This window comes from Schistocerca cancellata, chromosome 6 (assembly GCF_023864275.1).
Source record: "Schistocerca cancellata isolate TAMUIC-IGC-003103 chromosome 6, iqSchCanc2.1, whole genome shotgun sequence".
NCBI classification, from domain to species: Eukaryota; Metazoa; Arthropoda; class Insecta; order Orthoptera; family Acrididae; genus Schistocerca; species Schistocerca cancellata.
In genome coordinates, this window is record NC_064631.1 from 277,008,008 (window position 1) to 277,080,096 (window position 72,089).

The window sequence follows — 72,089 nt, forward strand, 5'->3', positions numbered from 1 at the left end:
AAGCTAAAAGACGTCTTTACCAAAGCTGCTGGTGAAGGTCTAGGAACAGTATGAAGGACCACACGTAATGGCTGGTTTGATGAAGAATGTACACTAGTAAAAGAAGTTAAAAATGAAACCTACAGGAGATCACATCAGGTAAACCATACACGAATATCTCTACAAGATTATATAAGAGCAAGAATAGAAGGAAAAAAGGCTGCATAAGGAAGAGAGGATTAAAGGAAAGAACTTGAAGAAACGGAACAGCAGGAACGGGATGTACGAAGCGATGGCTTTTCATCAGAAGTTAAATAAGAGCCAGAAATATTTCCAACCAACGACAAATTTATGTAGAAATACAAATGGTTCACTTGTAAGTAGTGATGAAACAGACTGTAGAAGATTGGCTCAGTACTTTGATCAACTGTTGAACGATGGTACAGCTGAGAATCAAAGAGTCTTACACAGTGTAAATACAATGAACTCGGAAACTGGGGAATCAGTACCAACTTCTGATGAAGTTGAGGCAGCCATAAAGAATCTGAAAGGAAATAAGGTGCCAGAAATGAATGTAATATAAGCAGAACTCATTAAAAATTCAGGAAAGGAATTTCTCAACTATTTCCGCAAGTTTGTAGTTAAGACTTGTATAGGTAAAAGTATTTCGTTGCAACAAAGATATCATATGCTCAGTAAGCAAGAAAGTTGATAATACGGCGTGCTCTATCTACAGGAGAATTTGCCTACTATATACAGCATATTTAATATTCTGGAACTTTGTTTTTAATGGCTTACACCGTATCTTGAAAATGCTGTACGTGACTATCAATGTGAGTTTCGTCACGAAAGATTTACTATTGATCAGATCTTCACAACAAGGCAGATATTAAGAAAATGCAAAGAATTTGGGACTGATACACATCGCCTCTTCATAGGCTCCAAATCAGCCTAAGAAAGTACGGGCAAAGGGGAGCTGAATAGAGCACTGAAACAGTAAGACATTCCTGTTATTCTGACTGCCTTGGTGAAGGCTATTATCGTAAAACCATGAGTCAAATTAAAGTACAGAATGTTACTAAGTGCTCTAATCACAGAAACAAAGACGGGGAGACACAATATCCAGCCTTCTGTTTAATACATCCTTGGAAAAGGCTACAAGAGATGCGAACATCAATACAAGAGGGACTATCCTGCATATATCAGTTCACGTGCTGCCATATGCAGGTGATATATAACTGCAATAACGTGAAGAGCAATGAATCACTTAGAAGTCTTCAAAGAGGTGCTAGAAAGATGAAACTGCAAATAAATGTAGCGAAAATTAAGTATATTAGTTTAACTAAAAAGAGTAAGTTGAATGTCGTGCTTAATTTCACTTATCTTTGATCAGAAGTAAACAGTAAGAACAATGTCAGTTATGTAATCCAAACACCAACAAATGCTACCAAGGCCTCCGAGAACATGTGAAGTAAAAGTTACTGTTCAAGAAAACTAAAGTTATGACGAATAAAGATTTAGAAAGTAGGTTCTAACATAAGGGGTTGAAACACTGACGTTAACAAAATTCCATGAAAAGCAGCTCACCATATTTGAAAGAAAGATCTTGAGACCAACTCTTGGACCTGTGGGAAAAAATGGTGTCCGTAGGAGGAGAATCAACTATGAATTATATAATCTGTATTCTGAACTAGACATTGTCTGCTTCATTACGATTAAAATGCTATAATGGGCAGAACATATACAGAGGGAACACGACAGAATCATTAAGAATATATTCAGCACAGTGCCTGAAGGATATGAAAGAGTAGGAAGACCAAAGCTAAGGTGGGAGGAAGGTCTCAGAGGACATAAGGAAAATTAAAATTCAAAACTACAGGTGTTCGGCAGTAAACAGGAAGCAATTGAATAATTTTATATAGAAGGCCAAGGCTTACAGATGACTGTTGCGCCAATGATAATGATGATGATGACTGAGAAAGAATGCTTGCTAATATTCATAACATATTCCTCCTTAAGGCACTTTGCATCTGTCCTTGCTGGAGCTACAGTATGTGATCGAACGTATCCAGACACCTGGCTGAAAATGAGTTACAAGTTCCTGCCACCCTCCATCGGTAATGCTGGAATTCAGTATGGTGTTGGCCCACTCTTAGCCGTATTGACTACTTCCACTCTCGCAGGCATACGTTCAATCAGGTGCTGGAAGGTTTCTTGGAGAATGGCAGCCCAGTCTTCACGGAGTGCTGCACTGAGGACAGGTATCGATGACGGTCGGTGAGACTTGGCACGAAGTCGGCGTTCTAAAACATCGCATAGGTGTTCTATACGATTCAGTTCAGAACTCTGTGCAGGCCAGTCCATTACAGGGATGTTATTGTCGTGTAACCACTCCGCCAGAGGCAGTGCCTTATGAAGAGCTGCTCGATCGTGTTGAAAGATGAAGTCACCGTCCCATAATTGCTCTTCAACTGTGGGAAGCAAGACGTTGCTTAGAACATCAGTGTAGGCCTGTGCTGTGATAGTGCCACGCAAAACAACAAGGTGTGCAACCCCCCTCCATGAAAAACATGATCACACCACCGCCTCCGAATTTTACTGTCGGCACTACACATGCTATCAGATAACGTTCACCGGGCATTCGCCATACCCACATCCTTGCTATCAGATAACGTTCAATGGGCATTCGCCATACCCACATCCTGCTATCGGATCGCCATATTGTGTACCGTGAGTCGTCACTCCACACAATGTGTTTCCACTGTTTACGCTCCTTACACCAAGCGAGTCGTCGTTTGTCATTTACCGGCGTGATGTGTGGCTTATGAACAGCCGCTCGACCATGAAATCCAAGTTTTCTCACCTCCCACCTAACTGCCATAGTACTTGATGTGGATCCTGACGCAGTTTGGAATTCCTGTGTGACGGTCTGGACCGATGTCTGCGTGCTACACATTACGACCCTCTTCAACTGTCGGCGGTCTTTGTCAGTCAAAAGACGAGTTCGGCCTGAACGCTTTTGTGCTGTTCGTGTCCCTTCTCGTTTCCATTTCACTACCACATCGGAAAGAGTGGACCTAGGGATGTTTAGTAGTGTGGAAATCTCGCGTACAGACGTATGACAAAAGTCACACCCAGTCACTTGTCCACGTTCGAAGTACGTCAGTTCGGTGGGGCGCCCCGTTCTACTCTCTCACGATGTCTAAAGACTACTGTGGTCGCTCATTTGATGTACTTGGTAGTAGATAGCAACACAATGCACTTAATATGAAAATCGTATGTTTTTGGAGGAGTTCCGATACTTTAGTTCACATAGTGTATGAATATGAGCTATTTTATGAATAAGAGATATTTTGTACCATGAATTGCTCCGTACAGGTGCTCTTAGAAACGTAATTTTCGTGACTAACTCCAGAGACCGATCGTCGATCATGTATTCAAGTGATACCGGAAATGTTCGTTGATGGACAGTACATTACTTTGATCAACATTGATGATTAGCAAGGAAATGAATACCGAAAAAAGTTTATTTTTATTTCTGATTGCATACAGGTCCCCATTGTGAAATTTTGAAATGTTTATGAGGAATATTGAGCCCTTTCTATGTTATATGTCAGAGAGCAGCAAGCAGTTAATAGACTGTGGTGATTTGAATGGCATTTCCGAGAGAATTCTGATAGGAGCATACAATTTTATCTCAGTAATTAAATCATACGTGGATGAAAGCAGTCTGAACCGAATTGATAATGCTTTCTTTGACCAAGCTCAAAGAAAGGAAATAACTATGCCCAGTAACAAATGATCTCTCTGATCATGATGCTTAGTTAGCTAGGAAGAAAAGATAGTGTTTCACATTATAGATACAATCAGTTAGATTAATTAGTGACTTCAGAACAACAAGAACAACAACTTACAAGTGTTGATCTCAGATGAGATTTATATTGAACTACATGCTGACGTAAAGTATAATCACTCCATGATAAATTCAAATAAACGTTTGAGGATTGCTTTCGGCAGAAGATATCAGATAGGACATTAAAGAGCTGTGTGAAAAACTATGAATCACTAGAGGGACTAAGGTGTCGAAAATAATAGGCAAATCACTGTTGACAAGACCAAGTACAGATCGTGCAGTAGTTGCAACTTGCAAAAGGTATTCACAGTTTCCAAAGACAATTATTAAAGAAAATCAAGGGACTTGCACGTTATGTCAGAAATCAATACAGTGGTTAACAAATTTAAGGATAATTAGAATGTAGTGAGGTGAGAGGCAGGACAACAGGGCAACGTCACTATTGAACTTAATAGAGGGGCTATCTATAATCAGCCATAGATAGAAGATATATTTAATAATCAATTCTTAAATGTCGTGGAAAAGTTAGGGCCAAACGGTTTAAGAGAAAAACCACAGGTGTATGTCGAAAAACCAATTCTCATTAAATTTTCGGCTTCATAAATTAAGAGAATTTTTGTCTCCTCTCAAAGACAAAATCTCATCCAGCCATGATAGTTTTTCCAACAGAATACTAAAGATTTGTTCCCATATAACAATCCCTGTATTATTTGAAATATGTACTGCATCACTAACTCAAGAAACTGACAGAAGTATGTCATTGTTAAATGCCCCTTTTGAAAAGGTGTTACAAGAGATGCCAATAACTATCGAGAATTTTCACTTCAATTACCGATCCGTTTCACAACTGACATCACCTCCAAACTTTTTGAGAAGACAATGTATTCTGAGCAACAATAATATCCTTAGTAACTGAGAAAGACCTTTACAAGATCAGTCGCCAAATTTTATAACTATTGAAAAACAAAACAACACCAGTTGGTATTTTATGCGACACATCTATGCCATATCACTGCGTAAATCTTAACAATCTCTGAGATAAATTGAGGTTTTATGCAGTTGTTGGTTCAGCCAACCAAAGGATAATATATCTAACCAAAAGAATGAACCCAGTTGTAATTCAACCAATGTAATAAGGAGCGAGACTTCTGACTGAAGATACATCACATATGGATTTCCCCAAGGCTCAATCTTAGGTGCTCTGTTTTCCTCACATATGTAAATAATCTTAAATGAATTATTTCCTTTGGCCAATGACTAGTATTGTAACCAAGGATACATTCAGTAACTGAAGAAATAGTAAATGATCTTCATGAAAGTACCATTGACCTATTCTTTTGTGAATGGTCTATCTCTTAATTTCAACATGTCAATGTTTTGAGCTCTCCACATCTAGACGTACTACACCAGTGATAAGTGTGAGACACGGCATGTAATGAGTAAATAGAGTAGAAAATTCGAACTTTTGATGTGTCCACAGTAATGAGAATTTAAAGTGGATGAAGCTCAGTTTGGAAATATTAAAATGGTTCAGCCATATTTGCACTTACAATGGCTGCAAATCTTAAGGACAGACAAATCAGTAGTTTGACATATATTACATTTTTTTCATTCCGCAGAATAATGCTGCTTAGTAACTCTTTTCAAGAAAGAGAATTTTAATTGATCAAGAACATACTGTAAGATTAATATGGGGTGTTAATCCATGATCACCTCGTAGACAGTGGTTTAAAGGGTTCGTGGTTTTGATGATTGCTTCACAGTATATTTATTCCGTCATTAAGTTCGTTGTAAATAATCCACTGAAAGTAGGAAATTTGTGGTAAGGTCTTACGGGATCAAACTGCTGAGGTCTTCGGTCCGTAAACTTAGGCACTACTTAAGGTAACTTAAACTAACTTACGCTACTGGCAACGGGCAACACACACACACACACACACACACACATGTCCGAGGGAGGACTCGAATCCACCTGAAGTTCAAAAGTAACAACCATGTTACAATACCAATAGAAAGAATGACAGTAATTACTCAACATTAAGGTTGTCTTAAGCGCAGAAAGGGGTGCACAGTACTGCGACCCAAATTTTGAATCACTTACTCGCTGATATAAAATGAAGAGAGCTAAGTGAAGCTTGAAGGCAACCTGAAAACTTTTCTCCTTGACAACCACTTCTGTTCCGTAGAAGAATTCATATTATTACATTGTTATATCTGCTGAGTAAGAAATACGAAATGAGTATATTTTAAAAAGTTGTCAACATGTAGCCGTATTTAGAAATTAATTTTTTGTTTGAATGTAAAGTGACTCCTTGCATATCATTGCGATTTCTCGAGAAAATTATCCACGGAACATGAAACTTATTAGCTAAGTAGCTGCTACTCCTTTTCACCGGTACTACCAACCTGCAAGACTTTTTGCGATGTGTAACAATTTTGTGGGTGTTAAGGAAAAGTGGGCCTATGATTCTCTACAGATACCCCACGAAATGGTGCTATGCTGTGAACGAAAAGAGCAGGGGGCTTCCCCAAAGTTAATGTTTTTTAACACTTTTTTATTTTTGATTACTTCAGAGGAGTGGTTATATTACCAACAACATAGCTTTGTAGCATAAAATCTGTTCATAACAGAATAACGACAGAGAAAGACCGAAATTACTGTTAATAGGCCTATGGTGCACGCCTAGGTACAGGGAAGCGCGCAGCCCTGGCTGTGAACTGTATGTGCGAGGGCAGCGCGGTGACAGCGGGCACCGACGAGCGGCAGTGCCCCAGATTGTTCATTACACCCATCACTCGTTCATTTCACGCTTCGCGAACTCATTCAGTAAAATGATTAATTACTATTAATTATGGACAGGGCTGCAGGTAGCACCGCGCGGCAGGCGCAGAGAGCTGCTACGGGCTGTCTGCACGTGCGGTATCTGCAGTCCGGCAGCGGCTGGCCCGTTTCACCGCATGCTGTGAATCGGGGTCTACAACAGCAGCTTCTAGCCATTCCGTCGACTACATTTGACCTTTCTTGACATCGTGATGATGTATGTAAGTGGGTATATACATTTCACATCTCCTCGTAAGCCAGTGGATCGATTTAAACTGAAACTTGGAATACCATCTCGAAACAAGCACTGTATCTGTAGGGTTGTGGCTGGGGGTGAGAGTGAATTAAGGGTGCCATAGAATCGTAGTTCAGGACAGTGTGGAGCGATTACTGTCAAGTTTCGTACATAAAAGACCCATTATTTTTATTATGTATATAGAAACACCGTAGTGTAATTTACCTCCACCTCTCTTAGGGGTCGCGGTGGAGTTGAGAAGCCCTGAAGTGTAAAAGTATTTAATAATGGCCCTTATGTTATCCAATCCATTGTTTTGGGGTCGCTACGCTCACTGATGGCAGTTCCTGTAATGTTTCACCGCTACACGTGGAGTTGCAAACTCACTGACACGTCAGGGTATATCTATAAAGTCTCAACTATTTTCTACCAAATTTGGCGCACGCATCACTTGCCGTATGGTAAACATTACTCGGTCAGAAAGACACTCCTAGAAACCTCGTGGCTAAAGGTGGGGACCGTAAAAGATGATATAAAAGCGTAATTAATAAATACTCTGAGCCATTACCAACAAATTTGTTATACTTTTTGTTGATTATCCGTAAAATAGTATCATGGGAGTAAGATACCCCTAGGAGCCGTATGGGTCTGGGTGGACAAACGAACAGCGGACGTTAAAACGACCTTATATGTGTACTAAAGAACCTGGCAGTGCTTCCCGATTGCTAATTATGTATGGGAATTGGATTTACGTCCTAAACTCCTCCTCCCGTTTCATTCTGTCCATCTCCTTCTACCCACTCTCATTGTCTATATCTCTTCCTCCTCCACCCTCTCTCTACCTGTCACCTATTTCTATATGTCACTTTCAACTTTCCACCTCCCCCCCCCCCCCCTCTGACTTCATTTCCTCATGCACGCTATCTCTTCCTTTCCTCTCTACAGGTCTACTACTTCTGTTCCCCTTCTCTAACCCTGAAACATTGTTACAACGAACAAAAATCTTCATTGGCTGTGAAGTCGCTTAAAATGAATAGGTAAAATGGTAGCGATCATTAGTCTAAGGAGTATGAGAGAGACCTCTCCCGTTACTGGAGCTTGGAGACAGCGGACTCAGTGCCAATATTGTGCTCAGTTTTAATTTTCGAACAGATAAGATTACAAAGTTTTGGATGATTCGCATTCCGTAGTACGAGGTGCATTCAAGTTCTAAGGCCTCCGATTTTTTTTCTCCGGACTGGAAAGAGATAGAAACATGCGCAATGTTTTAAAATGAGGCCGCGTTCATTGTCAATACGTCCCAGAGATGGCAGCACCGTACGGCAGATGGAATTTTACCGCCAGCGGCGAGAATGAGAACTGTTTTAAATACTTAAAATGGCGACGTTTTTCTTACTTGAACAGCTTGCAATCATTCGTTTTCTGAATTTGCGTGGTGTGAAACCAATTGAATTTCATCGACAGTTGAAGGAGACATTTGGTGATGGAGTTATGGATGTGTCGAAAGTGCGTTTGTGGGTGCGACACTTTAATGAAGGCAGAACATCGTGTGACAAAAAACCGAAACAACCTCGAGCTCGCACAAGCCCGAGACGACATGATCGAGAAAGTGGAGAGAATTGTTTTGGAGGATCGCCGGATGACTCTTGAACAGATCGCCTCCAGAGTTGGCATTTCTGTGGGTTCTGTGCTCACAATGCTGCATGACGACCTGATAATGCGAAAAGTGACATCCAGGTGGCTGCCACGAATGCTGATTGACGACCACATGGCTGCCCGTGTGGCATTTTGCCAAGCAATGTTGAAGCGCAATGACAGCATGAATGGGACTTTCTTTTCGTCGGTTGTGACAATGGATGAGACGTGGATGCCATTTTTCAATCCAGAAACAAAGCGCCACTCAGCTCAATGGAAGCACACAGATTCACCGCCACCAAAAAAATTTCGGGTAACCGCCAGTGCTGAGAAAATGATGATGTTCTGGGACAGCGAGGGCGTAATCCTTACCCATTGCGTTCCAAAGGGCACTATGGTAACAGGTGCATCCTACGAAGATGTTTTGAAGAACAAATTCCTTCCTGCACTGCAACAAAAACGTCCGGGAAGGGCTGCGCGTGTGCTGTTTCACCAAGACAACGCACCCGAACATCGAGCTAACGTTACGCAAAAGTTTCTTCGTGATAAGTACTTTGAAGTGATTCCTCATGCTCCCTCCTCACCTGACCTGGCTCCTAGTGACTTCTGGCTTTTTCCGACAATGAAAGACACTCTCCGTGGCCGCACATTCATCAGCCGTGCTGCTATTGCCTCAGCGATTTTCCAGTGGTCAAAACAGACTCCTAAAGAAGCCTTCGCCGCTGCCACGGAATCATGGCGTCAGCGTTGTGAAAAATGTGTACGTCTGCAGGGCGATTACGTCGAGAAGTAACGCCAGTTTTATCGATTTCGGGTGAGTAGTTAATTAGAAAAAAAACCGGAGGCCTTAAAACTTGAATGCATCTCGTAGTATTCAAACCACAACCCGATAAGCCACACACACAACTTCCCCGTTATGCGTTAAAACTGATTGCGAGGGAATGTATACTACTTTTGTTTAAAATTATATATGTTGTTGTTGTTGTTGTGGTCTTCAGTCCTGAGACTGGTTTGATGCAGCTCTCCAGGCTACTCTATCCTGTGCAAGCTTCTTCATCTCCCAGTACCTACTGCAACCTACATCCTTCTGAATCTGCTTAGTGTATTCATCTCTTGGTCTCCCTCTACGATTTTCACCCTCCACGCTGCCCTCCAGTTCTAAATTGGTGATCCCTTGGTGCCTCAGAACATGTCCTACCAACCGATCCCTTCTTCTAGTCAAGTTGTGCCACAAACTTCTCTTCTCCCCAATCCTATTTAATACCCCCTCATTAGTTATGTGATCTATCCATCTAATCTTCAGCATTCTTCTGTAGCACCACATTTCGAAAGCTCCTATTCTCTCTTTGTCCAAACTATTATCGTCCATGTTTCACTTCCATACATGGCTACACTTCATACAAATACTTTCAGAAACGACTTCCTGACACTTAAATCTGTACTCGATGTTAACAAATTTCTCTTCTTCAGAAACGCTTCCGTTGCCATCTCCAGTCTACATTTCATATCCTCTCTACTTCGACCATTGTGAGTTATTTTGCTTCCCAAATAGCAAAACTCCTTTACTATTTTAAGCGTCTCATTTCCAAGTCTAATTCCCGCAGCACCACCCGATTTAATTCGACTACGTTCCAGTATCCTCGATTTGCTTTTGTTGATGTTCATATTATATCCTCCTTTCAAGACACTGTCAGTTCCGTTCAGCTGCTCTTCCACGTCCTTTGCTGTCTCTGACAGAATTACGATGTCATCGGCAAACCTCAAAATTTTTATTTCTTCTCCATGGATTTTAATTCCTACTGCGAATTTTTCTTTTGTTTCCTTGTGGCTATAGGTGGGTACGGTAACAGATGACATAAAAGCGTAATTAAAATATCTGTGAGCGATTTCCAACAAGTTTGTTATACTTCTGGCTGATTATCCGTAAAATAGTACCATGGGAGAAAGATACCCCTAGTACCCCTAGGGGTCTGGGTGGAGAAGCGAACAGGCGACATTAAAACGACCTTATATGTGTACTAAAGAACCTGGTAGTGCTTCCCGATTGCTAAGTATGCATGGGAATTGTATTCACGTCCTAAACTCCTCCTCACGTTTCACTCTATCCATCCCCTTCTACCCACTCTCGTTATGAACTTCTTCCTCCTCCACCCTCTCTCTATCACCTACATCACGAGCCTGATTTTTGTGTGAGCAAATCGTGCGCAGTATTGCGACCAAGATGTGTTGTGTCAGGTTCTGATCGGGTGATTTCCGCGGACGAGAAATCAAAGTCAGTGCAGTGTGATGCTCATCAAACCATTGTAACGCGATTCTCATCTGACACGGACAGATATCCTGCAGCAAGAAGCTATTGCCGCCGGAGATCAAACACAGACTGATAGAGGTGGTCGCCAATAATGCTTACGTAGTCCGCAGCTCTCATCTTTGTGTAGATTGAGCAAATTTACTAATAGTTTTGAGCAAAATGGCAAAAATAGTTTCTCATTTAATTTTATTTTAAAAAATTCAAACTGGACACACGCCGACGGTTCCTTCTCACGTTGCCTTTAGTATACAACCACATAAAGGTCTTGAGGGCTGAAACTGGTTGTGGTTTAAAATTAAAAAAAGGTTCAACGGGTGCTGACGTTTTTTCCATACCACGGATAGCTACCAACGATCTTGTGAAGCGCTGAATGTTCAGACTACCCGTTCATCAGGATGACAGCGTTTCAGAACACGACCATCGGTCATATTTAGCAAGGAACGTCAATCAACCGACTAGGCGACACATTACCATTGGTCCATGGTCCACTCTCGATGATCCCATGGTCAACACAATCGTAATTGTAAATGGCGTAGGGTCAATCTGGAACGTTTAATACGCGGTTTACATGTCCAACAATGTGCGCTGAATCGTACGCTCCGAAACATTTGTCCCCATTCCAGTACAGCACTCTGCGTCAACTCTAACAGAGACCGACGTTTGTCGACTAAATAAAAGGAAAACGCCCGTATTGTATATTGGTAGTAGCGTTGGTTACATACGGACTAATGACTAATATCGTCATTTAGACAACTAGAAAAGGTAACCGCACCAGAGTGGCAGTTCTGACGTTGCGGTTGGTAATGGAAGCAAGCCAGAAGTAAACTGAACAAACGTTCATAGGATCTGTCGACTTGGAAAAAGCGTCCGACAATGTAAACTGGTCCAAGATGTTCGACACCCTGAGAAAAATAGCGGTAAGCTAAAGGGAAAGAGGGGTCATACCTCATATGTACAAAAGCCAAGACGGAAGTCCAGGTACGAAAGGTTCAGATTAAAAAGGGTGTAAGACAGGAATGTAGCCTTTCGGCCTCCTCTTCAATCTATACGTCGAAGAAGCAATGACGGAAAGAAAAGAAAAGTTCAATAGTGGACTAAAATTCAAGATGAAAGGATACCAGTGATAACATTCGCTGATGACATTGCTATCCTTAGTGTAAGTGAAGAAGAATTACAGATTCTCTTGAAAAGAATGACTACAGAATACGGATTGAGAGTATATCTAAGAAACGTTAAAGTAATGAGAAGTGGCAGAACTGAAAATAGCGAAGAACTAAAAATCAGGGTTGATGGTCACAAAGTAGATGTGGCTAATGAATTTTACAACCTAGGCAGCAAAATAACCAACGACGGACGGAGCAAGGAGGTCGTGGAAAGCAGACTAGCACTGGCAAAAAGGGCATTCCTGGCCAAGAAAGGCCACTAGCATAAAACGCAGGCCTTAATTTCAAGAAGAAGTTTCTGTGAGCACAGCACTGTACGAAAGACAGTGAAGCATGTGCTCTGAGAAAACCGTAACAGAAGAGAATAGAAGCGTTTAGGATGTTGTGCTACAGAAGTATGTTCAAAATTATATGGACTGATAAGGTAAGAAATGGGGAGGTTCTCCCCAGAATCGGTGACGAAAGGAATGTGTGGAAAACACTGATAAGTAGAAGGTAAAATGTGACGGGACATCTGTTAAGACATCAGCGAATAACTTCCAGTATAGCAGAGGGGGCTGCAGAGAATAAAAACCATAGAGGAGGACACGGTTTGGAGTACATCAACAAAATAATAGAGCTGCAAGCACTACTCTGAGCTAAAAAAGCTTTGCATCGGAATTAGTGTATAGTTGGAAAAAAAAATCATTGAAGCAGCTGCCACAAAATCCTCTGTGTGTACCTGGAACCGATACCCGACAAAATATCAACACAAAATTCGAAAGACATGCCAGAGAATATTAGATCCAAGATCAAGTTGCGATGCAACAGGCAGCTGAACATATTACAAAAAGTGCAGCAACAAGAATCACAATGTTAAATGAACTGAGTTATTTGGCACAGACACTTGTGTCCAATACTGCCATTGCCGTTAAGATGTAAGGAGCGCTATGCTTGTTTCCCACGAAGGAGAATATTTTTAAAGCGCATTACGACACCATAACACAACCAGCCACGAGGTGTAAGACACTGATGGAAAACTGCCCTGATCAACCGCGTGCATGAAAGTACGGGAAATGATAACCATGAACACCTTAGTCAACAGATGGGAGCCAGTAAGCATGGAGCATCCGGTCGGCGCAGCAGTGAAATCAGGAGTCTAAACATTTATCAAGTCATATAGTATCGAGTTCAGCTACATACACAAGTATCGGAATCTGCAGCATTTCTTAACAAATGGATAGATCTATGACTTTTTTTAACGAAGAACAGAAAATTTGGCTGCAGGAACTACATCTTCAAATAAACTGGAATATCATCTGGAGGAAATTACACACCAGACAACGAAAAATCATACGACATTCCCTGCAACACCACCTCCACGTTTGAAACATGTGGACACGTTAATATGTTTACTCAGAGGTTGACCTGCGATATCATATCTGAAATCTGGATTTATATCCGAAGGAAACTCGCTATCATATATACAACAGCCCCAAATTGCATTCACACAACAGAAACAATAACACCGCAAAAGATACGATTCTCATTATATACTGGAAGAAAATTAAGCCGTACCAGTTTGGATGATCGGACACACGACTTGCATAATTCTCACAATCGGCGATCAGAATATCTAACAATATTACTCAGAGGGCTACGGAAAATATATTTGGGGATTGACTAAAGGCAGTGGTCATACCGTCATAATTAGGAACAGGAGGACGAAGAAGAAGTGAATAAAAAAGGGAGAAGAAGAAAGGGAAAAGGAGGCTGTAACAGAGTTTGGTTAAGAGTGCTGTGATACCAAGTTACGAGATTTCATTCAAGTGATGGAAACATCGGAAGGGTAAATGTGTATTTTATTACTGACACTTAATGTATTTTGTAATTAACTATACAGTAAAAATTGTGAAGTCTTGTCGCTGCATTTTAACCATTCTTCGTAGTTACTCGTTCCTGAGCACAAGGCCTTAACAGTTTTCGTTTTGTCAGAGTCAGTAAAGTTAGTGGATTTCCCCATTCCTGGTCCGTACTGTCACTAGGTTCGCCATCCGTCTCTGTTCCTCTCACTCACTATCCCCACGGCGTCACCTGTTCGCAGCGCCCGACCGTTGCCGTCAGTCTTGCGGTGGGCAGAGGTCGTAATGTTCTGGCCCATTAGCGTGTAATCACAATACAATATATTACTTAAAGAATAAATAAATTCCACCAAAGAACCCATACTATGAGTCGTGTCTAGTCAGAATAATCTGAGACTTATTGGCATCTGGTATTTGATCTTATGGATGAGATTCTTGCCCCAAGGATAGATGCACACTTGTGTTGATCCAATGTGTCTTCCAGAATGACTGGATCACCCACCGAATTGAACGAAAGTATTCCTCTGAACATAATGCTCTCTCTCCTCCAGCCTGGATCTTTCCGAAGATTGTTGTAAGGCCGTACACGCCAACGACCACTTGTCTGATAGAGCATTAAACGTAGTTCAGCAGAAAAGTCCACCTGTCACCACTGAGTAGACGTCCAGTTCCTGTATTTGCCTTCAAATTTCGGGCTTCTTTGCCAATGGATAGCAATACGTAGCAGTCCATGGTCCAGGCGCCTTCTGCGGAACCCCATATGCAGCAACGTTTGCTGAATGGTCGTTCAGGAGACATTGTTGGCAGCCACTTGATTCATTTAGGCTCTCAGCGACTTAACAGTAGCACTTGTTCACTTACACTATATGATTAGTTGCACATCTCCATAGCTGTTGTTCACTCCTGTCATACATGGCAAAACATCTGCTTCCGCTTTAGTTTTTGCCCGTGTCATTTTACCGTGCAAGGTATACTGTAACCACAGCGACATGCGAACAGTTTTCAAATAAAGCCCTTTTGGATATGTTTTCACCCCTGGCCTCAAAGCTAATGATCATGCACTTTTGGACCTCATCACTCAGTCTGATTCCTCATTACGACAATGACGGCATTGTTTTCCGCGTCTCGCTGACACGTTTTCCATGCCATGGAGGTAGAATAAGTGGAAATGGCGCTACAGACTGTACGTTGTTTTGAAGCCAGTGGGCGGGGCCTGCCGCCATCTTCGATCCCCCACAACATTAGCAGACGAGTGTTTACAATTGCTTCTAGTTCGTTATTTCTGTCGTGCGCACGCGATATTCGTTTTATACAGTAAATGTTACACTGTTTTAGTGAACAACAAAGCATAAGGAACGCAGCTTCAAACGTTTTTCTGGCCTTAAATGCGTATTAGATACAGTAATACGACATGAAAATAAGACGCTTCTGGCATCAGTACTGTAATTCCTTTTTGTTTATACACTTAGAATAACCGAGAAGAGAAGTATGTGCTATGAAAAGCGTGCTTTCGTAATCCATTACTTACTTTCATTGTGTTTGTGGCGATAATTGATAAAGCCAGAACTCCAAATGCAATGTTTTATAGTTTAGGGGCACCGATTTGTATTTGTTGTATTTTCAAGTCAAATGCAAATTTTAAACGTTCCAGTTTGCAAGAAACTTACCTCGTTTCGATTGGTGTCCCATAGATGTATGCAGAGATGATATAAACAATCCAGCTGTCATGTCAACAAAGTGAAAAATTCGCTAAATTACGGAGGAAAATAACTGAATTTAAGTTTGTCAGGCCCATTACAGTTTACACATCTGTTTCCGTTTTAAATTGTACCTACCAAATGACATTCAGTGTGACAAATAACAGCAATTTACAGGGTAACACGACAACACAGTGATTAATGTAATGATCTAAGCCTTGTATTAGATAGGGAGCTTTGCTTTAACAAATATGTAACCCTTTAAGTACTTATAATTTTTGCCGGCCGCGGTGGTCTAGCGGTTCTGGCGCTGCAGTCCGGAACCGCGGGACTGCTACGGTCGCAGGTTCGAATCCTGCCTCGGGCATGGGTGTGTGTGATGTCCTTAGGTTAGTTAGGTTTAAGTAGTTCTAAGCTCTAGGGGACTTATGACCTAAGCTGTTGAGTCCCATAGTGCTCAGAGCCATTTGAACCATTTGAACTTATAATTTAACCACTTCAACAGGTATTCCACACAGTTTACTGAAGATTTAATCAACTAAATGTAGTTACATTACTTGTATGTTAAATTATTGTATTTTAAAACATTAGTCCCCATTTCCAGGCCAGCCGCTGTGGCCGAGCGGTTCTTGGCGCTTCAGTCTGAAACCTCGCGACCGCTACGGTCGCAGGTTCGAATCCTGCTTCGGGCATCGATGTGTGTGATGTCCTTCGGTTAGTTAGGTTTAAGTAGTTCTAAGTTCTAGGCGACTGATGACCTCAGAAGTTAAGTCGCATAGTGCTCAGAGCCATTTGAACCATTTTTGAATCCATTTCCAGGATATTTTTTGCCAGGACTTTTCGGTTACTTGGGAATAATCAAACAATGAAAACGAAGTGTATTGCTCACCTCCAGAGAGCTCTTCGCGTTGGATTGATAGGAAATCTATAAAGTCAAATCACAGAAATAAGACCATACTGTAAAACCTTACAGTGCAACAGAATTTCAAGTATATATAAGAAAATAGCGCGTAAATAAGCCCACTTAAGAATGAAATGTGGTTTGTTTAAACTTTAGACTGCAATCAGAACGATTAGTACACCCGTAAGCAACGCAAGCCGGAATTTTTAATCAAATCACTTCACGACTACACGGAATCAAACCACCAGAAGCGAGTGTTTTGGGGTAGCTAACGTGTCGGCTTCAAGTTTGTGACATCATGACTATTCCTGTTATTTTTACATCCCTGTTCCATGCCCTCCACCGCTATCGCTTCCACCTGCCGTCCGTGACTGGTATTGCACGTTGACGTCGAATACACGTGGTCGTCATATTAATGTGACTGGACCACGTGCCACGTTTACTTCTTACACTCCTTAGTGGAGCAAATTAAGGCTTTTGTGCTGACTTCATGTACGGTTGTGGAGGGTTCACCATACACAAGAGCCACAAAGGTCACACTGTCTTGTGAGATATACGACCGTTATCAGCAAGCAAGAATATTTTGCAGAATGAAGGAAAATTGCGAGAGATGATACCTGAGAAGATATGAAACAAATAAGGTGTAATATAAGTATGATGAGAAACACGTGGTTGCCACACTATAATTCATGTTGATGAAACCACTTAGAACCCTGTACAAAACATTCCAATGAAAGGAACGCTGTACTTCCCTGAGAGAGGGCAAGCTGTACTATTCTCCATGACAGCAGCTATGGTGTATATTAACTGTCGCCCAGTTGTTACTGTTCTTGTATATTTTGAAGTCATATCTGTTCTTCAGAGCTATCAGAATGGCACATTACGGTCGAAACGTACAAAAATGGACACCTTCGAATCCCTTACACATCAGAGATAGACATAGTCGGTAGAGCGTCACTGAGAACGTGATGTACTCAGGGCTGCCCCTAGTGTAGGTCTACCACAACACAATGAAGATCAATAAAGCAGCATTAGCAACAGAAAACAAAGACGGGAGGAGATGCGCACGTATCACGTCTGAGACCGTTCCCGTGTCAACGTGGAGGAACTTATGAACGGTATCACTTTCTAGCTGCACTTGTTTTATATATAGTATACTACTTTGATAATTATACTTATTAAATTTTAGGAGTAACAAATGTTTTACACTGAAATTAAAAATGAAATCCGGCAAATTTTGCCCCCCTCTGATAAATTCTGCGGCTCGGAACTGCCCATTTTAAATTCCATCTATTCCCTCCCACAATAGCTCAAGTCCTGCGACATTAAGGGAAAAGCAGGTTTTGTGACAACTAGCGCGCAGCGGATTATAGGTCCATATTTAAATACACCAAGCACTAGCGAACGTTATACTACGTCGTCTCTGTGATGAGCAAATTGTACTTCTGTTAGAAGTTCATTTGGAGGTACACTGAGATGAGATAAATCATGGGATAGAGAGACGCTCATCTACAGATGACGGTAATATCACGTACACAGGGTATTAATGGCAGTGCATTGTACACACGTGGTTCATGTGAAAGTGTTTCCGATGTGATTATGGCGGCACAGACTTTCAACGCGGAGTGGTAGTTAGAGCTAGACACATGCGACATTCCATTTCGGAAATATTTAGGGAACTGAGTATTCGGAGATCCACGGTGTCAAGAGTGCACCGAGAATACAAAATTACAGGCATTACCTATCACCACGGACAACGCAGTGAACGATGGTCTTCACTTAACGACGGAGAGCAGCGGCGTTTGCGTAGATTTTTTAGAAGTAACATAAAAGTGACGCTGTGTGAAATAACCGCAGATATCAGTGTGGGACGAACCACGAACGCATCCGTTAGGACAGTGCGGCGAAATATGAGGTTGGTAGGCTATGGCTGCAGATAATCAACACAAGAACCTCTGCTAAGAGTATGACATCGCTTGCTGTGCCTCTCCTGCGCTCGTTGACCATTTAGGTTGGACACTAGATGACTGGAAAACAGTGGCCTGATCGGATGAGTCCCGACCTCCGTTGGTAAGAGCTAATGGTAGTGTTCGAGTCTGACGCAGATGCTACGAAGCCATAGACCCAAGTTGTCAACAAGGCTCTGTGGAAGCTAGTGGTGGCTCCATAGTGACCCGGGCTATGTTTACATGGAACAGACAAGGTCCTGGTCATGTTCCACTACTTGGAGACCATATACAAACTTTCATGTACTTCATGTTCCGAAACAACGTTACAACTCTTATGAATAACAATTACCCTGTCACCGAGCGATTCGTTTGAAGAACATTCTTTGCAATTAGAGCGAATGATTTGGCCACTCACATCGCCGTACCTTAATCCCACAGAACATTTGAAGGGCTTATTTCAATAATGGTACAAGTCTATTTTCGTTCATTCTGAGATACAGATTCCTGAAGTTAAATGAGCGCTGAAAAATCTGCAGTTGAGATACCAGAAATATTCAAGTACATATACTTTAGGAGTATATATACTTTAGGACTCTGTATCTCAGAATGAACAAGAAACTTGTACCACTATTGAAATAAGCCCTTCATTTATGGGACGCTATTGAGAAATCAGTTAGTGCACAAAATCCTGCACCGATAACACTTTCGAATTATGGACGGCTATAGTCGTAACATGGCTCAGAATTGCTGCAGGGGACTGCAGCGACTTGTTGAGTCCATGCAACGTCCAGCTGGTGAATTACGTTTGGTAAACGGATGTCCGACACGATATTAGGAGGTATTCCATGTCTTTTGACATCTGAGTGTACACAGACACATGTGGTTGCTACACGATATTAATCCAGCCCACTCACAGTTAATCGGCAGTTTAGCTTCCACGCCTCGCTTAAAGTATCATCCTCGAAGTATCGTGTTTACTTCTGTTGCTCCCCATTTTTGTAGATATGTCGACTATCAGTCTGTCTCTGTATTTTGTTCCGCTAAGTAAAAGACAGAATCTCTGCGATGTCTTTCATAGAGACAGCACCGCTATAAAACAATAAGTCGCAATGTTATTCTGCTAATTTTTATATTAATTAATTTAATATTTGCTGAATATCCAGACATAATCCATGTGCCAAAATAAATTTTCCTGAAAATGTTTAAGTACACCATCAAAACAGCTGTTCAGTAATTAGGTCGGGGTTTCTATAAAATGAGTTAATCAAGCGCTGGCTGTTTTCGATCGTTCACAGACACTGTAATTTAATTATTAGATGCTGCGAGTTAATTTAAACAATTGGTACACATATGATACTCACGCCCTTACAAAACAATTTACTAACTGATTGGTATTAATTTATAATTTTATAAAAGTGTGAAACACTACCGTGTGACTGTGCTCTGCATTCTTTCTACTCATGTGTCAATTTGGTTCTCTTCTGGGAGTTTTTGTATATCTCAGATGCTGCAAATTCTCTAATTACATAACCTCTCTACTCACAACTGCAACACTACGAGATATAGAAACTTCACCCATATGCTTCTTCTGTGTACTACCAACTACTTTCAACCAAACCAGAACTCCTTGAATTTACGTAACACAAAAACTGAATCTGATGCCACACTATTGATTTGAAATTGGCCCTGGTAATAAAACAAAACTTTATTAATTAGCAAATAATAATCCCTGTACTTAATGAATACTACCCCTGAAATGATATAATTTCGCCTCTACCTGCGCAATGGTATCGCTCTTTACGATGCTCCCTGCCAGTACTTTAAATTGTATAGTTAGCGAACGGCTGTCGTGCAAGGATGTTGCTTAGCATACATTTTAATTAAATCTAATATGCCTGAGACAATATCTCCTTCAGAAAAATAGTTAATCAAAAATGACATGGATCTGGGAGCTGGTACTGTCTTGGGGTGGCTAACAAAATGACACTAACTATAAAACTTATATTTTGACACAATGAAAATTGATAATGTCCACAATTATCACACTCAGTAAACTGAGTATACATTAACAATTAGCTTCACAAAATCATTGTATGTGAGTGCTATACATCGTCTCAGGCATCACTTATGAATAGGCGCTTTGCATTAGTAACAAAACAGCTTTCTTTTCCTTAACTGTTTACAACTTCTTTTGAGATTCTTTATACAGTTAATAAACATCATAGTATCTTCAAAATAAGAGAGTCATTACTGCCCGTAACGAGTAGGTATATATCCAGCACCATGAGATACAACACGTCCTTACACTTGAGAGTCCTCCATACGTCTCTCGATCTAAAGTTACTCTAACGCATTACCTGTAACACCTTGAATCAGAGATCTCTGTTGAGCAGCCACGCTACTACATAATCGGTACTACATTTGGTCATCTCTGGTTGAATATAATATTTTCTTACAAAATTTGAATTAATTTACCCTGAGTATACACCTTAAGTTTGTTGACAATAACAATCCTGGTATGCGTTAGAACGTCGACTTCGCCAAAGGGTCCAGTGTTCATTACCGTCTCTGGTTTCGACCCTTCTACATGAATGGCTGCCATTCCTCCACAGACATTCAGACACTTCACTGAATGTGTTCTCAACAGAGTTCTTGACCTCATAAAAATGAAGGGTGGACACACCCCATACTAATATCTACTAATATACTGCGGCATCTTTTCATCAGATAGTGTATCAGGTCTTGAGATTCATCAGATTTCGCAGAACAATGTCTTCTACGCGAAAGAAGACACGAGTCTTGAGTGTATTTTGATTTACGTATTGAAATTATAAGTTGACCTTGGCGTCATTTGTAAGCTTCCGGTTCGTAAGGTTTCTGGTAGCTGTCTCCTTCACGCTGCTAGCTCAGTGGCTCGGTGATTACCTTCTGTGCAACTATTTCATGATGGGGATAAAGAGTAAGGTGCAGAGTTTTGTGAATTCATCGTAGACGTGTTGATGGAAAATAACTACTTCGTGTCAGATCATTATTCACTGATAGGGCAACGTTCCACTTACATGGAACAGTGACCTGCCACAAAGTAAGATTGTGGGGAACGTAGCGTGCACGTTCCGTAGAAGAGCACGGCAGAGACTCTCCACAGCTAACAGTGCTTCCAGAAAAAGTATTTACAGCCCTATATTTTTGTGGAGAAGACCGTAACAGAAATCTATTATAAAGGTATGAGATATGTAAGAGATCGGGCATTATTCCACATGTATAGATTTTCATTTCTCGTTATGACGCAGCTGCAGAACATTGGCACCTGCGTTTTTCATTCAATTTTTGACTAAAACGAAAAGAAAACTCCCTAGAAACTACATAATGGATTCTTGTCCGGATTTATATAGCCAGACGAACAGTAGAAAATTAACAGATAGGTACAAAATTGAACAGAGAGAGGTCTAGTATTAGAAAAATGTTTTAATTGCTTGAAAGTAATCAGGATAATTAATAAAAACATGATTAGTGACTAGAGGCTACATCCAATTATTTCTTGCTGCTAGCTACGTAAATTAAGTGTCGAGAAGTAGCCAATCAGGGTAAAATGAGACCTCTCTGCTTTATCTTGATCTGTATACTCTTAATAATAGAAGAACTTCTTTTGTGTCACTAGTTTCTGACTTGTTTCGTGCCGCCCGCTACCTTGAGTTCTAATACTACGCTTGAATCTTCCGATTATTTCTACCGTTGTTTCTTCGATACATAGATTAACAGTAGGGGTGGAAGACTGCATTCGAGTCTTACACTATTTATGGAATACACTTAATAGAATACCGATCAGTATTCAAATGTTTTATATTTCGCGTTCTCTGAGCAAAAGCTTAAAACAGATAGAAAGAACTTGGAAATTTGAAAAGAAATAAGCTCAATGTTTAGTGACACAATTTGTCTAAAACTAAAATATAAAACAGATTACACACATATGGTTCGCCTTTGAATGATGCTCAGAATCATGTACAGCAAATGAGGTGCCTGTTGGGATTCTTAAGTTCAGTGTATAATTAGATACACAATTATGAAAAGTAGTAAAGGATATCTGCGTGGTGAAATTTCACTCAGTTGTCTCTTTATGTCAATAATGTTTGTGTATCTCAGATGCTGCACAATCTCGAAAGACATAACCTCTCTACTCACAAATGCAACACGACAAGATATAGAAACTTCACCCACATGCAATGAACAGAAAAGGACCTATCAGACTTGTTTTAGGTGCACTGGACGTCAATTTTCGTAGGATGATACCTCTCCTTTAGGAGTTACGTTATCAGTCCGATAAGGAATATTTAATGAAACCACACAATCATATCAAATGTTACACAATGTTCTGTGGTGTCACTTCTGAATATGATCTCGGTATTAATGCACCTTCACATCGAATAAAATTCTCTAGCTTTCAGTATCTGTCCAAAAATAACGTTTCCAGGAGTAAAGTCCCTGTCATTCTTAGCACGGATTTTACTTACACAGAAGAAACGAAATTAAAATTAGTTTCTCGCAGTGTGAAAAGTTTAGTACAGGGCAAAGCGCATAAGCGACGGTGTGAAAAATGTAGTACAGGGCAAAGCGCATAAGCGACGAGATAAAATACGCGTTCACATACCATTCCCATTTTAAAAGCTGTGTTTCAGACTACCGTCAGTTATGTAATTTCAGTCATTTCAAACGTGCGTGTTTTACTTGGCGACAAGTTTGTGCAGATAGAAATTCCTTTTGGAGTTTTTGAAATAATGCAGTCAAGCATACGCTCTTCTCTTTGTTACTAAGTACGTGTAGTTGGTTTTGATCTGCGCATTTACTAATCTGTGTCAGTTATCCCTAACAGGTCAACGGCAAATTGCTTTATTTTTTTTTTTGTTCTTTGATTGTATTTGTGCATCATGCCCCGTAAACCGATTAATAGTAGTACGCCTAGCTCAAGCATAGACAACCGAAAATAATTATTTGCCAAATAATTTTGTTGCAATGAATATCAATTCTGACAATATTGCATTGCCGACAGTGCGTCACACGACGGTAAATGAAAGTGCATCATCAATGCCAAACAGTCAAACTACCTTGAATTTTGCTTTACCTACCGATGTCGCAATTAATGAGAGAGCACAATCCACAAATGCGGTAGCCACTGATACAGATTCTCTCCCATGTACAAAATTTGCACTCTGAACATTTACTTTTAGAATCCAATCAAAATAACGTTACCCAAACCTTGACAGACATGTCAAATGCAGACACTGTTGAACAGTTTACGCAAATTACTGATGGTCAGTTATCGAATAATGCCATTATGATGATGTTTCAACAAATCATAAATGGCAATACAAAGTCACAGCAGAAACAAGACTAACGTTTCACTCAAATTAGTAACGCGATGAACCTACAGCCACAAAAACTCAGTGGCGAAGTAAATAAAGTCTCCGAAAAACAAGAGGAACTGAAACACAGTATACAACAACAAACTAACGAATGTTTTGAACAACGAGAAACGCGACTTAACGAACGCCTCAAGCAGCACACAAAGGCATGTAATACATTTTAAAAACAAGTTACATTTGCAGTCCCAGCGCAAAATGAGACCATTCACACCAAAACAAAAATACCTAACAGATACGTGAATTCACAAGTAACGAAATCAACAAAAATGTAGTGGCTCTCATAGAAACATTCATAGACAACTGCTACAGCAAAGTTTTCGGTGATCTTAAAATCATACAAGACACGAACACACAGATTCAAATTCATTTTACAGAGCATAAAACACAAGCAGAAGCTCGTTTGAGTCAACAACACGAAAAACACCAAAAGGACATACAAACTGCAACCAGTAGACTTGAACAATTTGAACTTGATACTGATTCTACCCTAGTCAAATCGGGCATCCGCAAACTTCACAAGTGTGCAAAGAGTCTGCCGAAACAGATCGACGTAAATGATAATACTTGCAGAAAAACTTGATGTTCTTTCGAACAGAGCAGAAATTTTAGAAAATAATACCGATTCTAAATCTGTAGACACATTGCCTTATCTTTTCATTCACTCTGAACAATTTCAATCTATGAACCATGCTTTTACGGAGCTGAACGCCCATAGCAATGCACTGAATCGTAAAGTTAACATTTTGCAAGATGAAATTGTCACGTTAAAAGATCAGACATCACACAATCAAGTACATAGTAACGTCCAATATGATCAGGCAGAACAATTTGACACTACACCGCTAGAGCACAATCTTGGCAGATTACAACATGTGAGAGAATTAGGCGTGGTACAACGTCCTAAAAACATCTTTTTAACAGTAACGAACGGACACAAAATTTTCTACACGATGTTTTCCATTACAATCATTTCTTGTCAGTACGTAAGTTCAACGTATTCCCCGATAACAAAACAGATCTCGATCCCTTAGACTGGGTAGAACAGTTTTCATTCTTGTTACCACCTGATTGGCCTATTCCCTTAAATTCGAATACATTTGCAGTTTTTTTGAGGTCGATACCGCCACCAGGATGCGCCCCATTGTAAGACGTTGCAACTCATTGGAAGAACTTCAAAATCCCATTTTGTCAGCTTATTGTTCGGAAACTATACAACGACGAATTAAGGCCAATTAATCAGTTTACCGTCCTTTGAAAATTCTAACTTCCCAACCATTACGCAATTTTTTGAAGACGTGGTTAAATTAAATCAGCACCTAACAGAGCCATACAATCAACATTAATGTAGTTATGCGTTTATAAATTACCCCGTTCGTTACGAACCTCTCTGTTAACGTAGCAACAAAAAGAAAGCATTCCTTCATTTCGTGATCTTTTGCAACTTTTGGAAGTATAACATTCTGACTATTCCTTTGTCAATAAAAATTTCTCCCAAAAACAACTACAGTAGTAGCACGTGTGATATCAAATCTCATCAGGAAATATTAATGACAGACGTAATAAGAGGTTTAGGAATGGGCAACAACTTTCAGAATAATTTTTACAGACGTCAGAACCTTAATAATCAGTGTTTACAAAACCAACGACAATACCAACAACAGCAAAAACCAGAAGTTTCAACCAAAATTTACCCAACAAAACCAGCCAGTTGGAAATTTCGGACCGCAATATGCTCAGCAAAGTCAATCCAACTTCAATGGTTCGTTCCAAACTTTCGTTAACACGCTGCTCTGATAGATTCAGGTTAGCCTGTTACTGTGGTAGGTGATGCTGCATTTAATAAGGAGTGACCACGATAATTCGTATCCGACTTTTCCACTGAGCAAAACAAAGCTACGTGGTGTAGTTTCTAGCAAAGGCATCGAAGTAACACTTCAAACACATTTACCTTTTGCCATATATGATCGCTCATTTTATTCTAATTTTGGGATTGTTCCACCACTCACCACCCACATAATGTTAGGCATGGCCTTTCTAGTCGAACATCACGCTATTGCAGATTTCAAAAACTCGTACACCATATTAAATGAAAATGACAACCAGGTTGCTTTGCAATTTCGCGAAACTTTATCATCTGAGGAACAAAACATCAATATAAGTGAACTTATTTCTGTTAGCAAAAATATGCATTCGTATACATCTTTTACGCTGACACTTATTTTCATTGCAATAATGTACCAGGCGATAAGGAATACGACGTTGAACAAACAATTACCGACAAGGTAAGTGAAAGCGAAACAACAACTGACGACGAAAGGCGACAATTACACGAAATTTTACTACAGCGCGAGTCTCTGATAACATTCCAGGTACTATGAAAGGTTTCTTATACAAATGTCAGGTCAAAAATCACGATTCTTCCAAATCTAAACGTTATTTCACTACATAGGTGAAGCACGAACTTCAAGCAATGCTCGACCAAGGAATTATAGAACCAACTGTTAGTCAGTATATAAGTTCACCACACATTGTTATTAAAAAGGATGGATCATTACGCTTTGTTCTTGATTCAGGCCAGATCAACGACGCTATAGTAATGGAAACTGATCGACCACATACTTTAGACGAACTTTTACAGAAATTTCATGGTACATCTGTTTAGTCAACACTAAGATGTAATATAGGGTTTCTGGCAAATTAAACTCCACCGTAACTGTAGAAAATATACAGTATTTCTCTGTTTTGGCGATTGCTTTCAGTTTCGTAAACTACTATTTGATTTGACTATATCTTCTGTTGCATTCATACAACGTATGAACATAGTAATACCGGCTGAATTGAAAGACAGAATGGAACGCACTTGGTCTGACCATAACAATACTATTCAAACTTTACTTCATAAATTTCTTAAGCAAGGTCTCACAGTTAATCTGAATTAATCATACTTTGGCCAAGTTCTATTAAATTTCTACATCATGTAATTTCTGTCGACGGCATAGCGCCTAATCCAGAAAAACTTCAAGCAATTCGAGATATTACAATTCTTTCTTCAAAAAGCCACTTCGTACCTTCCTGGGACAGATCAACATTTTCCGTAACCTCATTCATTACTCTGCACTAGACACTCCGAGATTATGTCAATTAACAGGCAAGAACACTGTCTGGACATGGGATGAACATGCTCTTTCCGAAACTTAAGCATACACTCTTGGATGGACCGATATTATCAAACCCTGATCGCACTAAGTACTTCTCAGTCGCAACTGACAGTTCCAAAACAGCGCTCGGCGTATACATTTTCCAAGAGATAGAAGAAGGTGGCCTCAATGTTATTAAGAGAATTGCATTTGCCAGCCTCATTCTGTCTGCTGCAGAACGCAACTATTCGATTACAGAGTTGTAAACCGTATCTGTCGTTTGGCCCTTTACTAAATTTAGACTCTTTTGAATAGAAGACATACTGCTGCTTGTACTGACCACCGTGCTATTCAATATCTCCCTTCCGCAAAATTTTCTAACGACCGCCTTTGGTGGTAGGAGTTAGATTTACAAGAATTTGACTTCCCTGTAATCCATATTCCTGGTTCTCAAAACATGGTAGCTGATGCTTTATTCCGTTTTCTTCCTACCAGACAACAAGACATTGTCACATAATTTTGCCAAACTAATTACAGTATTTTGTACATACAGCAAGTAGCGTTTGGAAACTTTATTCCTTCATCTCTTAAAGACATTTCCAAAGAACAGGATACGGACAGTATCTGGAAAAATATTAAGCGGCTTTGTAGTACATAACAATATTCTCTTAGGACGTACACATCCACACGGTGACAATTTGGACTTATGTATACCTGTAGATTTAGTCAACAAATTAATTTGGTACACGCACTTAAGTCATCCGCATTATGTTTCACGAAAGTTTTTTCTCATTCTCAGGCAGAATTATTGTTTAGCAAATTTGGGAAAATGTACACAACGTGTACTAGCAACATGCAAGCTTTGTCAACAAGCGAAATCATCGACGACTTATCTCACTCCATTATATTCCACTTTACCAATTAAATTTCGTCATATGGCCGATGTGGATATCTATGGACCAATTTCCAGAAGCAAAAGACGATTTTCTTTCATTTTCGTAGCAGTAGATCTAACTTCTAAATTTAGAACATTCACACCGTTACATAAAGCTCCAGCCAAAACTGTTTCAACAGCTTTTACCAAAAACTTCTTACCGGTTGTTGGTCATATACAAAAAGTTATTTCTGATAATGGACCAGGTCAGCTATATATACACATATTCTAAAAGATAGGAAAATTACACCTATATACATATTCCGCAATATCCTTTCTTTCAGGAGTGTTAGTTCTGGAGGGTCCGCAGGAGAGCTTCTGTAAAGTTTGGAAGGTAGGAGACGAGGTACTGGCAGAAGTAAAGCTGTGAGTACCGGGCGTGAGTCGTGCTTCGGTAGCTCAGTTGGTAGAGCACTTGCACGCGAAAGGCAAAGGTCCCGAGTTCGAGTCTCGGTCGGGCACACAGTTTAAATCTGCCAGGAAGTTTCGTATCAGCGCACACTCCGCTGCAGAGTGAAAATCTCATTCTGGAAAGTCACTACCAGTAGTTGTATTTATCACTAACACTACTGTTCTGCAGACAGTCACCACCAGTAATTATATTTATCATTAGCTTACTACTAGAATAGCTCAACTATGAGTGTAAGACGTAATCTATACACCATATTCTTAGATAGTGAACTCATAAATAATGGAGCTGTTACTTAGACAAGTTTAAAATTTTGTATTGATATCGACTGCTGTCATACTTTTCAATCTTAAAAGCATTTAATGCCTCTTTAAGCCCCATTTTCTCTTTATGCTATTGTCCTTTTCTACCATATCGACTGAGATGGTCATGAAACACCGTTGTTTACGTGCGTGCAACAATACAAATATATGCTAGCTTATTGATGTCGACGATAATACACTACAAATGAGAGAGCAGTAGTGACACCATTCATTGCACTCACTACTGTACTAGGCAGTACTTAATTTATGATTACCTCAGTTGTCATTGGGTACCAACTCTACCACTGCCACCAATGAGTCTGCTCAATGCCGTATGTCACTACTTTGACATACCTAGTGATGTTCAAAAAATATTCATGATAACATGACTTAAAAATAAAATCCTCTGATAAAGAAATATGAAGCAGTCTCTATGGATCCTCGATTTGTAGACATTCCAGGCTGTAACTTTATCTTAACCATGACTTTATCCTTGACTTTTTCACTCTTTATTTTACATTTTATATGCACGATATAGCTATACTATGCTTTGTACAAGAATGCCTATTATTAGTCATAACTATGGTGATGAGTGTTGTAAATGGACACTTGATCTCATATGTTAGAGCTCATAAGAACTACATTTCTTAAGTTTCTAAGTACTTTGTACTGCTTTTCTATAGCTCTTTATTGTATAACTCAGGTTGTTTTAATTGCCATGTACTTTGTAAAGAGCGAGTTGCTCATGCTATTGTGTTTGTCTTAGATGTTAGGCTACATTTTAAAGTTTCATAGTTCACGTGAGCACTATCATATCTGACTATTTGTTCATTCATGATTCCTAATCACAAATGTTGGATGGTTAAAGAAAATGGTTCATAAATTAACCATGATACTTTTATGCTATTCAGAGGGCAACATACTTACAAAGATTTGTATTTCTGTACTCATTATGGGTTTTGAGCTACATTTCCAAACTTTTGTCGGCCTATACTAATGTAATGTTAAGAATTTGTTGTGTTAATATGTCCAATATCCACAACAAACCTGACAAATTCTTCAGAAGGAGGCACCAGTGTTATGACAGGTGTATATACACAGGGTAAATTAATGCAGGTTTTGTAAGAAAATATTTTATCGAACTAGAGATTGCAAAACGTAGTATCGCTTGATTAGTAGTTTAGCTTCCCAACAGTGACTGCTGAATCAAGGTGTTATGGGTAATATGTTGGAGTAGCTTTAGATCGAAAGACGTGAGGAGGACTCTCAGGTGTATAGACATGTTGTATCTGATGTATGGTGGATATATACTTTCTCACTACAGGCCGTAATGATTTTCTTATTTGATGTTTGTTAACTGCAAAGAGAATCTCAATAGCAGTTGGAAATAATTAAGGTAGAGAAAGTTTTTTTGTTGCTAAGGCAAGGCACGTATTCATAAGTAATGATTGAGACAAAATATAGCTCTCACATCCACTGACTTTTTGAAGCTAATTGTTAATGTATAATCAGTTCATCGAGTGTGTTTATTGTGAGCATTATCATTTCTTAACGTGTCAAAGTACAAGTTTTAAAGTTACTGTCATATTGTTACTTGCCCCAAGTCAGTACTAGTTCCCAGATCCGTGTCATTTTTGATTAACTATTTGTCTCAAGAAGTTATTGCCTCAGTCATATTCGATTTAATTAAAATGTGTGCTAAGGAATAACATTGCACAATAGCTGTTCGCGAAGTATACAATTTAAAGTACTACCAGAGAGCAGTATGAAGAGCTTTACCATTGCACAGATATAGGTAAGAAATTTTATTTTTTCAGGGATAGCATTGATTAGGCACAGGGACCATTATTTGCAAATAGATCAAATTTTGTTTTATTTCCACGGACAATTTCAAATCAATAGTGATGCATCAGATTCAGTTTTTGTGTTACTGTAAATTCATGAATTCTGGTTTGGTTTAAAGTTATTCGCATTTTATATTCTCGCAGCTATAATAAAATTTACATTCTCGCAGTGAGAAAAGTTGAGTACAGGACAAAGCGCGACGAGATAAAATACACGTTCACGTTCCATTCTCATTGTAGCAGTTGTGTTTGAAACTACTGTCAGTTACGTAATTTCAATCACCTTTCAAACGTACATGTTTCAAAGCCAGTGGCTCACAGAAGCTTCTTTTGCGACTCGGTGCTTTGTAATGTTAATACAAACAGTTAATATCTCTGAACTGTTCCTCTAGTGTACACAGTGCACAACGCTCTGAAATGTGATAATACCCCTCTGCATTTAGCGTTTTCTTAAGCCTAATAAAGTGTCAACACTGTAACCACGTAAGACACCCCTACACAGCAACACCACCTCTTTTGTATTTCAATAATGTCATTGCAGAATATGGGATGTAAGGTTCTCCAGGCATTGGCCGAACTCGACTCCTTCTATACGACTGCTACCGAGTAGAGAGTGATTTATTACAACGAACCAGTCATTTCATGTAATCCACTATCCCGTGACGTTGCTCTTTACATCATCTCAAACTGTTATTGGCATTGGGTATAAAACTTGTGGTTTATAAGAAGCTGCTTGATCATTATATTTATAAGTTAATACTTATTGTACTGGCTGGGCTATTGGCAGCACTTAGAAACTCACGAGTTTACCTGTGATTGTTCCTTCGTGATTCCAGTTGGGCTGCTTTCAAATTGTTGAAATGACCCTGAAGCATTTGTAACTCATGAGTAGCCCCCATTCGAAGTCACAGGGCTCTTCTCACTGGCTGACCTTGTTGTTACCGTTTCGCTGTTGACTACAATATTATCCCCATTTCCTTTTATGGAAAAAACGATATTTTGTCAATGGAGTGAATGATTGATTATTTTGTAAGCTTTTTTGTTTATTTACAGAGGCAATCACATTCTTATAATACAGTCATAACGTGTTTCGGTCATACAATGACCATCTTCAGATTCTAAAGGCGGCATCCAATGAACACAGGTTCATGTCGCCTTTAGAATGTGAAGATGGTCATTGTGTGGCCGAAACAGGTTATGACTGTATCATAAGAATGTGATTGCCTCCGTAAATAAACAAAAAAATTTTACAATTTCCTTTTATGCTTGCATCTAATGGTCAGTTCCACCCGACATTGAATCAGACGGTCTACATTTCTAGGACTTATCGAAATTCAAAGTGTAACACCTGCGTTCATGGCCACTTTCGCCAACACACAGCGCCAGCAGCTCAGGATGAGTGGAATGTCGGACCCTACAGTGTCAGCTTCGGAGTGAACTTCAGAGAGACGATCTACAAACACGGAGGAGGTAGCCTGGCAGATGACTTCGATTTGCATAAGAATGAACACCTTCCGGAGAGCCTGGCAGATAATGATGAGCGTTCAGGTAACTGTGGACCCCTACAGGCACTAAGATAAAGCGTAGACACAAAAGCGTCAAGAAAGCAAGCGCGGAAGCGTGTGGCGGTCCTGGCTGGCAGCAACTGTTTTCACCTACCTTAACAGACGAATGAGTTTCGAGCCCGCATCTCGTGGTCGTGCGGTAGCGTTCTCGCTTCCCACGCCCAGGTTCCCGGGTTCGATTCCCGGCGGGGTCAGGGATTTTCTCTGCCTCGTGATGGCTGTGTGTTGTGTGCTGTCCTTAGGTTAGTTAGGTTTAAGTAGTTCTAAGTTCTATGGGACTGATGACCATAGATGTTAAGTCCCATAGTGCTCAGAGCCATTTGAACCATTTGAATGAGTTTCGAGAATTCGCGCACCCCTACAGATGCTTGGTTTGAGTGTCGACACAAAGCGCCAAGAGTTCGTACAGGGAAGAATATGGAACTAAAGAAAAGTGGAAGAAGTCAGCCTGCTTTAAAACAATAACAAAAATGTTTGCAGGACATTAAGAAGGCTGCTTATCAATCAAGAACACCAGGATATTCTTAGCTGAAGCACAAACACGTGACTGTCCAGGCCTTACACAGAGATAGTTGTTACTAAGAAGCGTTGTGTGGCTGCTTTCACAGCAACTTAGGAATGTAGAAAAACATCGGAACAATGTCCAATAAACGCTGGGAACAATCTTGAAACAGGAAATGAGAGGAAGACGCCAACTTACATGTCACACAACAGCCCACATTAGATAGAAAATTTCCACCATCCCCTAGGAGGCGTGGTCATGAAACGGTGATAAGTTATTGGGTTAGCACTGCAAATTTAGTTCGCCAATGACGGTCTCAAGAGCAGGAAAAATTCGAGGAGTTAGTGTGCTGAGGAGATTGATGCGATGTGAAGGACGTTAGGGAAGACAGCACGGAAGAAAGAGGACTATGGGGCTGTTCCATCCACTGCCTACATCCATGTCCCGACGCCAGCGCGCAACAAGCTATCAGCTCAGAGACTAGTCTGGACTTCGGTGCAAAATCGGGACCCCGAGGGGAGAAGAAGACTCGACCCCACACAGCTCCGACGCGAAGCACCGTACCGATCCAGCGCCTGCCGCCGTCATCGCCACACGAATGTCTATGAAGAATGGTGAGACGATTCATTCTCTCCTCCGTCACACTAATAACTGGGTAGTTTTCTCGCCCAGTCAAATTGTCACCGTGAGCTGAATTTTTTCGTGTGCAAAAGTTACAGAAATACAGTAATTTCTTGTTTTATTCATATAAACAACCTGTTCCATCGCTTATAAATTCCTTAGACTCATGAACTTCAGCTTTTTGATTTCACTTAATTATTTATGTCACTTAATAACTGACCCTCGACGTGGGGAAATGCAGCTATAGTCCGATTAAAATAACTTGGTAGATGTCGTCTATCACTTGCCTTAATAGAGGTCGGAGAAAAATTGTGTCACCAAATTTTAACCCTGGATAGCTGATGCCAACAGAAACCAAAATTACTAAGGTGGTGTAGCTCGACACCACACCGTATTTAAGCTTCGGGAACTTGGCGTGACGCGCTCCTATAGCCAGCGGTTCAAAAAGTGGTTCAAATGGCTCTGAGCACTATGGGACTTAACATGTGAGGTCATCAGTCCCCTAGAACTTAGAACTACTTAAACCTAACTAACGTTAGGACATCACACACATCCATGCCCGAGGCAGGACTGGAACCAGCGACCGTAGCAGCAGTGCGGATCCGGACTGAAGCGCCTAGAACCGCTCGGCCACAAAGGCCGCCTTCGGCAGCGGGATTATCCTGTTGCCAGATGCTCCGGACAAATCATAACTGCGAATGCTTTGCCTATCACAGATCCAGATGTATCCAAGGCGGCCCGCAAGCTCGGTGGTAGCGCGCTAGCCATCCACTCTGGGGGCCTGGGTGCGAATCCGTCGGGGTCCCGACACATTCATTGTAGTTCCATGATAAGACGTCCGGGAACAGGAAGTCTTTTACTAATTGTGTTGACCCCGAAAAAGACCTCTGTTGTAGCTAGGAAATCGTTTAGTTGAAGCAGGTTGTTGGTTGCTTGTTTTTGGGGAAGGAGACCAGACAGCGTGGTCATCGGTCTCATCGGATTAGGGAAGGATAGGGAAGGAAGTCGCCCGTGCACTTTCAGAGGAACCATCCCGGAATTTGCCTGGAGTGATTTAAGGAAATCACTTGAAGCAGGTGCTCGAACTAGCGACCCTCTGACGCGACACATGCTTGCTAACGTCAAACAGTGTTCTGCCGAACTCTTTCAGAGATTACTGACATTGCCCTGATGTGATTGGCGGCATGTTCAATGCCATTTATTAATTTCTTTTCGTTTCTAGGTGGTTCGCGTCCGGGTGCGTGAACTACAGCCTTGACGAATCCACGCAGGAAAAAGTCCTGTGGTGTGAGGTCTGATGATCGCGGGAGCCGTTCCCACAAGCACCTCTGCGAATTACCCGGCTGTCGAAGATTTCATTTAAATGTCATGCCGCAACCACATGCGTAGCCGTTTAGGGGAACATCTTCCATCAGGCCGGGTAGAGGTTCTTACAAAAGTGAAGGTAATTAACCCCGTTAAGTCGATGAGGTCGACGGACCGGCCAAATGTCTGCCCAAATGTTGAGCGAAAATCGTTCCTGGTGTCCGTGGACGTACGCGTCGTGAGGATTTCCTCTTGCCCTGTAATTATAGTTTCGAGTGTTGCAAAGGCCATCCCGATGGAAGGTGCACTCGTCGGTAAACCACACAATGGCGGGAAAGTCGGGATCTCGTGTAAACGCTACAGAATCCGCCGGCAAAACCCTAGCCTGTGTTTATAGGCCGCCAGAGAATTTAGGACTGGGACATGGCGGAAACCAAATGGTTGCTGCTCCATCATCCCTCAAAACCTCCCAGACTAACCAGTGGGTGAGCCCCATGTCGTGTCCAACCGCTCGAGTACTTATCGTAAGTGCTTCCTCGAAGCGCTCGAGAACAGTATCTTCGAATGCAGCATCCCGTCGTGTTCGAGGTCTTCCAGCATCACCTTGATATCCTGCAAACGAGCCTGTTTCGCCAAGTCGCCGGTGAATTGCTGTAAACGTTTCCGGGTGTGTGTGGCTTCTTCCTGGGTACCATTCCTCAAACAACCTTCGACCTTCATGCACATTACCGTCGGCTAGTCCTTAAACAAAAACCATATATCGTTGTTCTTCAGACGAATAATGTCCCGCTATGCTTCCTGTATGACTAAATCGCAAACGTGTCTGTGCTCCGAAGCGAAGCTTACGTATGAATGCCTCTGAGGTGAGATGTAGACAAACAGCAAGACCTATTCGACACGTGTGCGTATTACATTGGGGCAGTGACGGGGCGAGGGACGTTTGTATGTGTGAACCCACAAATATAGCGCTGCCCAGCAACCGACGAACAGCAACAGGGCAATCACACGGCCAATCGGAGCGCGTGGCGCCAAGTTTCCGTAGTTTAAGAATGGTGCATTCTCGACCTACACAACATTAGTAATTTTGGTTCCTACGGACATCAGCCATCCAGGGTTAAAATTCTACGACACAATTTTTCTCCACCCTGAAGTATTGCCTCATCGGTTGCCGGCCACCGCACGGTTATAGATGACAGACAAACAAGACGGATCACTTCACATATTCTGTTGACGAGTAACGCGGAGAAATGTTGGAAGTGACCGCTGCGAGATGTGTGGGAAATGCGTGGTCCTGTGTCGACAGCTGATTTTAAGTGACCAACGACTAAACTGCGGCAGAACACGCGTCTTGCAACCTTTCATTTAAACTCATGTCCCACGCTAACCACAAGATCGTGATGTGTAATGTGTCAGAGAAAACTGTGGTCAGCTATCTGAGGCAGAACAAAAATCACAATAGCTTTGTTCATGATTATTAAAGCTAACCGATACTATAGAATTCAAGGCAGGAAAAGATTCGATGGTCACTTGGTTGCAGATTATAGGCGACACAGGAAAGTTCCAAACGAAAAAAAGATAGGAAGAAAAGTAAGATGAAATAAATACGTCAGTACGATGATGAAAATGACGAAGCAAAGTGTTATGAATAAGGAAATTACATTCAAACCATTTAATTGAATAGAAATAGTACTCAAACTCTTTTGAAAAGGTTTAGAAAGTAAAAATGCTTCACTACATTCGAATATACTGTAGTTTTCTACCTTCTATACGTGAGGTATACACGCTAACCATTGCGCTTTACCAGAACACTGGGATCAATAGTTATATTTATAGCTCTGGTCACTCGGTCGCAACAATGAATTGCAGCCTTCAGAAATTCGGCTTCACGCAATACTAAGCTTATCTGTTGTAAGCTAACCTCTATGATTATAATAAATATGTATGTGACTCAGAATCGCGTCTTGTGTGGAAGTATTCAGTAGCGCTTGGTTAGTGCTCCGTATGAAATGTGTGCATTTAATTAATATCGTTGTGTGTGTGTGTGTGTGTGTGTGTGTGAGCCAGCCGTAGTGGCCGAGCGGCTCTAGGCGCTTCAGTCTGGAACCGCGCGACCGCTACGGTCGCAGGTTCGAATCCTGCCTCGGGCATGGATGTGTGTGATGTCCTTAGATTAGTTAGGTTTAAGTAGTTCTAAGTTCTAGAGGACTGATGACCGCAGATGTTACGTCCCATAGTGCTCAGAGCCGTTTGAACCAGTTGTGTGTGTGTGTGTGTGTGTGTGTATGTGGGTGTGTTTGTGTGTGTGTGTGTGTGTGAGAGAGAGAGAGAGAGAGAGAGAGAGAGACAGAGAGAGAGAGAGAGAGAGAGAGAGAGAGTATGTATGTATGATGAAATACGAAGTGACAAGCACATGATTCGGGATCCGAATACATCAGTAAAGAAAGCTAAACAAGGAGTTAAAAGTGTAATGACCAAGTATTGTGGCAGTTTGGCAACGGCGAACTGTTCAGGCTGAGCGTTCTGACTTTAGGAAACCAGATCCAACGCGTCAAGAGCCAACTACTAAGTGATTTTAATCGGACTATAGTGCTGTGATTGCCAATTTACGCAAGAGATCAAAGAATTCTGAATTCAGTACATCTGGCGCCCAACTTGGGGAAATATAAACAGCAATCTGCATGTCAATTATTACATTAACACATAACACCATACATGGCATAGCGCGTAACGAAGAGACACTGAACACACTATCCGTCACAATCTTTGCTGCACTATGCACTGAGTACCAGAATAGACGAGTAAATCACAGCAACATTATACACACCGCAAAGACTAATTCCACAGCGTAGACGAATACGGAAGATGACGAAGAAACGAAAGAGTAAAAATCCACATGGCAAAAAGTCCATATAAGCAAATATGTAAGTGTAGCCTAAACATAAAGTTGGCTTAGACACACGAAGGGGTAGGAAATAAACTTACTAGTACCCTGTGTACATGGTAGAATTGGGTAGGGACCGATGACTGTACTGCAAAGAGTCACTCTAAACTTGAACATAGATGTGTAGAATTACAATAGTTAAAAATTATCACCTTACAACAACATTGCCATACAGCCTATACATAATGCATGTAAACTCAGATTAAGATTAAATATGGAGATAACAATAATTCAGCATGACAAAGTGCCCGGAACTCAAAGACTTGACGAGCATGCCCAGACTTTCATCCCTGGACGCCTAAGGTGGCGGGACTAACCACTCCCCTCTACTCTATTCATTATTCATTAAACTCAAATCCTATGCTAACCTGTTTATGTTTTCCTTTTGTTATTTAAATCGCTAGGTCTGAATAACTGTTCCGTAATTAGTTTTAGGTTTACAATTATTTAAAGCCTCAACATCGGTACACTCATAAAAATAAGAAGAATTCATCAGGAGCTGTATATGTAAAAGATAGTATTGTACAAACGTGCCCTGTCTTTGCATCTAGGCGAGCGTTCATCAGAGACCACGGTATCGCCAGTCTCCCTACAAGTGAACCACTCTTTCCTAAATGTGGAAAAATGTAAATTAATATGGATGAGTAGGGCAGTGTGATAAGACCGCTGATTTTCTCTAGGTAAATAAATGATTTGGCGGACAGTTGGGCAACAATCTGTGGACGTTTGCTGATCATTTCGTGGTGTACGGTAAGTTGTCGAAGTTAAGTGACTGAAAGAAGTTACTTGACGACTTAGACAAAATTTCCAGTTGGTGTGATGGTGGGCAGCGCCTCTCTGAATTGCTTCGATGTCTTCCTTCAATCTTACCTGTTACGGATCCCAAACACTCAAGCACTACTCAAGAACAGGCGTCACCAGCGTCCTTTATGCGGTCTCCCTTACAAGTGAACCACTCTTTCCTAAGTGAGGAAAAATGTAAGTTAATGCGGAGAAGTAGGAAGAACAAACCTGCAATGTTCGGATACAGTATTGCTAGTGTACTTTTTAACACAGTCAAGTCGTTTAAATATCTACGCGTAACGTTGCAATGCGATATGAAGTGAAACCATCATGTTGGGTTCGGATGATTTGGAGGAAGAGACCAATCATCGAGGTCATCGGTCTCATCGGATTAGAGAAGGATGAGGAAGGAAGTTGTTGTGTTGGTAGAAGAGCCTACACTGTGTTACTAGAGGAGGCCGAAATGCACGCGTTTTAGCTCACGCAGGCTGGCATGAGGAGAGAAGGACTATACTGACGTGAGGTCAGGAACATTAGACAAGGAATTAGAATTGAGAGAGCGGACATAATTAGTTTGATACTTAACTTTAATCCATTAATGATGAACGTCGCTCTTGACGGTACATGATTCACAATATTATCTTTTCAGAATACATTCTAGTAACTGAATATGGCGCCTTGCTAGGTCGTAGCAAATGACGTAGCTGAAGGCTATGCTAAACTGTCGTCTCTGCAAATGAGAGCGTAAGTAGACAGTGAACCATCGCTAACAAAGTCGGCTGTACAACTGGGGCGAGTGCTAGGGAGTCTCTCTAGAATAGACCTGCCGTGTGGCGGCGCTCGGTCTGCAATCACTGATAGTGGCGACACGCGGGTCCGACGTATACTAACGGACCGCGGCCGATTTGAAGGCTACCACCTAGCAAGTCTGGTGTCTGGCGGTGACACAACAGAAGTCGACCGCGGCCTGTCAAACGAAGCATCCCGGCATTTACCTGAAGCGATTTAGGGAAATGAGGATTGTCGGACGCGGGAATGAACCGTCGTCCTCCCGAATGCGGGTCCAGTGTGCTAATCACTGCGCCACTTTTCTCGGTAAACCACCATGTGAGAATTGTGGTAGGGAAGGCAAATGATTGACTGCGGTTTATTGGGAGAATTTCAGGAAAGAGTGATTCACTTGTAAAGGAGACCGCATAAAGGTTCAAATGGCTCTGAGCACTATGGGACTTAACTTCTGAGGTCATCAGTCCCCTAGAACTTAGAACTACTTAAACCTAACTAACCTAAGGGCATCACGCACATCCATGCCCGAGGCAGGATTCGAATCTGCGACCGTAGCGGTCGCGCGGTTCCAGACTGTAGCGCCTAGAACCGCTCGGTCACAACGGCCGGCACCGCATAAAGGACGCTGATGTAACCTATTCTTTAGTACTGCTCAAGTGTTTGGGATCCGTAGCAGGTATGATTGAAGGAAGACATCAAAGCAATTAAGAGGAGGGCAGCTAGATTTGTTACCGGTAGGTTCGAACGAAACGTGTTACAGAGATCCTTCGGAAACTCAAACAGGAATCCCTGGAAGGAAGGCGGCGTTCTTTTCGGGAAACATTATCAAGAAAATTTAGGAAGCTGCCTGCCGAACGATGGTACTGCCGCCAACAAACAAAAAAAAAAGTTCAAATGTGTGGGAAATCTTATGGGACTTAACTGCTAAGGTCATCAGTCCCTAAGCTTACACACTACCTAACCTAAATTATCCTAAGGAGAAACAGACACACCCATGCCCGAGGGAGGACTCGAACCTCCGCGAACAAACATCCCGGGTAAGTACCACGAAGATAAGATACGAGAAGTTACTGCTTATACGGAGGCGTACAGATAGTCGTTTATCCCTCGCTCTATTTGCGAGTGGAACAGGGGGGCAAATGACAAGAAATGGGGCAGGGTACCCTCCGCCACGCACCATAAGGTGGCTTGCGGAGTGTCTAGTAGATGTAGATGTAGGTCGCAGGTCTCTGTAACTGGCAGGAAGTAAAAGAAAATTAAATTAAACAAATATCAGATTATGCAAGTGATCAAAGAACTCCCGCAAGGGGAGGCCACGAGGTTTGGAACGCAGAAGTACTTCAGTCTTCTTACACTCGTAGTACTCCATTAGGGCAACAAAACGTGTCAGCAGTAGCGCGTACTTCTCTAGCGTTATTGGGAAAATTGCAATGTAATTTCGGTCGTCAAATATATACCTGTGCGTGGCCGTTTTTACCACGAAGCGGCGGCAGCAGAGTGATTAGCGTTCAAGCCCCGTAATCGCTGGATCGAATCCCGTTCGTAATTTTTTTTTATTTCTAACACAGTCATTTTCTTTTCTATTTATATTACAATTGATATAATGAAAAAAATACATGTAATCGGATGAATTTACAACGTTATTTAAGAGTCTACAAATTTTTATTATCACAAATAATATAATATTCATAACTATCGACTAGTAAACGACCAAACGCATAAAGTGATACTGAAAATGTATGCTTGTCCGTGTCTTCAGAACTGTTCGTATTTAATCGAAAAAGAACAAGAAATTGCTTCTCGTGAAGACGCTATTAAAATACACTCGATACTGCATGATCAATTATCAGCGCCGATATTTGAGGAAATGCTGCGTTATGCATGGTTTGCTACTAAATTATCAGCTGAAAGAGAGCTTTTTGAAAATGTTAATGAGGTTTATTTTTCCACGGAAAACCTCAAAAGACATTGCGTTTGCGGAAACAGCATTTATTCAGTGCAGCTGGTGCCGTTTAACGAAAAATACCATCCTGAAATTGTACTCGTAATGTCGAAAGCGACGATTAATTGTACATCTTTCGAAAGCCGTCTGTGTCGGTCAAACAAGTAGTTTCGTGCTCTTTCCAGGTGTAAGGGATTTCTCAAATCACGGACAAGCAAACATTTTCAGTATCACTTTATACCTTTGGTCGTTTACTAGTCGATGGTTATGAATGTTATATTATTTGTGATAGTAAAAATTTGTAGACTACCCAATAACATTGTAAATTTAATAAACGTTCATCCGATTACTCGTATTTTTTCCATTATATCAATTGTAATACAAATAGTAAAGAAAATGACTGTGTTAAAAAGAGAAAAAACTGACTAACGGGACTCGATCTAATGATCCAGCGTTTAAGGGGCTTGGACGCTACCCAATCGGCTGCCGCCGCTTCCTGGTAGAAACGGCCACGCACTGGTGTACCGGGTGATCAAAAAGTCAGTATAAATTTGAAAACAATAAATCACGGAATAATGTAGATAAAGAGGTACACATTGAGACACATGCTTGGAATGACATGGGGTTTTATTAGAACCAAAAAAATACAAAAGTTCAAAAATGTCCGACAGATGGCGCTTCATCTGATCAGAATAGCAGTTATTAGCATAAAACAGTAAGACAAAGCAAAGATGATGTTCTTTACAGGAAATGCTCAATATGTCAACCATCATTACTCAAAAATAGCTGTAGTCGAGGAATAATGTTGTGAACAGCTCTGTAAAGCATGAACGGAGTTATGGCGAGGCATTGGCGTCGGATGATGTCTTTCAGCATCCCTAGAGATGTCGGTCGATCACGATACACTTGCGACTTCAGGTAACCCTAAAGCCAATAATCGCACGGACTGAGGTCTGGGGACCTGGGAGGTCAAGCATGACGAAAGTGGCGGCTGAGCACACGATCATCACCAAACGACGCGCGCAAGAGAACTTTCAAGCGTCTAGCAGTACTTTTTTTTTTTTTTTGTTCTAATAAAACCCCTTGTCATTCCAAGCATGTTTGTCAATTTGTACCTCTCTATCTACATTATTCCGTGGTCTATTAAGTTTCCAAATTTATACTGACTTTTTGATCACCCGGTATATTTGACGACCGAAATTATCTTGCGATTGTCTCAATAACGCTTGAGAAGTACGCGCTACTGCTGACACATTTTGTTGCCCTAATGGAGTACTACGAGTGTACGAAGTTTGAAGTAAATCCGCGTTCTAAACGTCGTGGCCTCCCATTATCAGTTCGCTGCAAAATAGAGGTTACATCGCCGGTTAGCGTAGTACATCTCCGAACGTATCGCCACTAATACCGTAGTGTAACTGGCGGTGAGGGCTGCAGTCCCCCTGAGGCGAGCACGCCGCAGAGAGTGGGTGCGTAGCGTCGATACCCCCACAAAAGCCCCGCGGACCGTACGCTGCCGCGCCGGAGGCTCGTGGGCGGCCTGCACTCGCCAATGCCACAGGCAGGCGGCGGGCACTGCGTGTCGCTGAGTGCCGGCCAGCGCCGGCGGCTGCTGATTAAATGCGGCCACTCGCAGCGAAGCCCCTGGGGCAGGCGCTGGCCGCTGCCCGCCGCACTCGCTCTGATTGCTTCCTCTGTCTTCCCTGCGGTTAGCGCGTCGCTAGTTCCCACCGCCCGGCACACGCGCCCCGACAACCTGTGGCTGCCTGCGCCCACACTGTTCGTTACTCTCGTCATACTCTAGCCCAGACATATTCTATTACGCCTGTTACACCGTCTCAGTGATTTTATTACTTATTCGGATATAAATTTCCTCCTACAACTGTTACCAGTTTTTACACGGAACTGGCCTCATTTGTACTAAAACAGTAGTCCGTCTGGGGCAAACAGATCGATCTTGCGTGAATTTTAAAATTTTCCCGGCGAATTGACTGTCCAAACAAATTTAGGGCTTGCAGCCGGTCGTCGTTCAATACTTCGTACGATATTTCAACTCGGCACTTGCCAGTCATCTTCAAGTGAGCCGTCGCAGACTGGCGAAAACGTCCTCCGTTCCGCAATATATAGCGTACTATAACTATTCTGCGCATGCGTCGAAAACTTGATGGATGAACCACACTGACCGGCGGCAGCGCCCTCGCTGGTGGAATAGCGAAACTCAGTCGCCCTCTGCGTTGCTGTTTGCTGCGGCCGTCGACGCACTCCGTCTTCTTCGATTTGACCAAAGCGTGGAGATGATGGGGTTCCATGCACAGTCCAGCTGGTAGCCGCTGTCACGGTTTAACAGATTTTTCGCCAGTCGTATTTCTACGGATTCTTTAATAACGGAGTCCCAGAAGGACATTGCTGTGGAAAAAATCATTGTTTTCTCATACTCCATCGAATGTCCAGTAGAAATACAATGTAAAGCAATAGCGGACTTGCTTGGCTGCAAAAGGCGGGTGTAATAGCAAGAATCCTCCAAAAATTTCAGGTAAAAATGGTTTTCCGCCCACTATCGAAGATTGAGGACCTTGTGGGATCAGTTAAGGACAATCTGTTACTACGGAAGGCCGGAATTTACAAGATACCGTTCCAATGTGGTATGGCTTACATAGGTCAAACCACACGCACCGTAAAAAGAACGCTGCACTGAACATCAACGTTACACGCGCCTTTTGCAGCCAAGCAAGTCCGCTATTGCTTTACATTGTAGTTCTACTGGACATTTAATGGAGTATGAGAAAATAATGATTTTGTCCACAGAAATGTCCCTCTGGGACTCCATTACTAAAGAATTCGTAGAAACACGACTGGCGGAAAATCTGTTAAACCGTGACAGCGGCTACCAGCTGGACAGTGCATGGAATCCAATCATCTCCACAATTTGCTAAAATGAAGACGACAGAGTGCGTCGACGGCCGTGGAAAACAGCAACGCATATTATTAGCATCATCATCCCTCTGTTGTTTGTTTTAAGTTCCACGATTTCCTTTCGCCTTGTTCCTCTCTAAGTCCCCGATTTCCTTTCGCCTTGTTCCTCACTAAGTCCCCGATTTTATCGCCTGTTTTTTTTTTATTATTATTTGTTCTCCTGATCTTTGTCATACAATCTGTAGGCTGAAGAGCGGCGTACTAAGCTGCTGCTAGCCCGCCCCCTTCGGGGGTAATTGAAATTCAATAAAGGAAAAAAAAAAAACGCATAGGGCGACTGAGTTCCGCTATTCCACCAGCGAGGGCGCTGCCAGCGGGCAGTGTGGTTAATCTGTCAAGTTTTCGACGCATGCGCAAGATAGTTACAGTACGCTGTATATTGCGGAACGGAGGACGTTTTCGCCAGTCTACGACGTCTCACCTCAAGATGACTGGCAGGTACCCAGTTGAAATATAATGCGAAGTATTTAACAACGACCGGCAGCAAGCCCGAAATTTGTTTGAACAGATCGATCTTAAAGCACTGGAAATATCGCAGTCTTCTGTAAGTCGTACCGACCTTGCATTTTCATCCCAAGTAGTTTCCCAGTCACAGTGAAAGGCGAAAAGTCGGATCTATATCATTCTTGCTGTTTAATCATGTTAAACATGATGAAACCACATTTAAAATAATTACGAGGGTCACTCCAAAAGAAATGCGCACTATTTTTGTATAAATACTGTTCTGCATGTGTGAAAGTTTTACAGTGTCTAGATACATCCTTCTCGCTTGTTTTCAAACTTAGTTCAACCTGGAATGAGATTTTTACTCTACAGTGGAGCATGCGCTGATATGAAACTTCCTGCCAGATTAAAACTATGGGCCCGACCGAGGCTCGAACTCGGGACCTTTGCCTTTCACGCGCAAGTGCTCTAGGAACATTAATCTAGAAACGTCCCCGAGGCTGTGACTAAGCCACGTCTCCGCATATCCTTTCTTCCAGGAGTGCTAGTACTGCAAGGTTCGCAGGACAGCTTTTGTAAAGTTTGGAAGGTAGGAGACGACGTACTGGCAGAAGTAAAGCTGTGAGGACGGGGCGTGAGTCGTGCTTGGGTAGCTCATTTGGTAGAGCAACTGCCTGCGAAAGGCAAAAGTCCCGAGTTCGAGTCTCGGTCTGGCACACAGTTTTAATCTGCCAGGAAGTATCATATCACCGCACACTCCGCTGCGGAGTGAAAATATCCTTCTGGAAACATCCTCCAGGCTGTGGCTAAGCCATGTCTTCGCAATATCCTTTCTTTCAGGAGTGCTAGTTCTTCAAGGTTCGCAGGAGAGCTTCTGTAAAGTTTGGAACGTAGGAGACGAGGTACTGGCAGAAGTAAAGCTGTGAGGACGGGGCGTGGGTCGTGCTTGGGTAGCTCAGTTGGTAGAGCACTTACCCGCGTAAGGCAAAGTTCCCGAGTTCGATTCTCGGTCCGGCACACAGTTTTAATCTGCCAGGAAGTTAGTTCAACCTGTTCCCGTGAGTGACGCCGTCGTAGCATCTCTTCAAGGTCGCTGCTACACTTGATGTTCGTCAGAAGCAACGTTTTGTCATAGAATTCCTGTGCCGTGAAAACGAGGCAGTGGGAAACATCCACAAGAGGTTGAAAAAGATGTATGGAGATGCTGCTGTCGATCGCAGTACTGTTAGTCGGTGGACAAGCAGTTTACGTGATGAAAGCGGGCAAGGAAATATTGAGGATATTCCTCGCAGCGGCAGGCCTCGTACTGCACACACTCAAGACAATGTGCGGAGAGTTAACGAATTGGTGACTGCTGACAGACGCATCACAGTGAACGAATTGTCACGCTATGTTGGGATAGGGGAATGAAGTGTTCACAGAATACTGAAAGTGTTGGCGTTAAAAAAGGTTGGTGCCAGGTGGGTTCCCAGGATGGTGATCTTGGCTCACAAAGAAACAAGAAAAACTGTATGCAGCGAAATTTGGAATAGTACGAGAATGGTGGAGATGAATTCCTTGGAAGAATTGTGATATGTGATGAAATATGGCACCCTTATTTTTCACCAGAACCGAAGAGGCAATCAATGGAGTGGCGTCATGCAAATTTACCCAAGAAAAAAAATTAAAAACTACACCCTCTGCTGGAAACGTTACGGCTATGGTGTTTTTCGATTCCGAAGGACTCTTGCTTGTGGACCTCATGCCAAGTGGAACCACCATAAATTCTGATGCATATGTGACGACACTAAAGAAATTTCAAGCTCGAATGAGTCGTGTTCGACCACATCGGCAAAAGCAGGGAGTTTTGCTGTTGCCCGACAATGCACGGCCACATGTCAGTCAAAAAACCATGGAAGCGGTCACACAACTCGGATGGACAACACTGAAACACCCGCCTTACAGTAATGACCTGGCTCCATGTGACTATCATCTCTTTGGGAAACTGAAAGACTCTCTTCGTGGAACATGGTTTGTAGATGATGACTCCCTTGTGCATGCTACCAAACAGGGCTCCAACAGGTTGGTCCAGAATTTTACCGTGCGGGTATACAGGCGCTGGTTCCAAGATGGCGTAAGGCATTTGAGAGGGATGGATATTATGTGGAGAAATGAAAATATTGTCCCTAAAGGATGTATCTAGACACTGTAAAACTTTCAAACATGTAGAAAAAATTTGGATTTAAAAAAAATAGTGTGCATTTCTTTTGGAGTGACCCTGGTATATACCGTTCATGGTGCTTTCAAGCAGTAAAATATCGATGTTAACCCTACAAGTGTACACCAAAGTCACTCTGACCCTGAAGGTTTTTTGTTTGTTACTGCACATGCGCCACTACACTTACACAGCCCGATGCGAGCAATCTAAATTCAGCAACGAATAAGACTTATTACGAGGATAGACGTTTGAACCTGTGGTCCACTGTTGTTTAATTAACTTGACAGAAGTATTTTTGGAGCGGTCACTGCTACCCTGGAATACACACATCGCGTAACTGCTCTGTCGCTAAATGTGAAATACATTTATGTGGAAATGACACGTAGAAATGATTTTACTAACTATACGGGAAGCGCTGTTAGATTAGATTAGATTAGATTAATACTTGTTCCATAGATCATGAATACGACACTTCGTAATGATGTGGAACGTGTCAGGTTAATAAAATATGTCTGTACAAGATATTACATTACACAAAATATTGCATGACACTAATGTTTAAGTTTTTTCCCTTAATTTATATCTTAAAATTCACCCAATGAGTAGAAGGAGTTGTCATATAGAAATTCTTTTAATTTGTTTTTAAATATTAGTTGGCTATCTGTCAGGCTTTTGATGCTGTTTGGTAGGTGACCAAAGATTTTAGTGGGAGCATAATTTACCCCTTTCTGTGCCAAAGTCAGATTTAACCCTGCATAGTGAAGATCATCCTTTCTCCTGGTGTTATAGCTATGCACACAGCTATTACTTTTGAACTGGGTTGCATTATTAACAACAAATTTCATAAGCGAATATATATACTGTGAGGTCACTGTGAGGATCGCTAGATCCTTAAATAGATGTCTGCAGGATGACCGTGTGTGGGCTCCAGCAATTTTTCTGATTACACGTTTTTGAGCAATGAATACTTTTCTACTCAACGATGAATTACCCCAGAATATGATGCCATACGAAAGCAGGGAATGAAAGTAGGCATAGTAAGCTAATTTACTGAGATTCTTATCACCAAAATTTGCAATAGTAAAAGAATTCAATAGTGAAAGTGATGTAAGTGACTTTGGTGACAGAAATGATTCTTAAGCTGATGCTCCTGAGGCTGTTATGAACAATGGTGAAACTGCTCAGTCTGCCGAATCTTAAGACAGCGATGAAGAAAATACAATCGTCGACGGTAAGGAACATCGTTAATGGAAAACAGCTGTCCCTAACAGAATAGGCAGACGAGTTACTAGTTTCGTTGTGGTCCGTATTTCTAGGACACAAATATATTCATTGAATGGGTTTATTTATAACTGGGAACATATCAACCTATTTGTGTAATATGCGAATTTCATCAAACGAAGATCATCTTCAAGTAAATAATTTGCAAGTAAAGTCTTCAGATGCGGATCATATTCGAATTTCGTCACTGAACAAGTTTCCTGACCGTTTTTACTTAGTCTCGAATTTTGGATGCATTAAAATTAAGATCATGACAGAGGTGAAACAAAATGTGTACCATATGTGACATTTTAGTTTTACTATAAAATATTCTACATTCAGCCAAATATTATAGCAAATGATTGAGGGTAACTGTAACTCTGGTATACAGTTCATGAGACATTTCCAGAGGGGTACACTACAAGGGATGAAATGAATAAAACTGATGACTACATATCTAAATGAAAGCTCGGTAATCCACTATAGTTGCATTTATTAAAGTCCTCGCTAACTAGCACAACCGGTTTCGCAGCATTTTAGTTACCTCTTCTGATGTATCTCTCTATAAAAATTAGTAATACTATATTATAAAGTGAGAAAGTAATTACGTAGTCGGAATAAAGTACTTGTGGATTTAAAATTTAAAAAATATTAAATTGGAACTGAATCAACGAGAGTTACTGTTAAACATGAAATTGTTGCGTTCTGAGCCTTAGACAAGAAGTAAATGTTGCATAATGATCTTGAAATTTTCCTGGTGCGTTGCAGACTTACTTACGCTGCTGTCAGATGTAGCTGCTGGAGGTTAGATTGACAAGGTGTAAGGTGGCCGCCGATCCACAATAACATCAACAAGTGAAAAAGTTACCGTTTCCGTGACATCTTTTGCTGTGTGTCATACCGGCAAAAATCCCTTGGGAAGTGATAAATTTCGCTTACGTCGAGGTACAAACATACGGCTTATTCACTCGAAAAATAGTTCAACTAACTTTAAAAGCAATACCGTTGAATGCCAAATGTTCATTACTGTTGTAAGTTGTTAATATTTAATCCAGATTATAAGTACTACCCCGTTGCCAGACGCTCATAATACACTGAAGAGTCAAAGAAACAGGTACACCTGCCGATTATCGTGTAGGGATCCCGCGAACACGCAGTAGTGCCGCAACACGACATATCATGGACTCGACTGATGTCTGAAGTAGTGCTGAAAGGAATTGACACGATGAATCCTGCAGGGCTCCCCATAAATCCGTAAGTATACGAGGGGATGGAGATCTCTCCCGAACAGCACGTTGCAAGGCATGTGGCGAGTTTAGTGGCCAGGAGAAGTGTTTAAACTCAGCAACTCTGTAGAACTTCAGGACCTGTTGGGTGTTTCATTGTTCTGCTGGAATTGCCCAAGTCCGTCGGAATGCACAATGGACATGAATGGATGCACGTGATCAGACAGGATGCTTATATACGTGTCACCTGTCAGAGTCGTATCCAGAAGTATCAGTGGTCCCATATCACTCCAACTGCATACGTCCCACACCATTACAGAGCATTCACCAGTTTGAACAAGCCCCTGCTGACATGCAGCGTCCATGGATTCATGAGAGTGTCTCCATCTGCTCGATACAATTTGAAACGACCAGGCAACATGTTTGCAGTCATCAACAGCCAAATGTTGGTGCTGACGGGCCCAGGCGAGGCGTTAAGATTTATGTCGCGCAGTCATCAGGGGTACACCAGTGAGCCTTCGGCTCCGAAAGCCCATATCGATTATGTTTCCTTGAAAGGTTCGCCCGCTGATAGTTGCTGATGGCCCAGCGCTGAATTCTGCAGCAATTTGTGGAAGCGTTGCACTTCTGTCACACTGAACGATCCTCTTCACCCGTAGTTGGTATTGCTCTTGCAGGATCTTTTTCCAGCCGCAGCGATGTCGGATATTCGGTTTACCGGATCCTTGATATTCACAGTACACTCGTGAAATGGTCGTACGGGAAAATCTCCACTTCATCGCTACGTCGTAGATGCTGTGTCCAATGGCTCGTTCGCCGACAGTAACACAAGGTTGAAGCTCAGTTCAATCTAAATAACCTGCTACTGCAGCAACAGTAACCGCTCTAACAAGGCCGCAAGACACTTGTCTTATAGAGGCGTTGCCGACAGCAGCTCCGTATTCTGCCTGTTTACATATGTCTGTATTTGAAGACGCATGCCAATGCCAGTTTCTTTGGCGATTCAGTGTACAAAGTTAAGCAGAGTGGTACTCTGGTTAATCTAATTCCAATTTCATTTGTTTTTAATTGTTCAATAAATAAACAATTTATTTCGACTATGTAATTTCTTTCTCGCTTTAACAACAGTATTGGCAATTTTTATACAGAGATGTACCAGAAGATTCAACCGAAAATGTTGGGAAACCGGTAGTGCGAGTCTGCAAGGAGTTAAATAAATACACCCATAGTGGATTAACGAGATTTCATTCAACAATATGTTCATCAGTTTTATTAATTTTAACATCCATATTTTACTTCTTGACAGTTCCGGAAACTTTGTATCTGTTGTATGAAATGGACTGCCCCTATACATGTCTGTAACATCCACTTAGTAACTAAGTGTTTCAGTCGATTTTTTAAGAGAGGTGCCGATTATTTTATTCACGACGTTAGCGTTAGTTGAAATAACAAAACCACAGTCGTCACAAAGTCCTGTACTAACATCGCTCAGCAGTCTACAAATCCACATGCTAACTAGACCACACATGTAACTGATACAGTTTTCATACTTAAATGAACAACAGATAAAACTTTTCTAATACGTGATTCGTCTGTCTTGTATGTAGAATCGCGGCACGATATGCATTTGGCTCACTCGCCAATACAAAGCGATAAGTCCCTATTACACGATGATCGTAAGCCATTCACCTATGCACCAGCGCCCCAGGCGTGCATAACCGTCGCTACAAGTTGGTTCACGTAGACCTAGCACACCTGTCACACATGCACAGTAGACGGTAATAACCCGCGAAATGCAAACAGAACCGTGTGATCTCTTGCAGACTCATTCGATCTACCGCGTGAAACACAAGGGGGATCGTGTGACATTTTGGAACGTCATTCGTTCAAATTATTTATGTGTCTTCGAGGTTGCTATTTAATAAGAAATTGTTTTTATCACTATTTATTAACTGTTGTTCTATTATGTAGCTTACTACCGTTCTTAATTACAGCCTCAAAAGTTGGTTTTAACTTTCGACACTGGTTACTCAGGTACACGTATATCTAAATTAAGATTTTGGACATGGTAGACCCACTTCTTTTTGAAGCTATTTCCCTGGCAGTGACAGCAAATCTTAGGATTAGGGCAGAACGACGAGGAAAACGAAAAGCCAGACGTTGTTGAATTCGACCCTGGCTGAAAAGAAGGGACGAAGGCAGGGGATTGTGTTGCTTATGAAAGAACTGAGGTCCAAAGATCTGCAAGAATTTCGGAACTTCATGAGGATTGACATGGACTATTTAGAGAAGCTGCTGTCTATGATAGAAGATGGAATTAGCAAGCATGACACAGTCATGAGGGAAGCTATCTATTCTTCTAAAATGGTTCAAATGGCTCTGAGCTCTATGGGACTTAACTTGTGAGGTCATCAGTCCCCTAGGACTTAGAACTACTTAAACCTAACCAACCTAAGGACATCACACACATCAATGCCCGAGGCAGGATTCGAACATGAGACCGTAGCGGTCGCGCGGTTCCAGACTGTAGCGCCTATAACCGCTCGGCTACAACGGCCTGCTATTCTTCTCGAAAGTAAAAATTAAATCATGTGTTTATATGTTTTGTGACCATACCAACCTAGATCACTGATAAAATACCAGTACATGTCCTGTTTTTTGCAGGCTGATTGTAACATTACGTTTTCTGGCGACTGGGGAATCTTTTCAAGAGTCTGGCTTTTAGCCACATAATAGCACAGTTATTGTGGGTGTATGCACTGCAATTTGCAATACCTTATAGGACCAATGCTTAAAGGTGCACTTGTGCTATGTTCCCAAGTTTGGAAAATGAAATGCAATGTGCTTCTCAGAGTTTTGCAGTCATCGTCTGTCTCACTGGGCGAGACTGCACGGACTTGCTCGACGTCACTGCCAGATTCTCTTTTCTGGTATGCTCAAATAAAGCAAGAGATGCAATGAAATTGAACATGATATTTCATAAGTTAAGGCATTACGATACATATCTAAAATCACCATGTAACATTATACGCATATTACTCAGAAAGAAACGATTGGCAATATACCATATTATAATAAGCGGGTCGTCTAGACACTTTTTCTCGCTGTAAACCTGAATTAAGACACTTAACGCCACTTTTTTCCATTCCATTTCTATAACACAAAGTGATCAAAAGAAAAAGTGGTTTCATAAACAGCTAGTATAAAAGAAAGACTACCAGCAAAAAAAAGTCTTTCTGCAATTATGAAAACATACTTACTGAAAAAAACGCGGAAAATCCCCAACACGAAAACTGGAATTAGCTACTAGCGACCGAATTATAATCAAATAACAAGCAGGGAGCTCTGAGGCACCCCCTTTCGCACATGCGCTAGTTATCGCTGCCTAGTACGCCTGCACAGACTGACGGCAGTTTAGAACTATTATGGTGCGCGGATAACGAATATGAAGATGGTATCTGTTCTTTCGGACATATATATATGTAGTTAAGGCTCACCGGCCGTTTGACCATCCTCTGTGCATATGCACAAACAGTGCCCTAACTCCTATAGATTATAATGGGCAGGGGCACTATGAATATAGTGCGCGACAATATGTTGTGAATGTGGGTCTCACGGGAGGCGTGCCAGAGAAAAATTCCTGCAGTCGCACTCTTCCCAGTGTCCTTGGTGGCTCAGATGGATTTTAAAAAAAATTAAAAAATGGATAGAGCGTCTGCCACATAAGCAGGCGGTCCTGGATTCGAGTCCCGGTCGGAGCACACATTTTTCACTGTCCCCGTTGACTTATATCAACGCGCGGATAATGTAACTGCTAATTTTCGTAGTTTCACCCATTCTTCCGCTAGATGGCTGCACCTTTCGCGGCGGATGGTCGTATAATACCCACTTTACTGCCTCCTGGAAAGAATAGAACTGTCCTCGTGGCTAGCATGGACCACGCTCGAAGGACACCATATCTGAAAATACGAGAACGCATGAACTGATTCGGGCTGTACACAACTTTTCTTACAGTTGTAATGTCATAGCATGATTATTTTTGTCTGTACACTTTTGCAAATTCCTATTTGCTATCTTATTTAACAACTAATAAATGATGCAGGTATCAGTTTTGGAGTGCTTGTAGGACCTGTGTAGCCAGCCAAAGAGGAAGATCGCTCAGACGGTTGTAACGACACAGCTGACTGATGACATTAACGAGAGCTAAAGACACACAATATCAAAATGTAAAGGTGCAACATAAATTTCGTTCCTCCATTTGCCAATATTATTTCATAATTCATTTTACAAGATACCAATGTATACGCAACTCTTGTGTAAACGCAACTATAATGGCACTTTTTAGTGGTGTACTGAACTAGTTATGTGAAGGTTTTTATTTATTTATTTATTTATTTATTTATTTATTTATTTATTTATTTTGCCTGAGCAAAGTTGTAACTTTGTTTCTTGTTACTTGCAAGAATCACTTCAGTAAAAGCTCAGATAACTTGCAAAAAGTAGAATGTGTTACAGTAAATAAAATATATATCTAAGCAGCTTTGCGAATATGTCCTAAATAACTGCACTGTTCAGGCCAAAGGCTTCATTATAGTTAAAAGAACTGGGTAGTTGGGTCCCATGCTAACGTTAAGTCAGAGTTTGCCACGCAGTGTGCCTGAGTACAGCTGTGTGCGTAATGAAACTTAGACGAAAGTACGTGGCCTCATGCATATACGGTGGCATTTTATGAGAACGTCGGAAGACGAGATCTGCACAATGAATCATTTAACATAGTACCAACACGGAAGACGTGAAAAGAATTCGCTGGGCCCATAACAATGATAGAGCTAAGTTCGAAAACATTTAATAGACGGCAGCTTCCAGTAACTGTTTCCATATCTCTTGTGACGTAAATTCATTAAAATTTTTCACAAATTTGCTTATGGATACTAGTTTACTTTTACAACTTGTCATCATAAAGCGGTAGTGCGTTTGGCACTGAAGACATATCAAGTCACTTTCTCCAATATATCAGTAGCTAATGCACTAACGAGCTGTCGGGTACCATTTGTAGTAATGTTGATTTTTTTAGTGCTTCGTTATTATAATGGCTGTTTGTATGAGAGTGTGAATAATTCTTCGTTATTATTATGCCATATTGTCGCTACGCCGTTCAGTATAAATGATACTACCTCATTACCTTAACATTACAAGTGCAGTATTTTTTTTTTGGGGGGGGGGGGGGACGGGGTTCAGTTTCTCAATTTTGTGCATGTAAAAGCTAAACACAAGCTGCTAGATTGTTTAGAGCAAAACAGTTACCCGTATATACAATAAGTTTCTATAATTTACGTCTATGGTCACAAACTTTTTGCTAACAGATTACTGGTTTCGGTCTATAATGACCATCATCAGACCTGTTTTATAAAAACAAAGTCGTGCAGTACATTAGGACATTGTTTTCATAAAACAGAACTGATGATGGTCATTACAGACAGAAACCGGTACACTGTTAACAAAAAGTTTGTGACCACTGACGTAAATTAAAAGAAACTTAAAAGCTCAACGTTGTTGTCGCAGGTATTTAAATATTCCTTATGTAATGAGACGTTGACTGTCTGAATAGTCCACGAAAATACGGAGCTAACGGGCAAAATAAGACTTTAACGTCGCTTCGTCGTATAGGCTGGTTGGTATTTTCTAACGACAGGAGCATAAATTGCCCGTTTGTTGACAAGCTACGTTGGATCATGTCAGAGGGTTTATATATATAGGTTGTCCCTAGAAATGTTGCGACGAACTTCAAGGGCTTGTAGAAGGTGTTTCGAGGAAGAAATCGAGGATAGGAAGCCGTGTATAGAAACGTCATCCACTGACTTACAGAAAGTGAAAGCTTTAAATACAACACCTGCCACTAGGCCGCCCCTTCGGCAGCAAACAAATGCAATGATTGGGGCAGACTGCCACGATCGACAGTGGAGAAGATGGAGCTAGCTGCTGCATAGACAGGCCTTGTGCCCTATTAACGCAGTCGTCTGTTGCCTTGATGGGTGAATGTGGAGGAATCATTGTTCTGCCACATTAACACAATCAACAAAAAATGAAACATGCTACAGCAAACCGGCAATAAAATAGGTATTAATCTCAATGTTTTGATCGTGGCTGTGATCAGCAACCTTAACTAATTACAGTGTCACAAATTTCCAGCCAACCGGTTGGAGATAGAACTTACAATTCATTAACTAGTTTTCAGCGCCAAGTAGGGCGCCTTGTTCAGGAAACGCTGTTACTTTACCTAACAATTTCACTGTAAGGTACATTAATAGTAGATAGGCATTAGAACAAACACATTTTAAAAATAAAATTGCATAAAAATACTCACATGTGGTTAAAAGGAAATTTGAGCGACTTCACTTTAGTCAAAACATTAAAACCACAATTAAAACATTTTCCACCTGAATACATAAAAGGTATAGTCAAAATTTTGAAACAGTATATAAATATTCCACTAAGGCACTACAGTGGTATAGGACACGAGAGACTAACAGCGACTGTGCGAGCGGGCCGTAGCAAATGACGACGTGAAAATGATACAGCTCACGCCATCTAGTAGCAGAATTTACCAAGGTTTAACAACATCTATACGAAATTAATTTAATAATGATTGACAAATTAACAGGATGTTACTCACTTGTGTCCTATACCACTTTAGCGCCCTTAGTGGCATACTTATATATTGTTTTATAATTTTGACTATAACTTTTATGTACTCAGGTGGAGAATGTTTCAATTGTGGTTTTTATGTTTTGACTAGAGCGATGTCGTTCAAATTTTCTTTTAACCACATTTGAGTAGTTTTGTGCAATTTAATTTGCAAAAATTTAGTATTTGTTCTAATGCCTACCTGCTATTAATGTACCTTCCTGTGATGTTGTTAGGAAAGGTAACATTGTCTTCTGAAGGAGACACCCCTAGTTGGCGTTGAAAACTAGTTAAAAAAATTTAAATTCTATTTGCAACCGGTTGGCTGGAAATTTGCGACATTGTAATTACTTACGGTTGCTGATCACAGCCACGCTCAAAATATTAAGATTTTTACGTATCCAAAGCTGTATACAAATATGAATGTATAAGGAAAAAGATCATTAACCCAGGTACGGTAATTGAATTTAATAAACGTTGTGAAGAGCAAGGGGTTGTACCAAACTGTGTTAAAGCATTTCTAAATGCCAAGTTGTTCAAAAAAGAACCAAAAACGTTTAAATGTCTTGTACAAAAAATCATTTCAGACAAAATCAGAATCTTACACAGTAAGAAAGATAATTTGAACGAAGAAGCATATTATTTGTATCTTGAAGTCACAAAGTTGTTTCGTGTACAGTACAACTTTCAAGTTGTTGATTTTTGGAGTCACATATCTGACAGCTTAGAAAATTATAAGCAGATTATTTCTAACAGACACGAGCAGTTTTCAGAAAAGTGATCATAAATTTTACAACAGAACTGTAAACAATACTGACATAAATTTTACAAATGGGGAACTGTCCTTACTAGAAAAAGGTCTCAAGTACAACGTCTCTCCTAATGTATCTGACCATAATGTTGCAGAAAATATGATAGTAGACCTTAATAGTGGTCTCGATTGCTTAGAAATAGATAACGATTGTCAAACTAGAATAGTCCACAATGTATGTAACATAGTAGTAGATTGTCTGACGCTAAGAATATCATTAGCCGTGACAAAAAATTTGTAATGATATTAATAGGAAACTTAATGAAATTTATACTCTTGTAATGAAGTCAGATAAAGGAAATTCCAATTGCTAGCAAGCATGAATATGTGAGTAAGACTTTGCAGTTCTTTGAGGACAACAGTATTTCTGAGCTGCAAGACGATCCCACTTCAACGTTGCAAAAAGAAATTAGGTTCGCTATCAATTATGCAAATTTTTATAGAAACCATTTCAAAAAAACAGTTAGTGAATTTGAACCCGCAGCCTCCAGGATTGCGTTCTCAGTTTACGGTGCAGAACACTGGCCGTCCAATTCTTTCCATATCCAATAACATGAATAGTATCTACCACACCTTAGCAAAGTTTCTGCACGACATATTAAAAAAAAACTTTGTTTTACAAAATAATTTTTCAGTTTTGAATAGCCAGAACTTATTCCATAAAATCCAAAATTTGGAATGTAATCAAGATACCAAGATTGTTTCGTTTGATATTAAGAATTTATATATGAATGTACCTGTACTCACGACCTTAGATATTGTGGAAGAAAATTGCGATTTTTTAAAAAAGACATTACTGACGAGCATATCACGTTGACATATAATTATTTGGAATTTAATGAACAGTTATACCAACTACTTGACGGACTCGCTATGGGCAATCAGTTAACAAGTGTCTTAGCCGATATCTTTATAAATTCCTTAGAAGAAAATTTATTTAAAAATTTTTCAGCTTCAACATTGGGTATTTTATTTTATTGCCCATACGTTGATAACATTTTGATTATTTACTAAGGCCCAGAAAATGGCACTGACCATCTGTTTAAAATCTTCTATGAACTGCACGAAATACTTAAGTTCACATGTGAGCGCGAAAATGATCATCGTCAGTTAAACTGCTTGGATTTAACATTAACGATAACTGACGATAGAATATCCTGTAACATTTTTCGCAAAGAAACATACATGGACTAATTTGTACCAGGCCCCTCCAACACATCTTTAATCATATAAAAAAGCCTTTTTTCACTTAGCCATCCGTAGAGCTGTTTCCACACCACAGTCTTGCAACTGAGGTAAATCTGTTAAAAACCATTGCAGTTAATAACGAATATAAGCCGACGATAGTAGATAAAATCTTAAGAAATAAGACCAAAGCCAGAATTACCACTCTCAGCACTCCATTTAATAATGAAGTTGACGAAAAGAAAAAATATTTTTCCATTCCGTATATTGGGCCGGTATCTTACAGGATTCAGCGATTACTCAGGAACAAATAAAACTGCAACGTAGCCTTTTCTAGTAATAACACCTTGCATAGAAACCGCATACATAATTTAAAATCAGAACGGTCTCCCCTACAGAACTCAGGAATGTATAAAATCAGTTGCGACACATGTAAAACCTATTACACAGGCGAAACAGGTCGTGCTTTCTCTGCTAGATACAAGGTGCATCTTTTAGGAAACATGTTTCCAGTCGTCAACAGCAGAAAGTTGGTGTTGACGGGCCATGGCGAGGCGTAAAGCTTTGTGTCATGGAGTCATTAAGAGTACACGAGTGAGCTTCGGCTCCGAAAGCTATATCGATTATGTTTCATTGAATGGTTCGCAGGCTGACATTTATTGATGGCCCACCGTTGAAATTTTCAGCAATTTGCGTACGGGTTGCACTTCCATCACACGGAAAGTTCCTCTTCAGTCGGTCGTGGTTCCGTTCTTGCAGGATCATTTTCCGGTGACGGCGATGTCGGAGATTTGATCTTTTTCCGCATTCCTGACATTCACGGCACACTCATGAAATGGTCGTACGGAAAATCCACACTTCATCGTTACCTCGGAGATGCTGTGTCTCATTAGCCATGCGCCGACTGTGACACCACGTTCAGTGTCACTTAAATCTTGATAACCTGCCATTGTATTAGCAGTAACGACCTAATCCTTGTTGTGTTAAACAGGCGTTGCCGACCGCAGAGTCTTATTTTGCCTGTTAACATATCTCTGCATTTGAATACGCATGCCTATACCAGTTTCTTTGGAGCTTCAGTGTATTTCCAGTGTCAATGTATCCAGTGCCAGTGAAGCGCAGTTTCTTGAATGTTGTGCACCTATGTGTGGAAGAACGTAAGAAATAAATCAGGGAACATAATGTGAATATATTCGGAAATGAAGTGAAATGCTTACAGTCTAAAAGAGAATATTAATACTGTCACAAAACACGCTTACTTTACCTGCGTAACACTGTTCGTATCCAATGTGAACGTAACTTTTACAGTGTCTACAATAAGAACATTATTGCAACAGCAGTACACACTTCTTGCTGTTACCATCACAATTATATGCTTGGATTTGTAATACAAAAATTCTGTGATTTGGTAAAAATTTCATAGCATTTTGGGGTAGCTTTTATCTGGCATATTGCAGAATTCACCACCTTAGACATGTCTACCTTGCCGTCAAAAGATAAGCGCTTCACTCCTATCTCCAGGGCCTGGAATTCCCCCCATCAAGTGCCACAGGGAGCCTACTAGCTCTGCCTGCAACGACGGTAGCTTGGCTGGTCTGACACTCAGCCATGCCATACCTACATCTTCTTTAACAGATCGCCAGAGTGGGTGTCAATTCACAAGATGTGCTAACAACGCACACACACAACTTTCTGTTATTGTGGGAGCGTGGAAACAGAGAGCCTCCGAATATCTTGCAATACCTGAAACATGTACACTGTGGCATTTCATTAAGATTACTGGCTGGAGGCTAGTACAATAGTACACGTCTTCCCGTCACATCCAAGACATGTATTGGAGGAAAATAAAGGCACGCGCAAGCCAATCAAGGAACCACGTATTCCTCTAGATGTCTGTGGTGTGAAATGCAGTGCGGGATCTTGCATTGTAGTGCAACAATATGCTTTAGCCAATCAAAGAACCACGTATTCCTCTAGATGTCTGTGGTGTGAACTGCAGTGCGGGATCTTGCATTGTAGTGCAACAATATGCTTTGGCCACCGAAGATATACAACATTACTTATCATTGATATGACATACTAATAGTCATTCAGGCTCCCTTCAACCATTAAGAAGATAGTATTGCTGTCATATAAAATAGCTCCCCTCACAAATTGGTGGAGAGGTATGGGTCTCGGTAACAGCTGTATCTTGTGACCTTTCACCTGTCGTGTACAGAGATCTGATCGCTAAGGAATTGAAGACGGTGTTTTGGCAGATTATGCACTCGGTAGTAGAAATTTTAGATGGGATCATGTGTAACTGTAACTATGTACATATTTGCTATAAACGATAGCAAATGTACTGTTTAGAAATCACAGGAGGCGCAGGTTTACTCGGAAAAAAGATGAAGACACGGAGAGATAACAGCATCATTTTCATCATATTGAGACACAGACTAAGAAGTGGCTTAGTTGATTGTAAGACGTACCCAGAAGCAGATATTGATCCAGACCACAATTTACTAACAATGAAGTGTAGGCCAAAGTTTGAGAGAATCGTCCGTAACAAATAAAGTAGGAAGAAATGGGATGCTGAAATACTGACGAATGACTATGTGTGCTCGAAGTTCGCCACAATAATGAATAACTCAGTTATGGCTTCTGAAATTTTTCAGACGTATTTCTTCTTCCAGTAATTTTCGGGTTTGCAACTGCATCCCACAAACATTCTGCCACGATATTTCGCCCCAGAGACGTCCGGTCATCCTCAGGTGAGTGGACGAAGTACTGAAGAGACCTGTTTTTTTTTTACTTTATTGTTATTTTAACACCTGAACAAAACAGGTAGGCTGGCAGCGGCATGCTACGCCGCTCTTCAGCCAGAGAGTTGACAATCACAGTACAAAAAATGGAGAAAGAAAATGAACATAGTGACGGGCAAAAAATAGTGGTCACAGTCACACAAAAAACACGGAGCCGTACACACTCGACGAGAAAGACACTCAAAACACGTTGACACGGCGCACAGAACACTGATGAATCCGATGGCACAAGTGAACGGAGAAGCATGACGGCGGACACTAAAAACACGAAACGACGTCACACACACGAGACACAGATGGCGATGATCTCCGGTGCGTGGAAGTCCACGTAGTGCGTGCGAGTCCGGGGACCTGCCAAGAGGGAAAGCAGGGTGAGGGTGGGTGGAGAGGGTGGAGAGGGGAGAACAGAGATGCCAATGGCTGAGGAGAGGGGAGGAGGAGTAGAAGGACAGGGGAGGGGAGGCCTGGGGGAGAAGTGTGAAGGAGGGGGGGAGGGATAGAGGGTGCCCAAAGGAACAGATACAGGAAGAGGGAGGGAGGATCAAAGTTGGTAGGAGGGGTAGATGGAGGGGAGGAGGACATCATCAGGGAGGGGGAGCTGGCGGAAGCCACCTTGGGAGAGGGTAAGGAGGGTGGAGAGATGGAGACCAGGTGGGACATGGGAATACAGGTGCGGCAGCGGGCGGCGGTGGGAGAGGAGCGGGGAGACGAGCGGGTGAGGTGGATCGAGTTTGCAGGAGGTGTACAGGATCTGTATCCTTTCAAGGAAAAGGAGGAGGTGGGGGAAGGGGATGAGATCGTACAGGATCCACGTGGGGGAGGGGAGACGGATGCAATAGGCGAGGCGGAGAGCATGATGTTCAAGGATTTGGAGGGATTTATAAAAGGTAGGGGGGGGCGGAGATCCAAGCCGAATGGGCATAACAAAGGATAGGGCGGATGAGGGACTTATAGGTGTGGAGGATGGTGGAGGGGTCCAGACCCCACGTACGGCCGGAGAGGAGCTTGAGGAGACTGAGTCGGGAGCTTGGATTGTCCGGAGGTGGGGAGTCCAGGAGAGGCGACGGTCGAGGGTGACGCCAAGGTACTGAAGGGTGGGAGTGAGGGTAATAGGACGGCCATAGATGGTGAGATAGAAATCAAGGAGGCGAAAGGAAGGGGTGGTTTTGCCCACAATGATCGCCTGGGTTTTGGAGGGATTGACCTTGAGCAACCACTGGTTGCACCAAGCGGTGAACCGGTCAAGATGGGATTGGAGAAGGTGTTGGGAGCGCTGTAGGTTGGGGGCAAGGGCAAGGAAGGCGGTGCCATCGGCAAACTGGAGAAGGTGGACGGGGGCTGACGGCGGCGGCATGTCCGCCGTGTACAAAAGGTACAAAAGGGGGGAAAGGACGGAGCCTTGGGGCACACCGGCAGAGGGGAAAAAGGTGTAGGAATTTGTGTTATGGACGGTGACATAGGAAGGACGGCGGGAGAGAAAGGAGCCGATCAGACGGACGTAGTTAATGGGAAGGGCGAAGGTTTGGAGCTTGAAGAGGAGGCCGGAATGCCATACGCAGTCATAGGCACGTTCGAGGTCCAGGGAGAGGAAGATTGCGGAGCGACGGGAATTAAGCTGTTCGGAAAGGAGATGAGTGAGGTGAAGGAGAAGGTCGTCGGAAGAGAAGGACGGCCGAAAGCCACACTGGGTAACGGGAAGGAGGCGGTGCTGGCGGAGACGCTGGTGGATGCGTCGGGTCAGGATAGATTACAGGACCTTGCTGAAGACCGAGAAGAGACCTGATGTAGCCATGGTATTTATAGCGAATTCAGCGCAAGCGAATAGTACTGGCGGGTTACGGCGCATGCGTTAGGACGTGACATGCGCAGAGTTGACAGTTCAGCTGAAGAAGAATGGTCACCTCTAAAGACGCCATTCACCGGGTTTGGAGAAACAAATAAAGTACACGGAAGATAAGTTCTAAGAAACCTTGCGCATCAGAAGATATACGTTGATTGATGAAGGAAGGAAGTAAAAAAGTACTGATGGAGAAGAAGGAATCCAAAAATGTAAGTCACTTATCAGTGAAATAAACAAAAAGTGGAGGGAATTGGAAAGCAAAATGGCTGCAGAAGAAACGTGTAGAAATCGAGAAAGAAATGATCATAGAAAGGATGGTTTCAGTATTCAGAAGTATGAAACAACTTTCTGTGAAATAAAAATCGAAAGTGTTATCATAGTGAGTACATGAAGAATTCATGTGTTAAACATAGAGAAGACAGCGGATAGGTGGAAGGAGTGCATTTAGGGACTGTTAGAGGGTGAAGAAGACTGAAGTGACAGAAGTAGAAATGAAAATCGATGTAGGAACTATAGTGGGTACAATAAGAATTTGACAGAACTTTAAAAGACGTGTGATCAAGTAAGGCAGAAGGAACAGATAATATTTTTTTGTAATTTTTATAATCACAAGGAGAAAAGGCAACCAAACAACTAGACAGATCGGTGTGTAAAATCTATGAGACTGTAGAAATACCGTGAGATTTACGGATAAATACAATACAGATATGTGAGAGAACTATTGCACAATTAACTTACCAGCTCGTGCATCAACGTTCATTCAAAAAAAGTTTTATAGAGGTGTTGAATAGAAAACTAAGAGTATTCTAGATGACGATCAGTTTGTCTTCAGTGAAGACAAACACAGCAGAGAGCAAGTTCTGACTTTGCGCTTAATAATGGGAGAAAGACTTAAGAACAATCAAAACGCCCTGATCGTATGTGTCGACCTAGATAAACCTTATACAGTGTAAAATGTTAGAGGATTTCCGAATTTCCATAGAAATTGCAGTAAGCCTTAGGGAAATATACGTAACATACAATATTTACAAAAATCATGAAGGAGCTACAAGAGTGGATAACCAAGAAGGATGTGCTCGCTTTGGAAAAGGTATAAGACATGGCTCTCCTCTACTCTTGAACCTATACATCGAAGAGACATGACCGAAATAGATTCAGGAGTTGGATTAAAATCCACTGTGAAAGAATATTAGAAACAGAAGTTACGGATGATTTTGCTTCCCCAGCGAGAGGGAGGGAGAATAGCGGGACATACTGAATGGAATGATCAGTTTTTAGCGAACATGGATTGAGAGTGAACTGAAGAAAGACGAAAGGAATAATGAAAGGATTGTGGAACTTCGGGAGCAACATATGACGGACGTAGTAAGGACGTCATCAAAAGCGGAGTACCCTGCAAAGAGACACTCCTGGACGAAATAACTCTACTAGTATCTACACTGGCATTAACTTGAGAAATAAATTTCTGAGAAAGGACATCGAGAGGACGGCGTTTTGTATAGCTCGATTATGAAAATGGTGAAACCGGAAGGGATATGAAGCGTTTGAGATGCGGTCTTATAGAAACAAATTAGGTAGACTGACAGACTAAGAAATGAGGACGTTCTGAGCATAATTGGGTAGGAAAGAAATTTGTTGAAAATAGGGCAGGTAGGTAAGACGTCAGTCAAAGCTTCAGCGAATAAGTTACATTATACTGGAGCGAGCTGCGAATAGTAAAATCTATAGGCGAAAACAGAGAGTGGAATATATCCGAAAAAGTTACTCGGAGATAAAGGGGTTTAGATAGAGCAAGAAGCAATGTGAAAAAAAGGAACAAAACACAAACATTTCTTATCGATGCCAGTGGCGCTTGTAGCTACGTGCAAAGTTTCTCGTGTTTTTTGGAACTTCTTAGCTTCTCTTACTGTATATATTCACTCGCGACAGTTTCCGCTATCAAATATGATATCTAGCATATATAGGGTTTTCCAGTAGCAATGATCAGTACTCAGGGATATTACAGGAAAGATCATTCGAAGTAGAAAAGTCTAGTAGGCGTAATTCTAAAAAGCATACGATAAGAGGTATGAGTAGTTCTTCGTCTTCGATACTGTGAAGCAATTCTATTCTACTGTAACCTTTTTCAGTTGCGTAATTGGGAGGCAGGACCACAAAATAAAATAAAAATAAAAAACATCTGTTGTAAACATAGGATTGCCAGCCCGGTTAGCCGTGCGGTCTAACGCACTGCTTTTCGGGCGGGAGAATGCGCCCGACGATTAGTGTCGAGGTGAGGTGTGCCGGCCAGTCTGTGGCTGGTTTTTAAGACGGTTTTCCATCTGCCTCGGCGAATGCGGGCTGGTTACCCTTATTCCTTTGCAAAAACAGACATAATGTCTCACAGGATTGCAGCAATCAGTGATTTTACAATGTTACTTATAATCTGTTTAGAGTGCAAAATTTTTATTCATATTACCGGTTTCGGTTCATCCAGATCGTTACAGATCTGAAGATGGTTCTGGATGAACCGAAACCGGTTCATCCAGATCATATTTTATATGACCGGTTTCGGTTCATCCAGATCGTTACAGATCTGAAGATGGTTCTGGATGAACCGAAATCGGTCATATAAAATAAATTTTGCAATCAAGACGTATTATAAGTAACATTGTACCCTTATTCCTCCTCAGATACACTATGTCGGCGAGTGCTGCTCAAACACTTTCTCCACGTACTCGTACACCATAATTACTCTAACACGTAAACATTGGGGTTACACTCGTCTGGTGTAATACGTTCCCTGAGGGGTCCACTGGGGGCCGAACCGCACATTCACCCTGGTTCAGGGTGGGGCGGCGGTGGGGTGAGTGGATTCCTGTAGCCTGTTGTGGGGTTGTGAACCACTGAAGGATGCGGCGGGGACGAAACCTCTCCGTCGTTTCTAGGTCCCCATTTCCATACAGTACAATACAATACAAACATACCATTTAAAATGCATAGCTAAAGAGTTATGATCCCTTCTTCAGTAGAAGAGGTTTCACAGTAGGGAAGATGAACAAGTGCCCATAGCTCTTAAAGTATGAAATTTAGTGCCCATGTTTACCAGGTGTTGTGGGTTCAACTGGTCGTTCCTGCCATGTCCCTGAATATTGACCGTACTTTATGGGACACCCTGTATATTTAATTACTTACGTATATTTAGAGAAGATCCTTGACAGTTAAAGTTGGTTTCTCGCGGTTGCTTCCCCCGTCTGCCACAGCCAGTCACGTAACAGAATTTTCCTTAATGTTCAGTGACAACGCCTCAGTGTTACTGCAGTATGAAACACTTGTCGCACTCTGTCAGTGATGCGGCAGCCTTTTATACTTCGTGGTTGGATAATGGCAGCAGTGCTACTAAATATCAAGGAACTCCTTCTGACGTATGGAAAACTGTCAACAGACGGCCTTTCCTTGCCAACAGCGCTGAAACTGCTGTCTTCTAGCTGTTACAGTGAGGAGGAAGGTGGCATCATTCTTTACTAAGCAGTTCCAGATTAGTTTCCTCCTCTGCAAATTCGTTTGTTCATAATGTGTTCTTAGAGGACATCCACAACTGTGACATGGATTGTTCATGCTCTGGTGTTTCTAACAACCCTACCACAACAAAAGTCAAAATTTAATAATGATTGTGGTGTTGCTCACGCTGCTAAATACTGCATTTTCGGGCAACAACGAAGTTATTATGTCGCAGGTGTCATTAGATCACAGTTAATGAAGTTATTCCATGTAATAATGAATAAACTAGGCACTCATCTTTTCGTGTTTCCCACGCTGGTCTCGTTGTAAAATCATGGCTCAATCGTCGAAAATCTAGGTGGTGATGATTCCAAGCTCGGATGCAAAGAGGCCTAGGTTTTATTATGCGATGTTCAAAAGTTTTATAGATGTGTTTCACAAACCATTCTTCAAGATTAAACCTTTGAAAGTTAGCACAATGGTAATGTAAAAAAATAATCAGCACTCCGAATTTAAGTTACACTTCCTTTTTATTGCTTTTGTTGCAATATCACGTAACACACAAAACATCACTTCACAATATAGAACATACTTGAAAAGTTCACACGTTATAAGCTGACGACAATATGCGTCTTTCCAACATGACGTACAAGACTTGACTTTCTCTAGGTCCGACTCTCTAACAAACTAATAATCGCTTACGCGCCCAAAACTTCAGAGTTACAAGTACGTCAATGATCATAGTGACAAAAGAAAGAATACACATAAGAATAATATCATTGCAACATAAACATATCGATGTATCCAAGTATCTCTACACTAATAAAATCAAATCTGAATGTTGTCTCAGAAACATGTTAACTACTTTACAGAAAAACAGTAGAATATTACTCGTATCGAGAGGTTCAGGTGAGGTGCCGTAATGGTTACGTAATTCAAGTACCATTACATGTTGTAATTCCAAAATTAGTTTTATTTTTTATTTTTTATTTTCATATTGGCATGTGCACCACCTGGGTTTCAGGACAATAATTCCGTCTTCAAGTGCTAAATAATGGCGTACGACAAAATGTACAAGTAAAGTGGAAACATTCCCGAATTTATCCAGTTGTAAGCGTATGAGAGAGCCTGTGCTGGTGAGGCATGAAAATGCGGGTCTCAGGTGGTGAGACTCGAGGCGAAGAGGCTCATATAAGCACTGTCGCAGCTGCAAGTAATGTCAGAAGGGTCGTGCTGGGCGACTTTTCGTACGCAGTTACTTGCACCTGAAGATGGGATTAGTGTCATGAAACTTTAATGTACACACTTTTAACCAAGAAAGGGACTTCGAAATTACAACTGCAGAAAATTTTATTCATCACTGACCAGCTTTTGTTGATGTTCAAAGAAAATCGAGGTGTAAGAAGAGCAGTAAAAGCCTTGTAGACGTGGACGTATGCAAGCGCTGAAGGGGAGTGGCTTCGTTCGACGAGCTGAGCGCTGTAGCGTGTGGACGTGTCACGGAAGGCAGCACAGCGAGAGGATGACGTGAAAATGTGAAATCGATTGCTGTGATGGGAGCACGGGTCCCGGCGCTTGTTGCCGGCTTGTCAGCGCGCTGGCCAACTTGTCACGCGTCGCCTGCCGCTGGGGCCACATATTAACTCCTGGTAGGGATTTACTGGGGCCACCGCGCCGCCGGGCCGTGATCCCGACGCCTTGCACCTCTCCCACTGTGACTTGTCCGATAACAATATTCTGCGCCGCTCCAGCCGATGTGCTGGCATCACCTAATGTACAGCTCACCGCTGACGTTACTTTACACAGCAGAACTGAGCGGATGCTATGTTCCTGTCCACCGGAGTAGACACTTGACGAGATACAGTATTGATAGTTACGTGTCCCACAGATCATGTTCATGATAAACGTTATAATATGGAACAAGAAAACAGAGAAAGAATATTTATATGGCTAGATAACGGTCATTTACAGCCTTTTTCCTGTAAAATCGCTAATTGTTTCCATTTAAAAATTCCTCTTCGCGACAGAAGGAGTTGCTTAGGAGAAACATCTTTAAGCTACATTCGAAAATTACAATTTGTCAGATTTTTATTTCCCTGGGTATATTCTCAAACATTGTTACAGTTGCATAATTAACCCCCTTCTGCGTCCAAGTTATATTTATTAAAAGACACGGGAGACCAATTTTCCTTTTAGTGTTGTGAATATTTAAGTCTCAAACCCATATGGATTGTAAACTGCAAATTTAATAAGTAAATAAACGTGTTGTGAGGCTATGTTTAATATTCTCTACTTCTTAAAGGACGTGTGCAAGATGTAGGTGCATGAACGCCCTTCACAATTCTATTTACTATCTGTTGAACAATGAATACTTTCTTGCGTAAGTGAGGAGCTAGCCAGAATATTGTCCCGTAAGAGAATAGCGGATGACAATATACAAAAGTGTTAACATACTGACTTCTACATCCCCAAAGTTGCCAGTTATTCTACCAGCTAAAGTAACCGAATTTAAGCTGTTTAGCAAGTTTACTATATGGAATTTACATTTTAAGTTTTCCTCAGTGTGCACACTTTTAGAACATTCTACTCTGTTTATTATTTCTTGTTGAATACTACGTAAGTAGCTGGTGGGATCGTTTTTAAAATACGAGACTGGGTGAGCTGTCCCTTTTCAGTTTCTATAGTTAGTATATTTTGCAAAATCAGGTAGTAACTTTCACAGTAACGTTATCTGCAATTTTCTCTGTTGATACATCTTTGTTCACTTTAGTAACGGTTGTAATATCTGAAAAGAAAACAGAGTCTCCCTCCTGATTCAACTACAACGGCAATGGATCATGCTGTTGTAACACGACACAGGTCGCAACGTAATTACTCAGAACCTCACACTCAAATCAGAGGTGACGTAGGGATTTTAGGTCATCCGATCCTTGGTACACAAGCAGCTGCGTACAGATGTGTAACGACAACGGGATCAAGTTGAGATTTCTCAGGTCTCTGTGGCACAGAATGAATCGTATGTGAGGCTAAGGAGGTAAATACGCCGATGTTAAGGAAATGAGACTCTGGGCTTACCGGTCTTCTTTTTATTCCTTCTTCGTATGTTTGCAATGAACATGCAGAAGAGCACAGATATTAGGATATTAGTTTGCAACTTTCGTAAGTGTAAAATAAAGATAAGGCTTACTAGATTCTCCAGTCTGTTACCAGAACAAATGCCTACCCTGGCTTACGACTTTGTTAAAATTCGGGTATACAGAGTAAAGTACGGTACTAAAGTAACATACCATCTATTACTCAGATCGACCTGTTAGCTTCAAGTACTCATCACAAGGGGAAAAAGACATATACTCATAGGTGTATGTAGACAAATGTTCGATGGAAACTAATAACCGTAGTCGGGCTGGTACGACGGGTAAGCCTTTTCAAGTCATTCTTATTGTACAACTGTAGTTGCCTATAACACGTATATCTTATAACTATATTTCTGAGTATAAACGACTACAATTCACCCTTAAAGTCTGCTCTGCAATGACGATTAATAAATCTAAGGGCCAGTCGTTAAACGTTTCAGGTATCGACCTGGGAGAGGACTGCTTCTCACATGGGTAGTTCTACGTCATCTGTTCAAGCGTCAGTTCCAACAGCAGGTTGATGATGAGGGTTTGGCACCAAACAGTACAAACAGCAATGTGGTATACAAAGAAAAGCTAGACTAAATTCCAACATCCTGTCTGCTGCTTTATTGGTGTAAACCAGGTAACTGTATTTCTAGATTGTTGGTTTGTACATGAACAACGTGCGTCAGACTAAATTCAACTAATTCTGTAAGATATGTGCAAATCTTGTATGAAGAATTATATTACTAAATTTCAGTATCCCGTCTGCAGCTTAATTTTTTTAGATAGATGCACTACCTGCACAGTGGGTACATTTACACAAGAGCGTAACAACACACAAATTCGATTGAATCAAAACAAAACGAAGAAATTGGTACAAACCATACAGCCTAGGATACTGAAGCAGCTAGTGCAAAGGTAGAATGTTCCGTCACTTAGTATCTGCTGCAGGCTTGTTTATCCGAGACTGGCAGGAACTCTTCACCGTCTGGAATTGTTCTCTGGAACTCTTCTGCTTACTGGAAGACTGCCTTGCCCTACGTTTAGAGGACTCAATATAAGGAATTTGTGGATGTTTGCGTAGAGGTGGTACGTGCCTCTGTCGCATTTTACTTCCAGTTCTCCATCAGTGAGCCTGAAATCAACTGTTTCCCAATGCCTGTGACCTCTTAAGGGACTCACGAAAGTCGCTTGCAATCTGCGTATCTACCTAACTTACAACGCTGACAGCTAATATTCATACTCAAATAATTTTTGGGGCAACCCTTAATAATTCGGTCATTAAATATTCCTAAAGCAGAACGTAAGGACTTGGCATATTTTCTGCTACACTGTTTGAAGCTGATTGTGCATTTAATTGGAAGCCACGTAAGTACCTCCAGATCCCCTGAAGAAAGGTTTTGTTTAATTTTGCTTATTATTTTTTGATTAACCATTTTCATTTTACTTGTGGGCGTACTCTGTAGTGCTTCGAGAATGTCCGCGTAAATTGTAAAACTAGTAGGACTTCTTCCGTCTCGAACCCACGATATTTTAAATAGAAGTGTGAAACAGACGAATCCGACCTACTGCGTATTGCATGTTTGTGTGTGCAGGTCTAAAAACAGTCTTGAGCAATTGTGGACGCTGTGGCCAAACGGCGGCCGACAGGTAACTGCTGTACGATCCATAGAGTTTCAGTGTATGTATAGAGAAGAGCGTGTGCTATTCTTTGCTGGTTTAGTGACTGTGATGATTATCAAGAACAAATGAAGAAATGAGAGTAGTCTTTCAAGTAATTTGTGTGTTGGACTTGCTAAAAGCAAGACATGTTCATAAATTACGAGTGGTTCTTAAACCAACTCGCTTATGAATGTTAATTTAAGGCGTTTCTAAAGCTCTAAATTTGAGTGAAATACGAGAAGACGGAGATATTTACATATTAAATGCGAGAATGTTAATCTTCATAATCCAATACATCGTTAATTGGTGAAAACATAAAGTTTGTATATTTACTCCACACGTTCTATCGTCTAAAATGTTAGAACGTGGTGACGGGAATTAGAGACGAAAACGAGAAAAGTGGATGTTGCATACTACCATCAGTGCCCTCCCCAGCCCCACATAACGCGCCGAACAGCCGCATTACGGTGAGGCCTATCATGACGCTGAAACAGTTGCACGAAATGCAAATTCGTACTACCAGTTTGAGTAGCTATCTTAACCAAGTCACCACTGACATCATATTCCCCGTCCCTATCGAGACTCTTCCCTGCTCCACCCACTATCATTACCTGATCCTCTTTCGTAAAATTCTTACATAACTCCCCTATGCTTTCAGTCACCTGAGCCAACCCTGCACTAGGCTTCACAATGCTGGTGACCTGGTACTCACTCCCCAACACTTCCTGCAACTGCTGGCCCACACCTCTACCGTGGGAACTACCTAGCAGCAGAACCTTCTTTCTGCTAGACTTTGCAACTAACCTAGGCCTCCTAACTGCTGAGGACTGCTGCAGGTTACCTACATCTACGGCTACACGAGGCTCCTCTCCACTCAACTCTGACAGTTGGTCGTATCTATTGCATTTATGCAAAGTAAAACTGTCTGAGTACCTCCTCTTCCTAGCTACCTTCTTGCCAACTGCCAGTTCCCATTCCCCACCACCCTTCACCCTCCTCAACCTATCTAGTTCCTCCTTTGCGCATTGTAACTGCACCTGAAGGGCACAGATCTTACGCTCCTGCTCCTCTATTAACTTGTTTCTACTACAGATTCTACATTCCCAGGAGAGGATCTCCCTAAAATGACCACTGGCTTCCCAACTGCATTCTCCCCAATGAAAAAACTTTGAACAAATCCCACACCGTAATCCACTACTCACAAACCTACGACAGAGCCCACACTTTTCACTCATGGTAAATTTACAGTTACTGAAAAAAACTATGCGTCTACGTTACCAAAGTTCAGTTACACCAGTAGAACTATTTAAGAACTAACAATAATGGTCTCGAAATTCTCTGCCTACTAAGAAAGCAGCTACTTGTATTAATACTACTACAACATAACCGATACCAATACCAGCAAAAGTTCACAAAATTATTAGCTACAACCAAAAAATTAAAACTACCACTGTAACACTGAGCGAAGTTAAAACATTATATGAAAATTTTACTGAAATATTTCACTAGAAAGAATAATAAACGTCAGTTGAAAATT